General features: G+C 44.2%; 1 protein-coding gene and 2 long non-coding RNA genes across 9 annotated transcripts; 1 reads left to right on the top strand and 2 right to left on the bottom strand.

The window, feature by feature from the left end:
- Positions 1-14,203: 14,203 nt before the first annotated feature.
- LOC137853012 (uncharacterized) lies at positions 14,204-33,126 on the bottom strand. The gene is made up of 4 exons (XR_011094157.1): positions 33,048-33,126; positions 20,362-20,469; positions 17,288-17,491; positions 14,204-16,430 (listed from the first exon to the last, which is right to left on the bottom strand). It is a non-coding gene; the product is annotated as an uncharacterized lncRNA (long non-coding RNA).
- A 1,108-nt stretch (positions 33,127-34,234) lies between these two features.
- Positions 34,235-49,488, top strand: TNFAIP3 (TNF alpha induced protein 3). Of its 6 annotated transcripts, none has more exons than XM_068677300.1 (9): positions 34,235-34,356; positions 37,386-37,698; positions 41,355-41,545; positions 41,765-41,912; positions 42,122-42,292; positions 43,022-43,202; positions 44,546-45,465; positions 46,791-47,023; positions 47,759-49,488. In XM_068677300.1, exons 2-9 carry the CDS (start codon positions 37,401-37,403, stop codon positions 48,038-48,040), a joined length of 2,424 nt encoding a protein of 807 aa, XP_068533401.1. In that variant the 5' UTR covers positions 34,235-34,356; positions 37,386-37,400; the 3' UTR covers positions 48,041-49,488. The 6 variants fall into 6 exon arrangements, with proteins under 6 accessions (XP_068533401.1, XP_068533403.1, XP_068533400.1 ...); XM_068677302.1 differs by having other exon boundaries at positions 34,318-34,421; XM_068677299.1 differs by having other exon boundaries at positions 34,337-34,476.
- Positions 49,489-50,243: 755 nt separating this feature from the next.
- LOC137854187 (uncharacterized) lies at positions 50,244-66,711 on the bottom strand. 2 transcript variants are annotated; one of them, XR_011095005.1, is made up of 4 exons: positions 65,334-66,711; positions 60,396-60,465; positions 56,635-57,785; positions 50,244-51,981 (listed from the first exon to the last, which is right to left on the bottom strand). It is a non-coding gene; the product is annotated as an uncharacterized lncRNA (long non-coding RNA). The 2 variants fall into 2 exon arrangements; XR_011095004.1 differs by having other exon boundaries at positions 56,635-61,727.
- Positions 66,712-71,695: the final 4,984 nt, after the last annotated feature.

Below are 71,695 nucleotides of genomic sequence, written 5' to 3'. Positions count from 1 at the left end.
TGTGGGGAAAAAGTCTGAGCAAGCATGTGCATCTTTTCTTAATAAACATTTGTGTGACAGAAACTGAAGCGAAACTGAGAAACGCGTTCCTTCAGATCAGCCATGACTTAATCCCTGCAGTTTGGGCACAGCGTCAGGCCTAGAGCAGCTGCGCCGAGGCTGGAGGCCCAGTGACCCTCTGCAGGCACAGGATGATGTGGCAGAGCCCCGGCAGGTGCAGGGCAGAGGAAAGGACGTTTTTGGGTGGCGTAGGCTCAGAAGTTTGCCCCGGGATGTGACCCAGAGCCTCCTGGTGTGAGAGGGGTGCCCTGCTTTGGCTCCCACCACTCCTCTGGGGGAGCGGGATAAACGTGGCTGTAGCCTCATTTTCCCAGCACATCCCAGTATTGTTATTATCAGGAAATATGGGTGGTGACTACGACACTGCCTGTTTCACAACCAGGGAGAAACGTCTCTGCCCCCATCTCTGACTAAAGGACAACGCATTTCCCACTCTTGGAAATGAGGCAGAACAAACACCGCTTTTGAAGCCATTTTTATTCTGACTTCTGTCGGTGTGGGCGCGGGCAGCCTGCTGTCCCTGCTGTGCCCTGCTCTGACTGAGCACATCCCGGGGGCACTGCACGAAGGCCGGGAGGGAAATGCGACAGGAGGAAGCCAGCTGCGTGCTCCCAAACTGAACGCCTGGCACTGGCAGTGAGCAGTGGGCTGGGGGGTAGAGAGGCTTGTTATTGAGCCTATTTACAGCACCCAAAATAAAAGGTGTGGGTACATGTGCTGCTCACAGGATGCCAGCCTTGGTGGTGCCAGGCCCGCTGACAGCCTTATGAGGCAGCTGGCAGTGCCCCTCGTCCCTCTGGTGGGTGAGCTGGAGTCACCAAAGGGGAAAACTGATCCACGGGGCAGCTCTGGCAGGGATAACACCACAGGCAGGCACCGCTTCTGACTGAAAATGACAATGTGAAATGGTAAAGAAACCTCCCGCATGGAGCAAAGAGACAGGGTGATGAAGACATTAGCATTCCTGCCGTGTGATATGGCCTGTTAGGCAACCGGTTCACCAATTTTGTACTAACTTCTGCCTCTTCCCTACACTGATGCCACCATCTCGCAAGCCTGGCAGTTCCAGGCAGACACGGGTGGGCAGTAGAGTCACTCACGTGGCCTGGACCAGGACTGGTCTGATAGCAGTGCCTCGAGCAGTGACTCCAGGCTCCAGATGCTATGAGAGAACAAAAGGGATGAGTGAAATCCTACATCTCACCAGCCCCATGGGGCTGGATTTTGCCTGGTAGCTCTACAAACAGGCTGCTACTGTACATGATTTCCATTTCCCAGTTCTCTCTCTTTCTGTTTTCTGTTTTGAGAATCTCTTCCAGTTATACAGTTTTTAGTTACGGGAGAATGAAGAATTTCTTACTCAGAAAGGGGACTTAACCTTTAAACTCACCCAATACATGACACAGAGAAGTAGGCCCCTTTCCGAAGAGAATTAAAGTTATCAGCCAGTCACCCGAAATTTCCTGCAAAGCAGAGGGAAGTGAGGAGGAAGGAAACAGAAAGTGGAAGGAGTAACATGAAAGGCAAGACTCAAAGCAAAACAAAAATTGTTTTTGCTGCGACGATCTACCAAGAAATGTTGAGGATGCAGAGAACAAAAACACATATTCACTGCTTTTTGTAATGAGATTGTTATCTACACTGAAAATGTTTTCCTTGAAAATGATTGTGAATCCCTAACACCAGCTCTGCTTTTTTAGACAACTGGTCCCTCAAGAATTTCATGCTACCCGAACAAGTATATTTTAATACAAATCATCTCAACTATAATCCTCATTCAGATACTCAAATATTCACAAAACTGGAGAGTTTCTCATGTCAATATGGAACCATTCCGACTTCCTACAAAGTCTCAAAAAATTATGTAAATAAATGGAAAAAAAATGTACCCATTTTGTCCATGAAAAGATGCACTTCTATTACACCTTGGCAAGTAAGCTGCCTTCAAATCATTTATGATTTTGAAATCTCTCTGGGAGGGTAGGGGGGTAATTGGTCTAGCAGATAGTAGGAGACTGCTTTTATGTGTGTGAGAGTGTGTGTCAGCCTACATACATATTCTTCAAGCATTTAAAACTCCATTTTCAATTAGCAATGGTAGTGCTCAGTTTTTTCTCTTTCTGCCAGCAAGAACATGAAAAGGATTCACATGCAGGATTCCTTCAGCAAGCACTTTATTTTTATTTTTACTTGGTCCACTTTGTTATTTTTCATATTACCGTACTATGACAAAACATATATGGTAGCAACCTCTTCAAGTCTGTTAAACTTCAGCTTTTCGCATTTCCCACAAGCCAGTGTTAAACAGCAACATTTTGTTTTGTTTTGTTTTTCTGATCTTTCTTACCTGCTGTGTAGCTCTGCTGATGCTAAGGGGGATTTGAAAGCTGCAATAGGAAAAAGAAAATGAAACATGACCTGAAAGTGCCCCCACAGAACACAGTCAGCAAAGTCTGGGCAAGTCACCGAAGACCAATGTGTGCAAATGAAAGTTTTGCTTGCATTACTGTTGCAGTGTAGTTTTCCCTACAGGGCTGCTCTGCTGGCACTCCAATGACTGCCTGGCCAAATTGTACCAGAGCCAGGTTGCTGTACCTGTCTCTGGGAGTTCTTCTGGACAGGCACAGTAACAGTGATCAGCAAGCCAGAAATAAGAAACAGAGCTCTGGTGTCAGTCAGATGTTTACTTAGGCACTCTGAGTAGCCGCCTCTTCATTACAGAGTCATGGCACTCCTTTTGGCATCTTGTAATCACCTTGCAAAACTCAGCACAGACCATGCTCTCTATCAGAAATAAAATCTGGATTTCTCACCCACCTTTTATGCTTTGCAAAAGCAGAGATTGAACTCTCAGGAAATGTGACTGTATGAATTCAATGATGGGAAAAACTAGTTTGAATTCCACATGCAATGTGTCCTTTTCAGAAGAAACCAGAGACATTTTCCATCTCTTCAGGAAAAAAAATAAATAACAATAATAATGAGGTGGGGGTGGGGGAAAGGGCTTTGTGGGGACTTGGGAAAACTCTAGGCCTTGGTTCTGCTTCCTTTTTAGGTCACTACTGTAAGAAACTCTGGCCACATCTATACGGGGAAGTTGTGATGATTTAACTGAAGTCTGTTTTTAAATTCTTTTTAAGCTTGGCAAGCTCTGGAAAAATCCAGGCAGGACAGATGAAGATGCTACTGACCCATCCAGTCCACCAAGAACTAAAGTCAGAGGTTTCCATTCCCATGAGGGAGTGGGCAAAAGACATCATATTCCTATGTGCCAAAATCTGAGCACAAAGCTACTGTCCTCTACACTTGGGGACCTTGGTATGACAAAGGGTGACTTTCTAGCTACCCCAGAATATCAAGCAGTGAACTAGGATGCCTAAGGCACAAATAGGATGCAGATCTGCCAGCTCTGTGGTGTGAGTGAAAGGTCTGCTGGAGAAGCAAAGCAGAGAGCTGCCAATGCTGGCATCTTAAATTGCTATGAGTAATGTCATCAAGTCTCTGCTCTCGGTGATTTACACTCCTTTCTTTTTCTCCTCTTTCGAGGTTATATGTGGCTTGTGCCAGTTTGGCTCGCAATCCCATTTCACTGCATATTAAACCCTGGCACTGCTAACAGCAATTATAGTGATCGCAACATCAAAGATGGAGTTGTTTTTGTCAGTAGATCTCCAGGAGCTTTGCAGTAGGAGCATCATTATTTCCATTCTTAACAGTGAGAAAATTGGACACAGAAAGTTGGATGTCTGGAAACACCATTACTCAAGACCAATTCATAATTTTGTGTGGTTCTTGCTCTATGATGAACTTTTCCTTGAACTGCATTTTGAACACTCTCATATATAATGCTAATGAAATCAGCCAGAGCGGTGTCATTTGTGGTGCAGCTCTCTGAAACATGACTGAAATAAATTAAAAGGATGAAAAGATTTTGTTTACTGAACTTCAAGCAACAGCATGGTTTTGATAAAGGAATGGAAAACAGGAACCCTGCTAGGTGTCCAAAAAATGCGTCCAAGCAGTATCTTACTGGCATGCAGATGGAAATCGCCATCTCAGGAACAGTTCTGTGGGCAGTCTCGGGAAAGAAAAGCAACAGACCTTATAAGAGGACTTAATGTCCTCCTGTCTCCCGCTGGTCTCTATGCTTCAGCACTAAAGCACACTCACAGCCCAGCAGGAGAACATTCCTCCACGGTTTGCACCTTCATGTTTGTTTGAGTCTTTCACAAACTCCAGCTGTACTAACTATAAGCACAATGTCCGTGCTTAAGTAAAACATTGACTTTCCCCCAAGACTTCTCCATAGCTAATATGCCCACAGTGTTTTTCATATCTTCTTTCTTCTTAAGAAGAAACCATATTTAGTTCATGGTAGCTTATCTGCTAGCAGTACAAATGTAGGCGACAGCAGCTTATCTGCTAGTACTGTACATTTCCTTACAAGCAACTGGACTTGCTGACAGTCTATCTAACAGAGCAAGACAGACTATTTTAGGCTGACACTTCACAGGACAACTCCCACAGGAGGAAACAGAGCCCCCGACGGAAGTGCAGTAATAGAGCATAGGGCTTAAGCTGCCTCCTTCGGTTCAGGCAGCGCTTAAAGGGGAACTGTGGAATCAGTGTGAGGGAGTTTCCTCTGTTTCTACCTTTGGCGTCACCTCACTCACTGCTGTGGGCTTGCTTTTGATTAATAGACTGTCATGTCCTTGCAATCCGTAGGACTCAATGAAGATGAGGAACTCCAGTCCACATCCCATATCACAAGTGTTTGAGCTGTTCCCTTTTAATCAGCTGTATACTTATTAAGGAGTCTGAATGGATTAGTTTTTTTTTTACCTGATCTTGCCAACTGAGTAGTCTGAGAAATGGAAGTTGGTATCAGGGCTTCTTTCTGGATTATTGAATTATGGAGATCTTTCACAACTTTTTTTTCTTGTTCTTCATGAATTAAATTACTTTCCATTCATTCTCTTACAGGAAAACACATTACAAGGAAAAGAAAAGCTGCATTTTCGCAATTGTTGGCCCCAAACTACCAGCATAGAAATTAGGGGATGATACAGCACCTTCCCAGAATAAAACCTAATGAGCAGCTCCAGCATTCAAAACATCTGCTGGGACAATATGAAAAAGTTAGGAGAGTGCTGCATCCCATCAATGAAACTTTTCAGTGCGTTCATGTGTAGCGCAGCAAATTCCAGGCTGGCTTCATCCATCACCCAGGTTGGTGTGGGAACTGCAGGTAGCACAGCCCAAAGAGCACCAGTGCCACTCTCTGCAGGCTGGGCACTTGGCAGCCTTGCGCTGGGTGCCACTACAGAAGAACTAGTGCTCTTGGAAGAGCTGTGCCCAAATCAATTCTCCTGGCCAGGACATAGATTGTCCCTGGCATGGTGCCAGGCTCACAACATGTCCCAGAGCTGTCCTGGAGCTGCCCCGTGATGTAGCAGTGATGGTGGCACTATGTCATGTGCGTAGCTGTAGCTAGGTGTGATGGCACTGCAGCTTTGTGCGCTGCTGTCCTGGCAGTGGGGAATGATGTGCACAAAAGGGTTCATGCCAGTGGCTCTGGGAGAGTCAGGCTCTGTGTCTCCACAGGACTTGTCTCTAGGGTCACACTTTTTTCCTGAATGCTGCTCATTTCAGCGCCACAGACCTACCTGCCACTAAGTCCCCATGGCTTTGGATTAGGCTTTGGGAATTTAAGACTGTTTCACCTTTGTCTCTGAAAAAGGAAAGTAAGAAAAAAACAACCAAACAACCAAACAAACAAAAAAAGGCACAAAAAAAAAAAAGGGAAGAAGTTCCAGTTACTCCTAGCAAATGTGAGCTAGGTGGTCCCCACTTGGCCCACACAACCCACCTCCTTTCTGATCTCTCTTCTGCCTTCACTGGTTAGAAAACAGGAGCGAAGCACAGGAACAGCTATATTGCCCAGCACAAGGAGGCTTGCACAGTGCCTGCTGCAAGCTGCCTTGCTGCCATGCCAATGTTAACAACCCTAGATGTTGTGAAGTACTTGATATCTCCAAAAGCCAGTGGTTTCTAGAGGGTTGTTTTAAATTTTTTGTCTTACGGTCTCCATAGAAAAGACTTACTTGATGGTTTCTGTAGGTTAAATGATTATCATGCAATACAAACCACAAAAAGTATGTGCCTGAATTCTGAAAAACTCCCTCTGCACATTTGCAGATCAGTCACTATCACTGAAAAAAGGAACACTTGATTATTTTCATCCCTAAACACTAGTGTCAGTTCCCTCTTTAAACTCCAGAGTTTTATGTCCTGCCCATATTAGGACAACCACTCAAGTGGTGATCTAACCCATCCTGCCTGAACCATTGTGATGCAGACCTGCTCTGGTAGGCACGTCCATGCCAGCAGTGGCAGGAACACCTGCAGGTCTCCATCGTGACTCCTTACTTGGTCTCTGTTGAGGGACACGACTACTCCCTGACTTCCAAGGAGCAACCAGCACCATCTCCCACATAACCTGGGTTGAGTTGAGTTACGCCAGCTGAATAGCACCTATCTGCTGGAGAAAAACAAAGTGGATTTGGTGGGCTTTTCAATGGACTCTCTTCACAAAAGCCTCCCCCTACAGATCCTGCAGGAAGGGGAAATGCGTTCAAAACTCCCTGCAGTGCTACACTTGTGCAGAACTGCCTTTTCAAGGAAAAATAAAAATAGAGAGAGAGAGAAAGCAAGCTGCCCATGCCATTCACAGGAGCTTTGAATCAAAACTGATTCACTGTTTGCTTTGTATTATATCATGCTGAAGCCGTGCCTCAGAGCTTCCCCCGGGGTTTGAAACCAGGAAGGCTTTTTCCTGTGGTTGATGAATAACCTCCCCGTCAACAGGAGCTGGGGGATTGTGCTCCCTGACAGACCATAGCTCGCATGCAGCTAGAGGAAAGATGCACTTCTTCAGCTTCCAGCACCCCAGAGATGCTTCATTACCAGCTAAAGGGCCTCCTGGGCACAGCAAGGAACTGGCCAGGGTGGTGTGGGGCCTGGGGCTGCCTGAGGGAACTCCCCAAAACGTGGGGGAGACAGACCAGGGCCTGTCCCCCCCGCAGCTAGGGGCATGGGGGCAGCCCCAGCCCCAGGCACCCACTATCCCCCTGGAGATGGGACTTTGGCCTGGGCATGCGGATCAGGTGCAGGCCTGCTGAGGGGGATCAGGGCCATGAGTGTCCCCAGAATGTCCAGGCAGGGCCATGGTAAGGCCTGCTGGTGGTTGTCACGCTATTTTGTCTTTTCCATTGTTCCACACGAGCCCATTTCTATCTTCATTCAGGAGTTTTATTTAAGGGGTTCCCTGCTATTAGCAGACCTGGGATATTCCCTTATTTCTGAACCACCATCTCAGGGCTTAATTCTGCATTTCAGGGCTGGGAGGGGTGTTGTGGTGGCAGACAAGTGCCACCATCAGGGTGTCCCACACCCTGCACTGGCTTCCCTTCCCAAAAACTAGACCAGCCTGTGGTGTCAGGGCTGAGTGCCAGGTGCCCAGCAGGAGCCTTGAGTCACACAGCACCACATGGTCTTTAGAAAGAGCCTCCCATAGAAAGCCCTAGGAACAGGGGTCCACCAACGTCACCTCGATCTGGGCAAAGCCAGCCCTGGGAAGGCCCTGGGGTGTCAGGGCAGCCCGAGGCAGGGGCAGGAACAAGCTTCTCTTGGGGTCTTCCCCAGCAGCCGTGTATGTCAGCTGCCTCACTTCTAGTAAGTTGCGGTGTGTGCGTGTCTGTCCTTCCTGCCTCCCACTCTCAGAAGCATCCTGCCAGCTCACCTGCAGCCTGCTGGCCAACGCCAACCACAACTCTCAGCGATGGGAGCTTTGAAGAAAATAACACTCTGAAAATGTTGTGAGAAGAGGCAGTTTGTCAGGGTGACCCAGGGGGCGCAGGGTAGCTGTCGCAGGAGGGTGGCCCTCTTCAGGAACCAGTGGGTCCATGGAGAAGGGACACATTACAAACAAGCTGGTCACAGGATGAGCTCCAGACAGAGCTTACAGCCACGAGACCCTGCAGTTGTGTAAGCAAAGAGACTTCACAAGCTCCAGAAATAATGCACAGCACTAACTACACTAGCTTGCTCTACTGAGACCCTGGGGAAGGAGGTGCCACCAAATGAGACCTGGGGGGCTGTATTTACACTCCCACCCCTACATGACCACCTGCATTATCCCTTTGGGTCTCCATCTCTTACCTGCTGGAAAGAGGAGCTTCACAAGGAAGACAGTGTGTTTGATAAAGTCAGCCTGACACTAGTACCTAGGTTTCCTCAAAGTAACATGAAAGAATTTACTATCACATTTGGCTTAGAGCTTGAGCCTGCAGAGAGCCTGAAGTAGCTCTTTTTGCCGTGTAACCACGCAGCCTGCCCTCTTGCGAGAACGAAGGTGTCTTCGTGGCACCAAGCACCCCTGCATCCCACAGGGAATTCAGAGAGTCACCGGTTTTTCTAGCCTTGTGACAGACAGACAGACAGACAGCCACGTCTCTGCATGTCATCTCCTTCTTTTTCCGGCACACACTCGACTCGCTCTGTACTTTCCAGTTTTGCCGGGGCTGCTGGCCTCCTGCGCGCGCTCCCTCAGCTGAGGCTGAGTCAGCCCGGGCAGGCAGGCAGGACTTTCTGAGAACACCCACCAGAGCCAGCGCTGGCGGCGAGCCGGGGGCTCATCCCCACAAGCTGTGCACCTTTCCTCCCCACCCCGTCACAAACTTTCACCGAGGGCAAACTTGGTGAGAGGCGCTGCCGGCCCCCACCACAGCACAGGAAGAAAAAGAAAATAAAAACTGAACAAAACAAAAAAAAAAAACAGAAACTGGCTTAACAATTTCCAAGAATAACAGAGCAGCACTCTTCTTTTTAATTCATTGTTTTCATGAATGAATTATTCATTCAGTTGTGGTAATTCTTACATTCTTAGAAAAAAACACACACACACAACAACACGGTGACTTCAATTGGCTCCCAGGGGCCCCGGGATCTGCAGGGAGGGGACAGGCCAGCAAAGAGCATCTGAGTTGCGAGGAAGAAGCATGACACAACTACACCATTCAGCACAGCGCCTGTTCTGTAGACAGCATGGGCATCCCACTCTGTGAACTGAAATTGTAACGATTTGCACCCAAATGAGCTCAGGCTGGGAACTGAAATTCTCCAAATAAATGTAATTATTTTAACGCTGTGGTACAATAATCATTTTGTATTCTGGTGATGTTAAAACTCTCAAATTCTGGCTAGTCTTGTGTTCTGCCTTGTCTCCTTTACCAGAGGTATCCTGCTGGACATGTCTTGCTTGGCAGAGCCAGAGACCTCTCTCTGCCCATGGGTCCTGGGCACTCCCACCTTGTCGACCCTTGCAGCTCCCCAGGGGCAGGGGCTGCACCATCCCCTCTGCCCAGCATTCCCTCCCTCCAACTGCTGCCTTGTGGGTGATCATTGTGTGGTTAGGGTGTAACAGTGCCTTTCCTTTCTCCAGCTGCTGCTTCTTATACACAGCAGCAGTCTCCCTGCTCACTGCCACTGCATAGAGATGTTTCATATGTGTAACAAACCTCCAGACTCCTCTGTCATCCAGGCCCTCTAAACATGCGTTAAACAAACCATTTAGCCCTGCTGGAGTAAACATTCCTACAGTCTCACATGCTCATAAATTAACGTGACTGACCAGACTTGGCTCCCATCACTTCTTCCATTTCTTATTATCCTTTGTTGCCTTGTAAAAGACCCTTAAAAGGAGCAGACACTCTCCTTTTACATACCTTTACACCAGCTAAATCCTAGACATAGGATCACGGGGTGTCAGGATGTCAAGAGGTCTCTACTCCAACCCCCTGCTCACAGCAGGCTTACCTGTGAGCTCAGACCAGGTCGCTCAGGGCTGTGTCCAGTCAGTCTTGAAAATCTCCAAGGACAGAGACTGCACAGCCTTGCTGGGCAGCCTGATCCAGTGCCTGACTGTCTTCGTGGAGAATTGTCTCCTTATATCCAGCTGGAACCTCTGGATTCAGTTTCTGACCCTTGTCTCTCATGTTCCCACCATGTACTGCTGTAAAACTCCTGGCACTGTCTTTTGGCTGACCACTCCATAGGTGCTGGGGGCTGCTGTGAGGTCCCTCCAAAGATGTCTCAGCTCTGAGCTGAACCATGTAGGGACATTAAGACAGGGTTGCAATTCCTTACATTTGCACCGGATTGAAGGCTTCCTACTTTCTTTAGTTGTTCTACAAGTCGCAAAACAACTGAAAAAATGAAATGTTCTCTTTAAACCAGCACTGCAAGCAGTCACAGTATAGGACAATTATATTTGCAGTATAGCTTAGCAATTTTAATGTACTTGCAACAATAGACCACCTTGAGTTCGCAATAAGAATTATGTTTTTGGAGAAGAATGAAAGATATATTTGTTTCTCTCACTTCCATTGACAAAACACAGCATTACTTAGTTATACACAGCACTACATCTTAGTTATACACAGCAGAATGCTTCGGGCAGTGCAGTCCTTAGCTTAACTGAAAATACCATGAGGTGTCTGTTTTGGGGAATGTTAAATGAGTTTATTACTATAGCAGGGTTCAGAGGAGGACAGACCTGGAACACAAGGAGAAGGACTGTCTGCCCTGGTTTGCTCTGAATAACACATGAAACCACCTCCCTAAATAATACCTCAAAAATAAAAGGATGGACAGTCATGCCCCTTGATTCTGCTCTCAGCCATTCTCAGAAAAATTCCTCACTAGCCCATGGTTATTATTCTGGTCTTGTACCAGAAAACAGCATGTGTGGGCATGACCTTTCCTTGGTGTGGCTGTCCTACGCATGCAACACAGCACCAACTCCAACGCAACAAGGGAGCCAAAGCCTTTCTGCCTGGAAATAGGAACAGTTGATTATACGCTCTGTATTTCCCCAAAAGAGGAATGATCTTATTTAGCCGTGCTACCACCCCCTCATTGGTAACCTCTCCACTCCAGAGGCCTGCATTTATTTTTGTGACATGCTTATGACCCAGCAGGACTCAACCCACTTGAAACCTGAAGGTCTGGTGGCGATTCTGTGGGCGGAAACAACACCCACGACAGGTACTTCACGGTAGCGGCGTGCCTGAAACTTGCTCCCTCTCCCTCCTCCGTACACCCACCTCAGCCACCCGGCTGTGACCAAAACGGCTGCAGAGGGGACATTCCCTTCCCACAGGCGCTTCACACTAAGGCCATGACCAAACGTCACACACATGCGCGATGGGCTGATGAAACCAAGTGAGAGGCAGAGGGTGAAGGCTAACGGGCTGCCGATTATTTCTAACCCGGAGGACTCCGCGTACAGCCTCCCCGAGCAGGAAGCCAAACGACGTCAGCGGAGTTGCACTCCTATAAAAACAAAGAAAATGAGATCAGCCCTTGGCATCAGCTGCCGCAAGTGAAACGAGACCTCTGGTGTGGCTGGCAACCACCTAAATCACACACATGTTTGCCAGTTTAAGAGTGTCATAACCAAAAAAAGAGAAAAATCTGTTTCCTGTTTAGAACTGACACCTAAATAAGCAGAAGTACATGCCCTTAGAGGGCTCTTACATGCTAGAGACAGAGTTATGCAGCAAATGGTTGCAAGTCAGCAGCTGTCAAAAGAGTAGAAAAGGTAGAAAGTCAGTGTAAAGTAGCAATAAGCAAACCTCAGACATGGAGCAACTGTTCAATTATTTGTCCAGCTGTAATCAGCAGCCACTTTTGCAACAACATTGATGACTTTTCTGAGTGGAAATGACCCACTTTCATCTGCCCAGTGTTGCTGGTCTTATGGTAAAGTGGTAAAGCCACCAGGATGCTCTGGTAAAAACTGTCTTCATTTCAGATATTACAAAATATCAGTTTCAAGATAAAATGGTTGTTGTTGGGAAATGAAAAGCAACAGTGGCTTTCCCTGGTCATATAAACTAAAAATCACTTTCAGTAAAGTGCCAGCTGATTCTTGTGAAATTGCTACATTCTTTATACACGAGATCGAGATATATTAAGGGGTATTGCTATATATGCAGTATGACTAATTCATATGGGTTTGTTTCCTTTCTTTCCCCATTAGGAAAAAATAACTGGGAAAAAAAAAATAAGAGTTTGACTAATGCTGAATTCTTGATAGATTACACAGAGATATAAGAATGAATGAACAGATAAATGGATATAGAGACATATATATTCAAAGTTGGCACTTGAGGACAATTTTTCTAGGTAAGGAGAAGGTAAGGTTGCCATCCTGGACAGAGAAAGTAACTAAGGGAATTGTTATGCAGGCAGTGGCTGCAGAGTACCATCTACAAAAGCAAAAGCTGATGGCATATCCACTCTGAAATAAGCCAAACCAATCTGGTGGTACCTCTAGCAGGACGGGACAGTGTGGGAAAGTGAGGACCTGCACCACAAATTTATATCCAGGCAGGTAATAAATTCATTTTCCATTTGGGTTCAGAACCCATATGCTGTTAATAAAATGACACCACTGTGCTATTGACTTCAGTCAAGCATCTCTGATTTACCAAGGATCCATCTCTTTGCTTAAGTATGAGGCTGATGAGGTGAAACAAAGGATAAGTCTATAGGACAAGAAGATATACGGGACCTGATCTAAAGTTCTTCGGAGGCTTTCAAAAGAGACACTAACCTCATTCATGCTTGTTTCTGTGGCAAGCTCAGGCCTAAAATATTTTGCTGACATCACTGTGGCACAAATGTGACTTCCCAGGTTCTGTTAAAACACTGTTCTGCCTCGGCTGTGCCCTAAACTCTGTCTGGTGCTACCACTACATGGTGATCACTGAGCCCATGCGCTGTGGAGTGTGCTTGGATATCACCACACAGCTGGAGTGAAACCAGCTGACGTCAGTCAGGAATTGCTCTTTTGGCTGTTTGGCATGCAGTCAAAGTCTGAAACATGACAGACTTCTGTGGTGCTCATCACCCGGGGCATGACGGCAGGAGTGTTCAGGGATGGGTGGATGAGGTCAAGGTCACCGAATGGGGTCGCGGCCCTGCCACCACCCTCATGGTGACTCAGTCACCTACGTAATGCCCTGAGCAGTGTCCATCACGGCGGCCTCTAGCTTCACTGCAGCCATGTGAAATGTGAAAGACAGCAGCAGTGACGGCGTGAGCCAGGGCTTGGTGCTGCCACTGCTTGTAACTGCAGAGCAGGCTCACAGGGAAACCTGCACATCCTGCCCGCTCCAGTGCTTTTTCTAGGCTGGCTTTTCACTATAAAGACAGAGAGCTAAGTCTGAAGGTATAGATTTGCATTATAAATACATAATTTCCACACATTTCCTTAACGGGAAAGAGAATCCTTCACTTCCTTCCTAAAAACTGGAAGTGCCTGGGGCAAACTGGTGCTGATGCTAGCGCTACTTGGCTCCAACTGCACGTGTTAAGGAGCTACAGGTTAAACATGAGGAAACACCTCCAGCTGGTAAATCTGAGACACTGGTAATGCTCACCAAGAGTGAGAAACCTTTACCATTGCAAGTGTTTAAGAACAGGTAACATGGGCATCAGTGAGGAACAACTGAGGTGCGATGGGTCCTGCCTCTGGGCAGGGGTCAGGCAGACAGCTTCTCAGTGCTGGGCTTCTTACCTTGTTTCCCAATAAAATCTCACAGCAGCAGCTACTGCAGAGTGCTGTAGCCTCCACTGATGCTAAAAAGGGGCCAAAACCTCAGTTTTAAATATGATGAGAAAAATGGTAACTATGCAGCAAGGAATTTTTTTTTTCTAACATGATGCAGAGGTAAAGGATCGGCAATGACTCAGAGAAAATAGTGCTGCCCCCTGAATCATTGCTTCTGCTGCTGCCATGTTACCATCTGCGGGGCCCGGGAACTTCCTTCGCCATCTCCCACCCCTCAGCAGGCCCCAAGCAGTTTATCTGCTGGTGTGTGGCCCTATGGTGACCTGAGGCCATCTAGACAGCTAGAGACAGCTACAGACAGTAGATTTGGCAAGGGTTATTTCTCAGTAACAAGTGTTGTGCTTAATTACTAGGGAAAAAAAAATTCTCCAGCGTGCCCCAAAGCATTTTCCATTCTGCAGGCAATGGTCACTTCTCTCAGATGTCAGCTGCATGGATAAAAGTTGCCGTTTACTCAAGAAGATAAGCAAAGCGAGTGTTGCCAAGGCAACTCGGGTCATTTCTCTCCTTATCAGAGCAGGACTACAGCTGTCACTGCATCTACGCAGCTTGATCCTCGCCCCAGCGCATGGTAACACAACACGGCACAACACTGCACCCAGCACACTGCTGATCGTGGCGTGCCAGAGCTGTGTGCTGCCCTCAAGCTGCCTGCCAATTCCTCTTCCTTGCGTACCGCTGTCATCCGCAGCGCTCAGGAGAGTCGACAGAGGAGAGCAGCTTCTTTATTTTCATTCGACAGAGGAGGAAACTGAGTTAGAGAGATGCCACGGCAGAACCAAGACCACAGCCCTGGTATTGCACACCAAGGAGGTGAAGGGAAGGCACATGCCTACACAGCTCTGTTGTCCTGATCCTCAGCTGTGGTGTCACCTCCTTAGGACCACCAGATGCTGTCCTGTGTAAAAGCACAGCCCCAGGCTGGTCTCTGACAGCCACCAGGCCAGACACAATCTTCAGCTTGGGCTGTATATGCCAGCCAGTGCAGATTTAAGACAACCTGACACACACACCGAGACACTTGTCCCTTTGCAAACTGTCCCACCAAGTCCAGTGGAAGCCATCTGAACCATTTTCTGTGCCTCTCATTGAGAGACAGGCAGCGGTCCAGGAAAGAGAGGTTGGCACTGACACTCATTTTTCTAGGAAAACCATTACACAAGCTGCAGTGCCTCTTAATTCACCTGAAGTGCTCCCCATCTGTTAAGACTTCTTTTTAACATGAGGGCAGGAGAACACTATCTGCAAACAATGGCCCATCTCTCACTTATCACTTATTCTCTTTTACCCTCTGATTATATCTTGCCACTGACTAAGGCCTCAGCCCCTTCACATGTGCTTATCTTTACGTGATGTGACTAGCTCAACCAAGATCACAAAGAAAGGAGACAAACAGGTCCCAAGTCCAAGACAGAAAAATGTGAAGATAGAACTGGTCTTCCTAGTGTATGTGAGAAAGACAAGCAGTTAGAAAATATCCTTGATTCCAGGACGCTGGGAAATTTTATTATAATGGTGTTTATACATGTAGATATTTAGAGCAGCCAATCAAATATTAGTTTTCTGGCTACAGCTGTAATAAATGCCTTCAGCTGAGAAATTGTTCCTGTAGTGGGAGTGTGATACTTTGCCTTTCAATGCCCTGACTTTGCTTCAAAGCTCTTCTGGTGCTTTTCTTAGAAATGATGAAGCCAAAATCAGACCAGATGAAAACTGTGGAACAACACCTCAAATTCTTGGGAAACATGAAATCTTCCTCCTTCTCCCTCCCTCCTCCCCCTTATATTTTTGTGTGGTGCTGCACAGTTGTGTACTGTGCATTTATAATTACTGAGAGACCACATCCGCATTTGGGAAGCAACTGAGGGTCTCAGTTTCCAATGGAATAGGTTTTCCTAGGGATGTTCTCCCAAAAGTTTTACTTGTGTTTAACTGAAATTTGCTTAAGAAGGTTCGAAGCATTTTAAAGGCTTTCCCTCCCCACTTGCAAAGCGGAGAGCTAGTGGCTTCCTGTTAAGGAAACATTTAGTCTGTTCTTGTCTTTGTTAGTCAAGTCTGGCATTCCCCTCTGAGAAAAAAAAAAAAAAAAAAAAAAGGAAAAAAAAAAAGAAAGAGCATAGTGTTCATAGTGTTTAAAAGAAAGCAGTCAAGCGATGCTAAATTAGCCTATTCCTATATAGCAGCTAACAAGTGTGGGTGTATCCTCCCACGTCTGGCATATGAAGTGGGCTGAGATGACTGACCGCTGACACTCACCACTTCCAGAGACCATCCATTTCTAAGAATACAGTGGCTTTTCATTCCCACAGGGGCTTTTCATTCCCGCATGCCTGTATCTTCTGCACATTTTTACTCCAGACTGGCACAGCAAGGATGGGCCTTTCCCCCAAGTGCGTAGCAGAGGACAGAGGCACAACGCATTAATGACTTCAATCTTTAAGCGGCTACGCCAGCAAGTGAACCAGATAAGTCCCTTCTGGGGCGATAGTGATCATGTAACTAGGGTGAAGAAAATGGGTTGGATGTCAGCAGCCGTTCCTATGCAACAACTGATCTGTTGTGGCGACTCTCAGGTACAAGAACAGACAAGGTTAAGAGACGTAATATCTGCAGCCACACATTTGTTATTTGTGGAGAAAGTCCGTCACAAATGTTGTATCACGCCAATATTCTGCGGAAACAAAGGGAGACAATAGGAAAGGATGAAAGTGGTTTGACCTTCTTTCTTAGATCAGCATCTCTTACTTAACTTTTTTTTTTTTTTAATTTTGCAAACATGCACCTGGCAGAAAAAAAGCACTGCTGCTTGAAGCCACAATGATAGCAACTTTTCAATGTAGCCCATATTATCTTGACACAGCATCAGTGACTTGAGTTACTGTGCAGCTTTTCAAGATACTTCAGCAGCATAGAACAACAGCAGGCTAATCAAATAATGGCAGGATAATCGTGCATGTTCTTTCCCCAGGCATGGCAACCTTGTACTGTGGGCCGGAGGCAACCCTCAGAAAACCCTCACAGTGTGAAACTACTCCCTGTCATGACTGCCAGGCAGGCAAATGCCAAGGACAGCAGCATCACCAAACACTTCTGTTTGCAAGCCATGGAGCTCAGTGCTTCAGCAACTCTGAAGTAATACTTGCCAATGCATGCTCAGAAGCACATGCCTGTCTACGTGGGGCAAATCCTTCAAAATCCCTAGTCATCTCACTTGCCTTCATTTGACAGTGTGTTTTTGAGAGGTACTTGCACAGAACAGATTCTTCTACAACGTTGCATGAGTTTCTTCTGAAGCCTCATCCTTGAGTTTCTTTTGGGTGTCTACTGTATGGTACACATAAAATATGATACCCCAAAATAACCAGCAACCTCTGAAGATCTGAGTGGCAAAGGCAGACATTTCAAAATGATTACTAGTTACATTATATTAAAAAGGATGCTTCTATATACCTCCCTAAGGGGGATATTGCTATTTTTGTGCATGACAAATTCAGCATGCAAGCACGGCAAAACAAGGAATCCACTCACTATTTCCCATCAGCAGGCAGGTGTCAGCCACCTCCAGGACAGCAGGGCTTGTCACACATATGGCTTCTTGGGAAGACAAACACCATCACTCGGAACATACTCCTCTTCCTCCTCCTTTACCCCAGGTTTTATTGATGAGCATGATGGCACATGGTGTGGGACATCCCTCTGGCCAGCCTGGGTCAGCTGTCCTGGCTGTGTCCCCTCCAATCCAAAACACAGCATCATGTGAGTGTCTACAAAGAAAATTAATTCTATCCCACTGAAAACCATGACATATAGCTATTCAAAGACATTTATCACCCAATTTGGCCATTCTGGCTGTTCTGAAAACTGAGTACAGTTTTCTTACGACCTACAGCTGCTTTGTGGACACAGGCCCTACATGGGAGAGATATACCTCCTCCTTTTTTTGAGTGGGTTTTCAGGATGATGCTTCACTCTACATATGTTTAAGAGACTGTGTATGTTGGTAAAAAGACTTTATATCCAATCTCTACACACACAGGTCTACTCCACCTCACCTAATTGGATTTCAGGATGCATTTGAAACTTCCACACTCCGACAGCCCTTTCACTAACTAGTGTTAGTGTCACAGCTGAAAAAAAAAAAAAAAAAAAGGCTAAAAGGGTCACACAGGTCACGACCACACATTTTTGGCCAGTTACTCCACAAGGGATGAAATAGAACTACCTGAAATAGTACAATATTAGTACAATATAGTACAAGAGTACAGCTGCTTTAGATGCAGCTTGTCATGAAAAAGCTAACTTCTGTCAATATAATTTTCATTTTTTCCTTTGCCGTAGAAGCACAGAGCACCTTTACTCTTGTGTAAATGTGTCTGCTCTGGAAGTAGGAGGCTGCTTGCCCTTAGCTGTGCTACTACGTATACATGAAGATGGAATTGTTCAAAAATACCTGTGTGATTTTAAAGCTTACACCACATTTTTAACACAAATGCTCAGGACTTCAGTTTCCATTTCCTTTTTTTTTAATCAGTATAATCATGCTGATGACAGAGGTGATTTTCTGACAACATAGTTGTGCTGGTCAAAGTTCTGGTATGTAGCTGTAGTAAATACTTTTTACTCATTGTCAGCTGTTGAGTTGAAGCGAGGTACATTAGTATGAAACAGTATTTTGTATATATTTATATCTTTGTGTTTGTTTATGTATTCATACAAACACACTGCCCCATAAATACCAGCAGTGTTTCAGTATAAAACAATATACTTCTCTGACAGTGAGATAGCAATACCAGTATGGAGAGTGATATTTGTGTGTGTGATTATTGTAAACCAAGGTTAATTCAAGCAAAGAAACCTGTCAGACTGTAATATACTGTCTGAGTTTGCCCGTTTACCATGTTCACAGCATCCCAGAGCCACTGAGGTGGGAAGGCACCTCAGGAAATCACCTAGTCCGAGCCTCACTTCAGAGAAGGGCCAGCTTCGGCAGGGAGCTCAGCACTGTGTCTGGTCAGGTTTTGAGTGTCTCCAAGGATGGAGGTGCTCAAACCTCTCTGGGCAACGTCTTCCTGCATTTGATCATCCCCATAGTAAAAACATTGTTCTTTTTTTTTCTTATGTTTAAGAGGAATTTCCTTTATTTCAGCTTCTGCCCATTGCCTCTTGTCCTGTCACTGGGCACTACTGAGCAGAGTCTGTCTCCCTCTTCTTTACTCCCTCCCAGCTGGGTATTTGTACACACCTATGAGATCCCTTGAGAGCTCTCCCTTCTCCAGGCTCAGCAGTCCCAGATCTCTCTCTGTCTCCTCATCTATCAGGTGCTCCAATCCATTATTTATGGCCTTTTGTTGGTCTTGCTCAAGCCAGTCCCTGACTCACTTGTACCAGAGAGCCTAGCTCTGGACCCGGCACTCCAGGTATGTCTCAGAACTGCTGAGCAGAGGGGAAGGATCACCTCTCTCGACCTAGGGGAAACACCTACCTTAACACTGGCCTCTGGACTCCTCTGCCATGAGGGCACATTGCTGGCTCATATTAGCAATGCACCATTGACTTTTCAGGACAGATGAGGCAAAGGCCACTTCTGAAGTTGGGACTTGGACTTCCAAATCGTTTAGATACTTCTGAAAATCTCTTCTAGCCTTTCTTACACAAAAAGGTGGTCTATGCATGGGTTTGTGACCAGTTTATCTAAGCAGCAGAAGGTTTCTGTGTTCTTAAACAAAGTGAGCACCTCGAGTCTCAAAGTCACAGGCCGAGACGAGCCATCAGATCATTTTCATATCACAGTGTTAACATCTCCTGGCCACCCCTGGACTGAACAGTTAGATATGTTCAGGGGTGTTTAGCTTATGCTTATCATTCAGGGAGGTGTCCTGTTTTGATTTGAAGGTATCAAGAGATTCTGGCTCCACCTTGTATTTATTCCAACAATGAATATCCATAACCTAGCTATAACTTTGCCTTCCAGTCTCTGGGTTTTATTTGCCTTTTTTTTACTGTTAGCACCCAGTATCTGGATCTTCTTTTTCAAACTGCACCCAAATTTTTGTCTAATTTTTCCAACTACATGTATATCCACTACTCAGTATGATATGAACTCCACCTACACCAAACTGTCTCTTAATTTTTTCACTATTCTTTAAAAAAATAGGACACGAGTTTGTGCATTTGCATGTATTGGACTACTATGAAAACAGATACATTCTTCCAGATAATAATCCAGATGTTCAAATGGACTGGACTGGAGACAACACCACAAAGAATTACAATCAGCAATCTTGCTGGTGAATCCTTCCCAATAAATAAATAAATAAATAAATAAATAAATAAATAAATAAATAAACAAAACAAAATAAAATAAAGCTTATTGTAGGAGAAGAATATAGGTATTCCAGAAAGATCATTTTCCAGAAGTTCAACCAGATAAGCTGCAGCATGTCTGCAGCAAAACCTCTTTAATGGGGTCTTTAATAGCTTGAGATGAACCTCAGAACTTAAAGGTAACAATTCTTCTTGACCTGTATTACTGTTTCTACTTTTCAACATCTCAACATACCCAGGCTTCTCACTTTCTTGCCCAGCTCAGGAGCTGGTCTTACCTGTTGCCTCCTCCATGCCACAGGTCCCAATCCTGATCGGCAGTGCTTGTGAACAAAAGCTGCTACACCACCACAGCAAATACAGCAGAGAACCAGAGAACATACCTGCTGTGATTGCAAGCGAAGAAAAAACACATGTCATTAGAACTACATCAAAAGAGAAGGCAAGAGTCAGCACAATTGCTTTATTTAATGACTCTGCTTTCTTGGTTTTGCACTAGAAAGGCTGGAGATACTTTTGTACTACCCTTTTATGCATTAATTCCACAGTGTAGTTAAAGAAAGATCCAGGCTTAGTTTGAAGCCACATTGCTAAATATATAATATATTAAAATATAACAAATATATAAATATAAATAAAGTTTTCAAGAAGGGAGGTAAAACATTGTCCTCTCTGCTCTGAAAACAGAGTATGTTAAAAAGGAGCTCATGCCCGAGACCAAGAGAAGTCCCCGTTGAAGAAAGCCACCAGGTAAGTTATATATATTGTTTTGCTGATGAATGTTCCACATGATAGCAATCTCATTGCTCTGAATCACCAGACCAATGAAATTTAGAACAAATTTTACGACAGTCTTATTTCCACAGTTGAGAAGGAACCAGAATTCATTCAAAGCTCTGCATTCTTTTTCCTTCAGAAATTACATGGTTTTATACCCAAAAGAGTGACTGGATTACAGACCTATACTTAGTTCGGGGCTTTTATTTTTTCTCCACTGACTTTTTGATAATTAGCGACCCACATATGCAGAGGGTTTCTTTTACTCCCCCTGCTCCCAACTGGCCTCACAGATTCCTGTGACTCACAGAAATTTTTAAAAAACAAACCACCAAGTGTGTGATTTTAGAAGTATCACTTACAGTTTCATTATCACTTATGAGAGGGGATTCCACATACTCTCAGTGCAATGGAAAGGAGTACCCCTTTGCTCATTAAGGCACAGGTAAACGTCAATTCTAGGAAATTTTCTTTCATTCCAAAGCTAGACCCCTAAGCTGTGTCCCTGACTTGGAGCTGTCATATTGACACCGTAAATTCTTTAGATTACATCAAGTCAGACCCATACAAACTCCACAGATTTCTGTAAAATACAGATTCGTAAAGACTTCCCTCAGCATCAGGCCTGGATTTCTCCTCTACCATGCCTGGTGTTCATTATTCATCCCAGACCTGCCCCTCATTATGTTAAACAGCAATGCAACCACCAGACTCCAAGGTAAGATGAAGACCTGTGTTTATTTAGGCAGTGTTTCTAACCCAGTGTGACTGGAACAAAAATGCATATCTTGTTTGCTCTTTATGAGAAAGTGGAAGATGAGGGACCTGTAGTTTATCCCCACTACTCAATGTTTATTTTAAATCTTGATAGTTCTGTAAAATAGTTATGATGCTCACAGTTTTTCTGAAATCTTGCTATGAAACTTTAATATGACCATTAAAGCCATGAAATTAAAATTACTGCATTAATAACATTATTATTCAGCAACACAATAATATGTTACGAAGCAAACCTCTCTCCTTTTGCACTGCAGTCAGAGAAATGTCCATGTCACCCATGCTTGCTAACACAAGTTTATGTCATACCCAAAAATGTACATCAGACATTTACGAACCTAACACTCAAGGTAGGAAATCCCAGAACTTGTCACCTTTGCTCTGTGCCTTAGAACAAAGTCCTTTCATGTTCTCATAATAACTTTTTCCAACCTGTTGCCATCTCTGCATGCTGGCTAGTCATTTGGTGAGCAGCTAGTTGGTCTTTCGTGTCCTCTCCTTTGCTCAGCGCCTAGCATCACACTTTACCTACTACTCAAAATCGTCTCTGAAAATAGAATTACTCAGAGACTCTTGATCTGGCCTCATCGTCAAAGCATCTGAGTATTTCTACACATTAGCTAATCTTTGTTCGTAAGTCCTGCGACGTGAGGGGGTGGGACAATCCACATTTTACACATAGGGAACTGAAGCACAAAGTGATTAAGGTCAAAAGTTTCCATTACTTCTGTGTATTCCCTAGGACCTGGTTTCTCAGATTATTTGGTACTACACTTTCTGTCTTAAAAGCACAGTACGCATCGCCTCAGCTACAGCTGTGGGAACTCAGCGCTGCTTCATGTCGGACCCGAGCTCTCCACCCACACATGCGTAATACAAGGAACACCCAGTCAGTCACCACCTCTGACAAGGTAGATTTCAAAAACTTGCCCGGCACCGCACAGAAATTTCGTGGCAAAGAAGAGGATGAGGTACAGTTTCCCAGGCCAGCATGCAGCCACCGATAACATGAGGCTGTTTGCTCTCACTGTGCCTCCGGCACGCGCTTTCCGAGTGACACAGCGAGCACGAGAGAGAGTCCTAGGGGAACAGGGGGTTATCTCTGTATCCTGCTATCTCTGCCACACATCCCTGACTCCCCTGGGCAAATGTTTTACACACAGTGGAGGAGACAAACACTCTCAGGGATTATGCTTTGTGACTTGAGTGTTTTCTAATCCTGGGGAGAGCGATGCGACACACTGGAGGCAGAGAAGGAAAATAAATCCATCCTGTAGGATCATATTAATTGCCCCCTCTGCTCCAGATGGTTCATTTACAGGACTGCAACCATCAACCCTCTTCACAGATCTCTGTCCCTTAGGTTAGTGGATCAGACCACCTGCCCTCATCAGACATGTCACAGGCCAGCTGGCATCACAATCTCTGATGTAGGAATGGGGCTTGAACACCAGTCCACACTCAAGCACACACATTTCTGTCTGCTCCCTTCCATTTTCTCCTTCTCATTCCTCCTTTCTTCCCATTCAAGTTCCACCAATTTCTTTCTCATCCCTCCGATCTTGTTGTCTTAAACTTTCAGTCTCTGTTCCTCAAGCTATTCCACTGAGCTCCAATCTCTTTGCTTTACCAAGTTCCAGTCCTCTTTTCTAGCCCTTCTGGCTCAGTCTTCATCTCTTCATTATTCATATTATTAGCCATTTAGATGATAACCTTCACCTTCCCTGTTTTCCTCATCTTAGTCTCTTTCCTGGACTCCTCCTGTCACTGTCCCACTAAGTCTCTTGCTTTACTTGATCTTTTCTTCTCTAGTTGCTTCCTTTTCTTATCCCATGTTTTAGCTCCTAGTATGAGTTGACTCTCTTTCCATCACCAATTTCCCCAGAACTCAATTCTGTTCTAGTACCACTAATTAGTGAATTGCTTCACCGAGTCTCTTCCCGTACACAGCTTTTCAGCTTCAGATTCCCCATCTTCCACAGAAACCATCCAGTGTCCCCAGTTCACTTTCGGCAGCTCTGAAATTCAGTTTTCAACTTCAGACACCAGCAATCACCACCAACTCTCATCTACTGCTCTAACAACACCAGGCCCTTCCTGAGCCACAGACAGGTATTTCCCTCTTCTTCATGCTATCAGGATGAAAGCCACTAAAAGCAGGAGAGAGAGGAGCTCCCTTGACTCTTACATTTCCTCCTACCTGCATTTGGACTAGTGGGGGGCAGCAACTGTAGGAGGTCCAGCCTTGCCCTACTGGTCTGAGCTGGATCACCCCGTGGACGATGTGGGACCTGCGAGGAGATAGCATGTGCTCTGTCACACTTGTATGACATTAGTGTACTTGAGCTCTGTGTAAAGCTGGTTTGGTCTGGTGGAAGATCAATGGAAAAAAAAATCAATAAAATGTGGCTTGATCCAGAGGAAAATGATGATATTTCTGTTCCTGTTATTAACATGAAAATTTATATTTACCTGAAAAGTTATATTTTCCTGCATTTTACTCATTATAAAAACCTCCATTTATATTTACAATATTGACAAAATAAAAACAAACGGCACAAAGTGAAAAACAAAGGAGCAGAACTACAGCTTCATGTCTTTTAATTTTTGGTTATTCTTTTTGGCACATGAGGAGACCTGGGCTCTTCTTCCACAGCTAATATCACCAGATGGTATAATCCTGGGTAAGCTGCTTGCAACTTTGCATGCTGAGCCTCCCCTACTCTATTTAGAAATATTTAATTGGATTAACCTCAGTAAGATTCCTAATTGCTATTCTGTGATTAAACTTAGTTCCTTGGTGCTTTCTCTCCTACCCAGAAAATACATAATTATTTATTTAAGTGCCACAAGTCAGAGACTGAGAAACTCCTCCTGCATACTTTGTTCCTTGGCATAGCTCAGAGATTTCCTTACTTCACCAGGTAAAGGGTAAAGGAAATATAGGTTTGTCCTTGTCCTTGCCTAGCTTTCTGTAGCAGAGACAGAAATTAAATAGTGCCAACCACATTCTGTACGCATCCCCTCCCCTGCACCACTGGGCAACAGGGGAAATTGCCACTTCCACTTGTATTCACCCTGAAATATTTTCCAGGTGCAAGTATTTGATCTGACTTCTGGTGGTTTCAAGCCACTCAGAAGCCGTTTCTTGGATAGCATGCAAGCACGTTGTTCGCAGAAAGCAACACGGACAAGCCAAAGCATGGGGTGACCTCTCCAGCTCCAGCCAGGAGACAGGGAAGCACCGTGGGCTTATGCAGGGGCTCCTGCGTCACACAGCCAGCAGCTCACGTGAAGGGAAAGGCGAGCCCACCTGCAACTTGAGCAGTGTGGGGTACTGCTGTGAGAAGCTAAGGGGAATTCACGTGTGGTCCCTCATTACAGAACCACCTGGAGTTTGATCTTAAAGTCTTTACTCACATGTGCAAAGAGCAAGAGCTTTGGAGTGACATTTCTTTGAGTTACAAACACCACATCCCTGACGCATAAATCTTTCTGTTGCTGTAAGTTTCGGCTCCACATAACGGGGCATCAGAGCACCTTAAAGAAAAAGTTGCTGGATTTTTTTTTTTTTTGAAGGCAAAATGATTTATTTTTTCCACAGCCTTCTACCTAGAAAAGAACAAACTATTTTAAGTTAGGCTTTCCCTCTTTCTTATCCCCTCCCCTCCCAAAATGCATTGTGGAGGTAGACACCAGACACATCATCCAAAAAATATGTGGTTTAACAAACATGGAAAAAACAAGAAACTGGGTTTTAGCACCAGTGATACCAAGCAATTTTATAAACTGGTTTTGCCCAATCTTGTAATTAATACATACGGCTGAAACGCATGCTCTAATTTCATTAGAGAGACATTATATCAGTTTGTTCTAAATAATAATCGATGGATAAACATTGAGCAGATATGCTAAGTACTGAACTACAGCAAGAAATGGGTAAATGTGCGTAGGTGCCTCTAATCTGCAAAAATGCTCATGAAACGGTGCATGTTCAATTAGGGGATTTACCTGTGATGAGCAATTCACATGTTGAATTAGCTATGCACTACAACAGCGCTGTGTTTTTTTATGCACAGTTCAGTGGAACTAGGCAAACTACTGCAGAGCTTCGTTAGAATCGTGCAGGACTTCATTAGAAGGAGTTGCCCTCTCTGCCTGGGATAGCTTTGATTCCAGGAAGTTTTTTTTTGCAGAGTTTGCAAGCTTCTAGGTCAAACTTTGAAGTGACGCTGTTGCTCTACTTTGGCCTGTTGTAAACCATTCCCACGCCAGTGCCACCTGTCCTATCTATGAAGGAGCTATTCTCTCTGCAAAACAGGAGGGCAGAGGTAATCCTAGCTTCGTTAATCCCCAATTATGATACGCATGCCAAGCAACCAAGGTAGCAAACAGATCTTGCTTCTGCAATCTCCACACGAATCTACCACAATAGCAGAGGGTGCAGAGATTACTTCCTCCCTGCATCTCTAGGGATTCAATTTACCATAGAAAGAGAAAAGAGAGAGACTAGATAGACACCTGCTCTGACAGTCAGTGTAACGTACCTGCGAAAATAGTCCCAGGAGTGCAGGGACTGTAAGCAAATACCATTCCAGGAGTTAGGCCTTGGTGTGTGACCAGGGATTACTAGTGACTGCTATTCCCAATGAAGGAATTTACAAGCCACACAGGCACTAAGATATAAACACTACTGATGATCTTGAAGCACCATATGAACAGGCTGAAGCTCATCCCTCCATTATGCTGTCTCTATCGTCTCAAGATTCAACCTTCTGCTCCACTTCTCTATCATCCGTGCACGTGTACACAGGTGTACGTGCTTACTGGAGCACACAGCCCATGTGGTACTTTCATGATAGGAATCTAGTTCTGCACTCTGTGTCGATAATGATTCAGCCAGAATCGCTGCCTGCAGGAAACTGCATGCTGACATCTCAGCTTTCCATTTCTGGCCACTCCATTCCTTGCTGCCCCGCAGATCTGTCCATTGCCAAGAGCCTTGTTTTTGTTGACATATTTCATGCCTAATAGTTTATTTTCCCTCCGCCAGGCCCTTCTAAACCCTTTGACACTTGAACTGCAGACGCTGTTCTGTGTTTCTCAGCAGATGATGTGACACAAGGCAATCTCTTTGATACTCATTCTCTCTCTTTCTAGTTGCAAACTGAAACCATCCCTGAAATGCAGCCACTTCTCCAAGTGAATGTCACAGCTGTTCCTCAGTGCACACCTAGATGACTTTTAGGTGACTTTTTTCCTGGCCTTATTTAGGCCAGGAAAATAGAATACCGTAAACCCACCAAAACTGCAAGGGGAAACCTATGAAGGCAGAAAGAATTGGCCTCATCAAAATACATCAAGCCTGTCAATACTGACCTTCACTGCAGTAACAAACTCCATGGAATATTTAATGACTGTGAACTCCTTTTGTTTCTGCCTTGTGTTTTCATGAAATTTCATGACATGCTAGTAGGAATTAGCAATATGGTTAGTATTTTGCTCTCATCTATTTTCAAAACAAATGCATTCAAGCAATGTATATAACCATAAAAGGGAAAAATGGCAGAGCTATAGAATGAGAAGACCAAGGATATCTGGATCAGCTGGGCACTGGTCTTTTTAGTTTGTCTGACTGCTTGCTGCTCTACAAGCCAGATGTGATCCAGCTAGGATAAAGTTGTACATGTTGTAATTAAATTTCTTGTGTTGGACTTTCAGTCTTCACCTTGTCCACTGTGGGCTATTTCCTTCAACCCATCTTCAGTTACCATGTGAAAGCACCTGGTTAGCTTTCTTACACACAACATCTATTCTTCTGATGAGAGAAGACTTGAAACATAAACATATATTTATTTAATAGGAGTTTATTTAAGAGGTGTTTATCAGTATTTCAGCAGCATTACCACTTAAAAAATAAAATAAAATATGGTTTTGCAGTGGAAAAAAACAGCATTCTGTAAATCTGGTCTACCAAATGAAGAAAATTCTCCTCTAAAGAGTATGGATTAGAAAGCACACAATTCGCATACTTTTGGACAATAAAAATTACAAGAACACAGCCAAAATCAGAAATCTACGGCCCCTAAGAAGTTCCCTGTCCCACACAGGGAACATGTGGCTCCACCATGAAAAGGAATTCCTACTCCATGCGAGGCAGGTCAACACACAGAGAGGTGCATTTGCTTGGTGCAGGTGATCCAAGTCAGAGAAACCTCAATTTTCATGTTCTAGGACCATGAGGATGGAAACACAACTACTTAGGGTGCTCCATATAGACTAGAGATGAAAAGACTGCTCTAGCACCTCCTAGATGTGATATGCTACTTCTTTCACCACTATTCCTAAATCTACCTGGGCCTACTTTGATTTCTCTCCACCTGAATTTATAACAGTAATTTATAGTAAGCAGTTTGTGGGCTGTGTTCCGCAGCTGCAGAAATTACAGATGTTGGGGCACGTGACATGAAAACACATTCCCTGTTATGTACACAGCAGAAATCTTACCAAGCTCTCTGTGTGGAGACAGGAGTAAATGATTACATTACTGTTACCAATAAGTGCTGTCACTGCAAAAAATGGGGAGTTCCTTCTCCATGAAATCAGTATGAATCAGAAGAAATTCCGTGGAAAACAGTATCATTTTTGAGATAAAACACATGATCAGCGTCACCCCCACAAACACAGAGTAAATCCACGTTTACAAAACAAATTACCATTTTCCTGGTGGGGGGTAGTTGTTTCCTAAAAACTAACAGTTTACAGACTCTTTAATTTAGTAAACGCTGGTAAATTCCCAGCATAAACCTTCTTCTCAGGAGGAATTTTTCTTGGGGAAATTCTGGCACTGTTAGTACAGGGCGAATTGATTTTCTCTCCACTTGGAAAACTAGATTGAATTTCTGGCCACTCATAAAACACTCACGTTATTCCCCGTGCACAGAATCTGCGTTACGTAAAGGAAATGCCTTTCCTCTGCTTTTGAAAGTCCAGGAATGAATTCACTTCCTCATTGTCATTGAAAACGGCTGTGAGCTTTGACTGTGTCCAGGATTGTTAACCTCTTCAAATATGAGATATTGAAACCTATTCAATACTTAGCACTCTTGCGGTAAAACCCCACTTAGACTGTTTTGCCAGTGTTATGACAAATGAGATAAAATCTGACACCTACACTAATTATTCTAAAACAGGACTTACAGTAAGATTTACCAGACCCCTCATACAACTCAAATCTGTGATGAAAATAAAAGCGGCTGTTCATGAAAGAGATGCTGTATATCTAGCAGAAGTAATGAGGCTGATGACACAGAAGGAACTGATGAAGTTTAATGGCCTGTGTTATTGAGGAGGTCAGACGAGATAATTACAAATATGAGAAGCCCACCAGAAACAATCACGATATCTGTATTTCTTGCATATTTCTTCTCTTTCCTCCACGTTCAGACGATCGGGGGGCAATTAAAAAGTTATACATGGAAAAGAGTAACAAGCTTCATGCTGTATGATTCATGACTAAAGATTACCTTCACATGATCACTTTTTATTCATTTAGCATTCCCTCCACAATTCCATTGCTAAGAGCTGTTGAGGACTAGAGATATTTCCATCCCAGTAGAAAATGGTGTCAACAGTTCTCCCATATTAGTAAGGAATGATACAGAGTCATTCATTCACGTATTCACCAAGCACATGGAAATTAACCACAATTTAAAATACCTTCAAAGAGTGTGAGGTTGGCTTAGTAAGTGGAAACATGCATTAGAAAATTCATTATTGGAAATATCTAGAAAATTTGAGAAAAGGTTGCACTGAATTCTTCCCATTTGTTTTGTGCAAACTGCATATATTCTGGGAGAAAATGAAAAGTTCAAGTGAGACTAGATTTCACTGGGAAAGGAAAGACAATATGGCATTTTCAAGACCTGTAATTTTGGCAAGTCTGCTGAACTGCAGGCCGATTGATGACTGACTGCAATTATATGTTGAAACTGCTCAGGGAATAAAGGACAGAGGAGCAAGGGCTTTAATTTGGTGAACAGGCATTAGTTAGCTCCATTCCCCAACCCTTCCCATTCACCCCCAGAGGGTATAGCTCTGTGTTAAATGCTTACTTCACATTTAATGTTAGAATAACAGCTTATATAATCTCATCAGAAGGGAATCTACAAGAGAGGTAAACAGCAGTTGTTCCCATCAGACTACATATACACAAGGCATTGTCTTCACCCAACTATTTCCTTGTGAGCCAACTGCTGACTTAGGGATGCTGAACTGTTCACTGAAACAAATAACTCAAAAATCCAGACTCTGCTTTATGGCTCCCTGCTGTGGTGTGCACTACACATTTAGGCAACACAGATGTCCCAGCCAAAGTATTCAGGTGAAGACTTAAATGGGTAGGCTTGTACTACCAAGACAGCCGCATACATTAAGGCATGCTGACTACTACTGCTTTAGAAAGAGAAGACCATCTCTGTGCACAGCCCATCCCTTCAGAGCATTATCTATGCAGTCCTTTATGCTTACAGCCCTCAACCTAAATCAAAGACCACTACAATATTAATGGTTCACAGTTAAGTCTGCTACGCTTGGACAGTAACGCTCTTGAAGCAGAGACCACGGTTTGTTAATATGCGTGGGATCTGTGTGTCTTGGTGTTAAGATACTGCAAATATAACAAACAAAATTAATAAACAAAAGACTCCGTCCTGAACAGTTTGTGGTCAAAACTAAACAAGTAAGATACAGAAAAGTGTGAGAAAAAAACACATCCTTACACTTGCTGTACAACTGAGAAGGCAAGGCACTAGAATACCAAGCCACAGCCCAAAATCCCACAGGAAAATTGTGGCAAAGTGCAGGCTGGAAAGTTATCAGGAACAAACCACTCCATTTCTGTACTATTTGCTAAGCATCTTCTCAACCACTGTGAGAAACAGTGCACTGAGCTAGCCAGGCAAGCCTTTGATTTGGCCTCCTACAGCTGTCCTAATTTTCTTCAATTTAGCCACAAGCCCTGCCTCAGCCTGTTTCACAATCCACTGAAAGCACTTTGCTCTCCTAGACAAAAATATTTTTGGTCTTTTGCTCATTTCTTGTTGGGGGCTTAGATGAATTCTGTGTTATACACTGCAGAGGGTCAGTAATGCTGGGCTTTGCTGCTATCTCAAACATACACACACACCCCCATATCCCCGCACTTATCAGAGGCCCTGAGGGTTGACCCAGTATCGACAGATATAAGAGGAATGTATGATAGATAAAAATCAAGTTGGAAAGATTTTACCTTTAGCATGACAAACTTTTCACACTTTTCACAGAATCTCTAATATAACACTGCTGGAAAAGCACTCTGAGGTTCCGGCTTGCCCACTACCTCCATGCCATGAGGCAGGACCAGCCATACTTTGTCTACTTATAGCTAATATAACCTGTTCTTAAAGACATCCAACATTTCCCTCCACAGGTAATTTACTGAAATGTGTCACCAGCCTTAATGGTACGATATTATTCTTGATCTTTAACCTGCATCTCCACAAAAGTAGCCAGGACAAGATCTGAACTTTCAGCTGCTTTGGATCCCACTGCAATACCAGCCCTCTTACTTCTGACATTTCTATCAGCAGTATTAACAAGAAGAAAATACAAAAAAAAAAAAAAAAAGGAAAAGCAGGGAAAAGCAGAGGAAAAGAAGATGGAAGTTTGGGATAAGTAGGAAGCTCTACTTCCAGCAGAGCCCTTGCCACAAAACATGTTAGAAGTCTCCTTGGGAATCTAGAGTTTCTCTTATTTTATTCAGATGAGTGTATGGAAAATTCATAGAACCAGTTCTGCTCTTTCTATCTAAATGGCAAAGAAGAGTTTTGGTAATTTCTTTCTTTTTTTTTTTCTTTTCTTTTTTTTTTTTTTTTTAAACCATCACTACTTAGTTCAGTAGTTAGCACCAATTTTCTGTCTGATACAGGTTTAAGGGATTTTCCTCCCTGTTTCTCCTCTATACTGACAAGCCCTTCTCATCACTTCTCCGCCAGGAAAAGAAGTAATGAAAGGGCTCCTGGAAGACAGAAGTGCTGAACTCAAGCGTGACCTCAAGCACTGCTATTGCAATAGAAGGGATTTCCCTTTTATGATCCTTTTCCTCCCTTCTAGATGAATCACACCTCTTACAGAACAATCTGATACCAAAAGACCTGGCTAGTGATTGAGCTATTAAAGCCTGAATGTTGCTATCATAAATATTGTCACAGTCATGATCCTGTGATAGAATGCGACAGAAGTACTGTCTTCACAATGAGCCTTTCCTTATGCAACCTCTAAAACATTCAGTGACGATGTTCTGAACACACCGAGGTCTTGGTATAACCTACGGAGCATAAGCTCCTCCTTCTTGCACAGTAAAGAGAAGTGAAATAATTAAAAAAAATTTAGAGAAACAAAGCTGAATGGGGCCTTGGGAAATTAACTCTTACTTCCCAAGCACCATAAACAATCATCGTTGATTGATGTGCACGCTGTTTACTTAAATCCCCTCCAAAGATGGCTATTCTGCAGCTTCACTAGACAGCCTACTCTAGGGTTATACTAATTTTGCCACTTCTAAGTTGTTGGATGTTTTTCCCCTCCTTATGCCTAGCCAGAATATAGGTTGCTGGAACTCAAACTCCCTATTTCTTATCCTGTCTTGAATGGCAAGGACAACTTACCCATTCCCTATGACAGATATGTCTATGTATACATACACAGAAATATGCGTCATATATATGTGTGTGCATATACGCACACACTTCAAAGAAAAAAAATTTCCCTGTCTTTATATATATATATGTGTGCATGTTTATATTATGATATAATGTTTATATTTGACAGAAACAGTGGGATAAACTATGGTGTATAATTACAAGCAGTATATCTGAAAAGAGGAATGTATATTCATGTATTTGATAATTATTGATGTTGTTGATGTTTTTAAGCGTATTGCTGTATTGCCTAGGAGATCCGTTTAACAAGACTGAACTTCATTTTGTGCTGTGCAAACTCAGATCAAATGAATTCCTGCCATCCTGCTCAGACCTGTATGATAAACATCAGCCTTAGCCACGTGCAATCAGCGTTTAGTTTATTAAGGAGTAAATAGTAATTATGAATATTCAGATGTGCTTAGAGTAACAAAAATAAGCTGTTGCCATTTCAGTTGTTCCTCAGACTCGCTATTTCCCTCGCAGGCTCTCAGCTAATACCTGCAGAATACATGTTAGTCCCTTTACTCACTCTTATTTTCCTTCCCAGGATCAACAAACAAATAAAAAACAACACAAACAAAAGGAGCTAGAACCACTCCTCTATCAATTTGCTGTAGTTTTACATAAAAAGCGGGGTATAAGTCAGCTCCTTTTTCCCTGCTTCCTACCTTAACTCCTCATTCCCACTCCACGGTGGAAATCACCATCACTTCAGAGGTTCTCTGTGTAGCTAGCTGAGAGTCACAGAGAAAAATGGTTTGGGTAAAAATATACACACCTGCACTTATATACACATGTATAGATGTTTTCTAATCAGATCACTTAAATAACCCAGTACCTTGGCACACCCAGGGGGATAAGGAAAAATGTCCAGGAGCAGAGAATGGCAAGTTCTGTTTTAAACTGACTTCACTGCTGAAGGAAGCACACTCGGGGTAAACCACACCCCAGCTGCTGCCCTAGTTATGCAAGTAATCACTCAGGCCCTCTCCCCTCAGGCATCCAGCCTCCCTGGATCTCAGTCAACCCTCAGACCATCAATCCTTAAGTGAGGAAGCCTTACCTACCTAACTACTACCTTCCAAGGCAACTGAGAGGCTAGGCCAAAAAAAATAAATATATATATATCTTTTGTAATAAATCTCTCTAGAGAATGGGGTAAAAAAAAATAAAAATGGAAAGTATTATTATTTTTCCAGCTATGTCACTGCCTTCTTTTCTAACAAAGACAAAGAAGGACAGCAGGCTACACAATGGATTTCAACACTGGGAAAAGTATGCTGTCACATAACTACAGCATGTGGCACAAGAGCATGAGCTGAGCCAGCTGGTGCTAACGGAGGTGAGACAAGGGAACTCTTCCAAAATCCACCTTTCTATGACAGGAGTCAGGACTTAAGGCCCGATTTCAAGGTGTGGGGCAACCCCAGCTTCTCAAGTCAGTGGGAAGGGTGGACGCTCAGCAACTGGCAGGAGTTCAGCATCAGTAGGGGTAGAGTCTTGTAAGACCACAACAAACTTTATTGTATTGTATTTTACTTCTGCCTGCCTTCAGGTTTCAAGCCTTGTGGGCAAGGCACTGCCAATTTCCACCACAGATCACATCCATACGTTGTACCTACAGGCCCAAAGTATTGTATTTTATTTAGTTTTCCCATTGCACAGACTTCGGGATACTGTTTGAAGGTGTGAATTAATGGGTTGCAATCATTAAACTCAACGATTGCTACAAACTGCCAGGCGTGGACAGGAGCTTACCGACCTGCCCTGACACTACCACCAGCCTTAGTCTGAGGTCCTGACCCACACCTGCACTGGCCTTGCCTTGTGCAGGGCTGGATTACAGCCCGTTAACACCTCCTAAAATACCAGTATGGGGATCTAAGTGATTATGTATCAAGCGTATAACCCCTAATTAACCAAAATGAAGTCAGCAGTGGTTACTGACACACACAGCGCCAAAATGGCGGAGCACAGGTAGCCTCAGAGGGGCTTGAGTTCGTGTGAGGGCTTGGAGGAACAGAACCACATGGGGCAGCCGGGTAGGGCCACCACCACCAGGCAGGGGGGCGCGGAGCCTTCCCCAGGCACCACAGGGTGAGGCTGAGCCCGCCCGGCCGAGAGGGGGAGACACAACCGGGGGCAGGCTGCGGCCGGGCCGGGCAGGGGGCATGGGGCCGGGGCCGTGCTGCGGAGCGCCGGGGCGCTGCGGCGGCCCCTGGCGGCGGCGGCTGGGTGCGGGCGGCTGGCGGCGCTGCGGTTGTCACATGTCGGAAAGTCCCAAGCGCTGACGGTGGAAATCCCCGCTGGGTTTTTTTTTTTTCTTCTTGGTGTGTGTTGTGTTGTGCTTTTTTTTTTTTTTTTTTTTTTTTTCTCTCGCCCGGTCGCTGAAACAGAAAGGGGAAAAAAAAAAAACACCGAGAGGCTGGGCTCAGCCCTTCATTCCGCGGCAGAGCCAGCGGCGGCGGCGGCAGCTGCAGCTCCAGCGGGGAGGGGGCGGCGGAGGCGGCGGCGGAGCGGCCAGGGCACCCCGGGCACCCCGGGCACCCCGGTCCCGCTGCCGGCACGGCCCCGCGGGCTCTGCGGGCGTGGATGGCTGCGGGGCTCGGCTGCCTTCCCCCGCCGCGGCCCGGCTGCTGAGCAGCACGCAGGGGCAGCACCTCCCGCAGCAGCCCGGCGGCACCCAGGTGAGCGCTGCCCCGCCGGGGCCGGGGGGGGGGGAGGCGGCTGCGGCTTCGCCCCGGCTCTCCGGGGGCTGCTGGCGGCAGCTCGGGTGCCGGGCGAGGAAATTGTGCCCTCTGTTGATTGGCACGGCACGGGCATTTCGGGCAGGGGGCAGGGGACAAAATAGGCTGACCCCAGGCAGCCCTAGGGGGATAACAGGGAAGTCAGAGCAGCCCGCAGCGTTTTGTGTTCCTGCGGGCTCGGGAGCTGCCTGTGGGAGGTCAGAGCGGCACCGCTGGGGCTGCACGGGCTGCGCTCTGTACGGCCGGGTTATGGGGTGCTGGTCGCTTTTGTTTCAGCACCGCTTTCTCAAATCAGGGTCTCTCGGTTCATGCCTGGGTTGCTGTGTGTGGCTGAGGATGGCCCAGGCAGTATTTTCCGTGCGCGGGGGGGGAAGCGGAGCTGCAGCGCAGGGCACCGAGCCACAGTGTTCCGGTGAAGGCTGCTGTAAGCGCCGTACTTTTTGTTGCTTAAAGCTGGAAATAACCATTCAGGGGCCATCTCAATTGTGCTTAACCATCTGCGAAGTCTTTATTTGGCTTTAAAAAAAAAAAAAAATCAACCTATTGACTTAATGACTCTACTTACGTAACGAAGGGATTCGATGTCCTGCTCGCCTCTGAGCACAGCAGAGCGGTGTTTATGAAGGAAATTAATATGTGGCTGCTTATATATTTCTTAAATCATCCGTACGTGTAACTGAAGGATTATGTGAGTGGTATGTATAAAACCTGGGGTGTTGGGGGGGATGAGAAAACATGTTGTTTCTATTTTCAGCTCGTATATTCTTAGGGAAAACGTTTATACTGTACCGTTTTTATTAGGGAAAGGAAAGCGTCCCCACGTGTTGTGGGCTGACAGCTCTGAGCACTGTTCCTGGTGCGCTGCCACCAGCAGAGGAAATAATACGGCGTGAATGACACTGCCCTGCTTGGGCAAGAGGGCTGTGCTGCCGTCGCCGTGTCTCGTCTATCACCTGCCTCTATTTCGGGTTTGACAGGGTGTCCACCGGCGGCGGCGGCCAGCTGGCTCTTGGCCAGGCTGCAGGAGGCAGGCAGCTCTTGGCAGCGGGAGCTGGAGGTCCCTCACCCTGAGAGCTCATCCCAGCCTCCGGAAGGAGCTGGAGCTGGAGCTGGATGCTGTCACTTATTAGAAACTTTGCTTTGTTTGTAGACAGAGAAGTAATCCACCTGGACAGCGTGGAGAGTCTCTCCCTGTAAAAATAACTGCTCATAGCGTTAGCTGCTGTAGGGCACGGGAGCCTGGGGAGATGTGTGAATGTGGTCCCCGTGTTTGGCTGTAGCTAGCCGCAACGTTAGGGTGCTCTGAATAAGTATTTCGGGCTGTAGATAGTTTGAGGTTATGGGGGTTTTTTTTGGTTCTTCCTGCTGTAACCCATGAGGCCGGAGATACTGAAGAAAGGGATGCAGGGCAGTAAACATTACTTGTCCCACTGTGGAAAAATGCTGGGGTTTTTGAGCCAAGTGGAAATGCTTTTTCAGCTCTGTTGACTTACCGGTGAGTAATACTGGCACTGCTCTTTGCACCCCCACACGCTGCACTAGCACCTCTGTGCAGCAGCTGCACTGCACACAAAACATAAGGAGCCTCAAGAAGAGTAACATAAGTCTGTCCTTGAGTACTTGCCCTGCTCCTAATACCTTATTTACCATCTTCAGCCTCTGTAAGTATGGGACGGATACTAGCACATGTGTAATTAATTATTCAGGTTCTTTGTACTATCCCAGGCATCACTTCTCAGAATGCACGGGCTGCAGAAAGCTGAAATGGTCATTACCTGCTGTTTTTGGCATGTCATCAAAACAAGAGCTTGGAACGTGCTGAAAGTTCAGCGGGTTCATATGGCATTACTGTGCAGTTATCAATTAGTCAAGTTTCCAAGATAATTTTCCCTTCCCTTGATCTTGCCTTTTTTTTATCCTTGCTTTCATTTAAATGCCTTTTTTTTGAATAGTGATGTAATTTCCTTCATTATGAATAAATTCTCCTCGATATTTCAGTAAATGATCACAGTAAATGAGTAAAATAAGCTGTTCAGTGGCTATATCTGAGTAATGTGGACAGAATGATGGGTGTGAACTTTGAAAATGATCAGCTCTGTAAGCCTCAGTGGACTGCGTCCATTCTGTGTACTTTTTGGGCAAAGCAGCAACCAGAATCCCGCGCCTGGAAGTTCATTCTCAGTCTCTGCAGAAGTGATAGCACTGCAGTGCAAGGATGCTAACACGTCAATAAGAAAATCCTTTTCTTTTTTGTTTCAGATTTCGTGTGGGAACATGGCTGGCCAACATGTCCTTCCTCAGGCTTTGTATCAGAGCAATATGCTGAAAGCTGTGAAGATCAGAGAGAGAACACCTGAAGATCTGGTCAAACCCCCCAATGGAATAATTCACCACTTCAGGACTATGCACAGATACACCATAGAAATGTTCAGAATGTGCCAGTTTTGCCCTCAGTTTCGGGAAATGCTTCAGAAGGCGCTGACTGACCAGACCACCCAGGCTTCACTGGAGCGCCAGAGGAAGCTGAACTGGTGCATGGAAGTCAGGAAACTTGTGCCTTTGAAGACTAATGGTAAGTTGTGAGCAGGTCTTTGCGCTCGTGTTGAAATGCCAGTTGTGACTGGAAGGCAAGGTCTGGTGATGACCCAGCTGTAATATCAGTGCCCGTGGGAGCATGCTGACCTTGCTGGTGGTGGGCTTGGCTGCCCGGTGGGCTCTGCGAGCTCTTGCCTTCCCTCAGGGCGAGGAAGTGTGCGATGCCCTTTTATTTTAAGGGTCACTGCTGGTGACCCTTAAACTTCACGTTAGCATTACTTTATGTGTATTGTGTCAGGCGCTGTAAATGAAGTAGCGCTAGTGCAGCGATTTCTTAGCGGGGTGCAAGAGCCCGTGTTGTCAAGCAGGAAAACTTTGCACATGACGGTGAGAACTGCTGGGCATTTCACGTTCGGTGCAGGAAAGATTTGGTAATGGCTATGACTTATGGTCATGCAACTCCAAGCTTGGACTCAGGATTCCCTACAGCACAGCAATGCCTCAAATGGGAAGGTAGACTGGGACGCTGAGGACACCAAGATTATGGGAAATATATATTCCTTGCTCAAGGAGCAGATGACACTGGGTGTGGTGGACCTTCAGCCTAGTTCAAGTCAGTACATTATGCTCTTAGGAAGCTTATTTTCCTCTCTGTTTATATATACATTGTCCTTGTGTTCCTAGACCACAGTCTTTTCTTTCCTGTTTGCACACAATTGTATTTTACAAAACCCATGAAAACAACCACCATGCAGATGCAACTGCTGTGAGCTTAAAGAGCCTGATCCAAATGTACACTTCTGCCACTGTAATTGAAACACTGACCTTTTGGTGGGCTTTTGTGGGCAGCTTCTGCTCTTGCTTGAAATTCCCGTAGTTGTAATTAGTCTGTCCGTGAAGACTGGGTAACCTTGGACTTCCAGAGGACGAGAGTTGCAGGCAGTGCTTTGCAGGTACAAGGAGGGTGACATCACTCCAAGTGTTGTGTCTTCAAAACTTTGCTGCAAGAGATGCACTCTAACAGACCTACTATGAAAATGGACAGTGTAATTTACGTGTAATTTGTGTAATTTATGCCCACGGCATAGGCTTTGGGGTCCTGCATCTGATGTTAATAATTCTGCAGGGGTCAAAGCTTCCCTTGCTGCTGCATACACAATGTTCAGTGAACAGGTGCCTTGTGTTGTGACTCTAGACCAGTGTTATAACTGGGAACAATTTATGGACCTGGGTCCTATCTGTGAGTAGGTGCACCAGTCTACAGGATGCTGAAATATTAGGGATGGCAGAGCAAAAGGGGTTAGTTTGTGTTCCCCCACTCCCCGTGCAGCCAGTGCATTGCACTTGGCTTCCATCTGGTGCTGTAAGGTCATCAAGTGCTTGCTCAGGAGGAGTGGCTTTGGGAACCTGTGGTTTATGCAAAGTTGCTGCAGCTCCGCAGCAGGGAGAAGGCAGACTGGGCTGAAGGAGAGGATGGCTGAGAGAAGCCTGGAGAAGCCCCGTACAAGCCCAGAAAATTATGTTATTCAAACGAGTGGAAAAACTATGGTGTTTTTTTTTTTCCTCCCACGTGGCATGAAGAAAATTTTAAAAGCATTTGACTGCTTAACCCACAGATGTGGGAGGAATATTAGTTCCTTCAGAGATGGGCTTTCTTCAGAAAAATCCACATCTTTTAATGAAGGCTTCAGTTGTTCGTATTGTTCAAATTAAAGAGATCCTCATGGGATCTTTTAATGTGCATTTTACCTAATATGTACACGAGTTGGTGGTGTCATTTCTCACAAGAAGAATCACTGCACACTTACTTGCAGGCATGTGAATGGTGGATAGAAAGCCGGCGGTAGGAGGTATAAAAATTGAAACTTTCAAAAAAAAATTAATTTAAAATCCCATCATCTATTGGCTGTAGCGATTTCACTTGTATAATGAATAGGCATTCATTCCAGCTCGCCCAACCACACCCCCCGGGAAAGTCCGAGGGAGGCTTCGCTGTGCAGCCGTGCGCGCAGCAGAACAAAAAGTACAAGTGTTGCTCAACTGCTAGTCAAACGGCGCCGGGGAATTCCAAGTGCTGCGTAAGGAATTTTGGGCGCTGCTTCTCAATAAAGAACTGAAAGTCAGCTCTGAGAGAAGAAGAAAAAAAAAAATCTTATCTTTGCTCTAGATTTTGCAAAGGGAAAATTTTAACGGGATTAATATGTCATCTCTCTTGTTCAGAAGGAAACCCAGTCAGGTTTTCAATATTAAATGCTCTTCCCTGATGTTTTTTGAGCTCGAGTACACAGTCTGCAGACACAGTCTGCTTTGCAAGACTCCATTCAGAAACCAGAAGTCAGTGGTAGGAACCTGATATGCAGTGAGACCATAACAATTTATAAAATGTTAAGCATGTTTCAAATTATACTTATTCAGGATCTGCTGTCTGCTGTAGGCTTTTCTCTGCAGTTTCACGGCAAAAATAGCAAAGTGTTCACAAACAATTTACTTGAACTCATAATGCATGTAGCCTAATACATGGTTTTAAGTCTGGGCAGTGGGGTCTTTCCTTTTTTTTTTTCTTTTTTTATCTTCTCTCCCCATCCCAAGAAAAATCTAGCAGGTTTATCATGGTTGATGTCCTCTCTTCCAAGGAAATTAATATGGTTTCTTAATTTTCAGTGAATCTGTTTCCCACTGTATTAAGCGCCAGGCCTAGTTTTGAATCTGAGGACAGGACAGTAATGGTTCTTGCTATTTCCCTTTCATAAAGGCTTTTGAAGAGGGTGGATAGAGGTAGAATTTGAAAGGGAGCCATAGGCATACTTTGTCACACCTTTCAATTAAGTTTATTACCTATTCAGATTCTCAGTTTCTTCCCTGTGAAACTGCAGAACTCTGCTTTTCTTCCTACATATAAAGAGGATTCCTTCAATGGAAGGAGTAGTCGAAATGAGAAGCAAATCATTATGCTTTTCATTTAGCTAATTTTAATTTTGTGCTTTAGAAAAGCAAATCTCTACATGAAATTTACAACAGCACAGCATACAGACAGCTACCAGCTCTGAGAGGAAGGCAAGAGGTGTTCCTACAATAGCTTCACATAAATGAAATAGGTACAGAAAGGGAAGAATATAGGTCATTATAATTCATTATAATTCCTCCATGCACAGACAAGTGCCAAGCTTTCCTATGCAGTGCTCGTCAGGGGAGGTGTTACTATAGGATATTATTTTTGTTTTTCATTTTCTCAACCCTGTGCCATCAGGTGTGCATTAGTTTAAACACTGGTGAGGGAGACTTACACATTCTTTTGAACTTCTATGATGACTTGGTTGTGTTCAAAAGCTGTTGCAACTGCTTGACATCTGCAGGCAACCCCAGAATTCAGTTCAGGAGATCAGTCCAAGTTAGTAAGATAAATAAGGAGCAGGTAAGTAAGATAGATAAGGGGCAGGTTTCCCACTGCTGCTGAGTACAGTTCACCAGCCAGTGCAGGGACAAGAAGCAGAGAAGGGACAACTTGTTTTCTTCCCCTGGGCAGAGCACTCACAGCTGCCATCTTCCTGTGAAAAGCCCTCTGGCAGAGGCTTAGTGAAAAGTGCACATGGAATATGTGGATGTGCTGCGTAATTAATTCCACATCCTTCTTGTTGGTGGGGTTTTATTTAAGCAGCCATGTAAAATCAACGTACTCTTTTCTTTTTCTTTCAGGTGATGGAAATTGCCTCATGCATGCTGCATCTCAGTACATGTGGGGTATTGAAGATATTGACCTCGTCTTAAGAAAAACGTTGTTTAGCGCCCTCCGGGAGATTGATACGCGGAACTTCAAGCTGCGCTGGCAGCGGGAGGCTATTAAGTCCCAGGAGTTTGTAGAGACAGGACTCCGCTATGACACCCGGGTAAGGCGGCCTGAGGGAACTGTGCAGTTTGCTGAATGCTTCTCAGGGTTGCCTTGCTGATTTTCTTTGAGTCTTTGGCTCCACGGATCCCGCTGTTTGTGGAGAGAGGAAGTGCTGTTCCTTTGGAGGAAATGGGAAAACGTGCATATTTTGAGTGCTGCAGTTGGTTCCTGACCTCCGTGTCTTTAAACCGTTGCTGACGGATGTTTCTTTCCTCAGAACTGGGAGGAGGAGTGGGAATACCTCATTGAAATGACCTCTCCAGAAACATCTGGGGCTCGAAACAGGCTTCCGTATAACGCACTGGAAGAAATCCACATCTTCATCCTTGCTAACATCCTCAGAAGACCAATCATTGTCCTCGCAGGTGAGTTGCCCAGCAAGTCATCTCACATGAAGGGTCGCCTCAGTCTGTGCTGTGTTAGTGATCTGATTTTGCTAATTGTTGTTTTTAGGTAGGTGTATTTCAGAACTGGGAGTTTCAGCAATTGTTATAAAACACACAGAATGTTTTTCTGTTACCTATAGCACATACATACTTGTGCTTAACAGATTTTTTTCTTCTTCCTTGTGCAGATAAAGTGGTGAGAAGCTTAGAGTCAGGCTCCAGTTTTGCTCCTCTGAACGTTGGCGGTGTTTACCTGCCACTCCTTTGGCCAGCAGAAGAATGCTACAGATATCCAATTGTGCTTGGCTACGACAATATGCATTTTACACCTCTAGTGACCCTGAAGGACAGTGGGCCAGGTATTTTTCAAGTACTTCGTCTATTAATTGCATAGCCTCTTCAGTACTTTTATGCTGACGCAGCATTTAAAATATAATTTGGCTAATATTTGCATTTTAAAAGTTAATGTAAAAGATTTCTTCAGAATGTGTTCTTAAAATGTAAGCAGAAACAGCTGTGTCTGTAAACATGAATAGAAACTAAAAACTGTATTCAAAATGCCAGCTGAAAGTGGAGCACAGCTCACCTGCTTCCAGGCTGACATCCAAGGGTGGCCTCTGCTTCGCTGTGTGCCTCCGTCTCGCTGTGTGCTGGCCTCCTTTCCATGTCCTACCGTAAAAGTAGCTTCAAACAACACAGTCGCACAGCAGTGTGCAGCTGCCTAGCAGGGGCAGTGAGATACATGCTTTGCCATTTTTAATGTATCTCATCCAAATGGATAACAGTGCTCTAGGTTCAGACATCACCTTATAAAAAGGTGTAATAAACTAAGCTCTATGATACTGCCCCCAGGGAGAAGACAATTGCAATGGGGACATGAAAAATTGCAGTAGGATGGGACTAAATTTTTGGGACTGGTGTATCTGAATCCTCTCTTAACCACACTGTTTAGAAACCAGTTTGTCTTGACAGCCAGTCTCTTGTCTCTCAAAATTTCAGCAACAGTGTTGACATCTCCGTTGTGTTGTATCTTGTGTTTACTCCTGGCAGGTAAAATACCTGTGCTAACCCCTTGTGTTTCCACACAGAGATCCGGGCTGTCCCTCTGGTCACCAGCGAACGAGGCAGATTTGAGGATTTGAGCGTGCACTTTCTGACAGATGCAGAGGAGAGGGAAAAAGAGCAGCTGCTAAAGGACTACTTGATAGTCATAGAAATTCCAGTGCAAGGCTGGGATCATGGTACAACTCACCTAATTAACGCTGCAAAGTGAGTGTCATTCCTGTTTACTGTTATGTTGGTTAAGGTGGTGGTAGAAGCCACGCCAGTCTGTGTGTGTGTGCCTCTTCACTATTTCTTTCCTTCCAGGATAGTACACGTTTGCCCTCTGCAGTATAAAATATTGGTGTTACCGTTCACATGGTTTTACGTGGTATGGGCTTGAACCAATCTCAAAGCCAAAGGCAAAAATGTATTTGGATTTAGCAGCATGAGCCTAATACGTTAGAAGAGTAAAGCCAACAGACTAGTTCCAGTGACATTTACTTTATTCGGGGAGTGGCTGAGAAGCAGTTACAACCAGGAACAAGTTCTGCAGAACTCCTGCACTTCATGCAAGGGCAAATTGCATAAAGTGCAGTGGTGTAATTTTGTCTGCACTTGGCAGGGTGTTCAACATACAAATGCCTTGAAAGGTTGCATTCTCGCAGCGTCGCAGCAGGCAGGAAGCTGTGGCCGGTGGAGGAGCTGGCACCTGCCCTTGTCCCCCTGGCAGTTAGCAGTCAGCAACGTGTGGAGCAGCTGATTGCACTCACCAGCTTTTCTAATCTGGAGGGCAATGCCTGCCTATCCCTCCATGACTCCCTGTATCCCCTGTCACTTCTCCCATTACAGCCCATGGTGACATCTTTGTGCTGTTGAGTGCCACTGCTACAATGGGTTCTCGAGTATTACCAGCAGTGCTAGCTCCTCATCCTCTGAGCTATTGCATGATAAGCTGTGATGTGGGGTTTTCCCTGTGGTCAGGGTCACGTAGGGATTCTGTGATGGCTTCCAGCATTGCTTCAACTGAGTTGAAGCCACCTAGTTTGTTTAAAGAATTTGACTGGTAGTTGCAGAGCCCATAGAGCAAAAAAAGGAGCAGATTTCAGAATGACTCAGTATTTCACGATACAATTCCACAGGAGGAAAGGTTTGTTCTGAGCATGGGCTGTGAAGGGGGTGGTCAAACACTACTCACAGCTCAGGTAGGCATTGGTCTTCAGAGGAATTTAGAGTTTGAAGGGTTTTTCTTTTTATTTGAGAGATTATGTAGCCTTCCTGCATACATCTTTCATAGACAGTAAACCTTTACCTTGAAAATCCTTCCAAGAATACTTCTGCATTTAGCACTGTGAGACCATTTCTTTAGATGTGAAAGTCTCCATTTGACATCACTGAACACCTGCTTTTAAAATTATTTCCATTTACAGCAACAGTTAACATCCTGGATCTTCTAGCTGAGTAATATGGATGTGTATTAAATCTACATTTCCTCCCCACGTGGCTTGTATTTGTCTCCACCCCCAGCCATCTGCCCTTTTCAACCGGTGATTTTTTTTTTTGTCTGTCAGGTTGGATGAAGGCAACCTACCCAAAGAAATAAACCTTGTGGAGGATTATTTTCAACTGGTGCAGCATGAGTACAAGAAATGGCAAGAGAATGCTGAGCCTGCTAGAAGAGAGACCTGCCCCAGGGCCAGACAGGATCTGTCTTTTTCCCAGCTCTCCCTCTTACAGGTGAAATGTGAAACTCCGAACTGCCCTTTCTATATGTCTGTGAACACTCAGCCCTACTGCCATGAGTGCTTTGAGCGGAGGTCACAGGGAACCAAAGGCAGAAAGCAGACCCCTAAAGCAGCACCTGAGAAACTAAAAGTAGCTGGATCAGGCTCCTCCCGCGGTGAGGTCTGTGAACCTGGGGGATGGATGTCTGAAGAGTCCGCAGGGCCTCGCTCTGCGCCTCCAACTGCTCCGAGCCTCTTCCTCTACAGTGAAACCACTGCTATGAAATGCAGGACCCCAGACTGTCCCTTCACCTTGAACGTGCAACACAACGGACTTTGCGAACGCTGCTACAATTCCAGACAGCGTGCTCCTTGTAACAATGTGGATGACCAGAGACAGGTAGACTATGCCACGTGTAAAGGCTGCCTGCAGAAGGCCAACAGGACCTTTAATGGCATGTGCAGCACTTGTTTCAAAAGGACTACAGAGCGCTCCTCGAATGGTGGCCCTGGTTTTCTGTCCATGTGCCACCAGAGATCTACATCTGACCCATCCCAGATGTCACCCAGCCTCCTTCAGCATCCTTGCCATCAGGCTCCCAACAACTGTGAAGAGCCACCACTGGCACCGCTGCCTCCTGCCCCACACAGTCCGGAGGAGAAGAGGGGAAGTAAACTCTGCAGGAAACCTGGCTGCAAGTTCTTTGGAACTGCTCAGAATGAGGGCTTCTGCACGCTGTGTTTCTTTGAGTACAGGGAAAACCATGGTAAGTGAGCTCTGTCAGATGTGGTGCAGATTGTGAAACTAAAGCTCAACACACAATGTGCCCTAAAAAAGCAGGGTTTGGCAGAAACAGTGTGGAGCACAACTAGCAGCGTGAGGAAAATATGTGTTTTTTGCCATTATTATCCAAGAAAGAGGCATGCAGTAACATGGGGGACTTCTGTGAAATCTGTTGTAGAGCTTCCCATAGTCTTTTGTGGAAGCAAAACGTAGTCAGTGAAGAGTCGCATTTAATGCCTTTCAACTGCAGTAATGTTTTGCTATGAATTTTCTCCAGTTAAACATCATAATAACTAGAGAAGTTGTAGGAATTGGTGGGGGAAATGGTATTGTAGTGATGCTACTGAAAAGCAGCTGTGTTTGTAAGGCAAAGCTTTAAGGCAAGCTTAAAAAGCTTGGTGTGAATTTCAAGATAAAACAGGTATAACACTCTGGAGTAACTACTGAAGTCACTTCAATAAATGAAGCAGGCAAAATTTGTGCAAATATGCAAAAAATGTGCAAAAAAATGTGCAAATACAACATGTGTGCAAGATAATACAGAATAAGTATTCTGTAGTGACATAGGAGTATATTATTATAATGTACCTTGAAGTCTTTCTTGGTAGTATCAAGTACATTTGTGCACATGTCAAGCCCGTAAAAAAAAAAAAAAAAAGTAACTGTCTATAAATCATGTCTTGAAATCTTCAACTTCCATGTTTCTGGTTGATTACATAGTCCAAGTGTCCTTGGGTACAGAGGGCAGAAGACGTGTAAGAGAAATAATGCTCACCTCTTTCATTGCTGACAAACATGCCAATACTGCCCTTTTCACATCCTTTTAAATTATGAGCTTGTGTAAATTTTGAAAAGCTTGCAAAAGCTTATTTTGCAGTGTTGGTCACAAGGAAAATCGTTTTCCTTACAATTGTGGAATATATAAGATTGCCTCGTGAGATTAATAAGTGTAGGGTATGTTAACCCATTTAGCTCTGTTCCGTTACCCAATGTGATTGTAACAGGGGAGGGTGAAAGGTAAGGAAGAGTTGGGAATATCACAGGCAATACTCTGAAAGCAGTGGTGAAATTCCTCTTGATTTCAGTGGAATCCAGTTTCTGTGCCGAGGGCAAGTTTTTATCAAATCAGCTGTTGGAGCAGTTCCTGGAAAGTGCAAGGACTGAGGGGTCTGTGGGTTGTCCAAAATCCATGCTTGAGGCTAGTAGATTTTTTTGTCTTTGTAAAATGAAGAGCTTTTCTTAGTCACTTTGGGTCACCCGATCTGTTGGGCTTATTCAAACTCCCCCTGTCCTTACTTTGCATTACAGACAGTTCTTTGCTACGCCATCAGAGGAGATCTCAGAGGAATTCCTCAGCAGCTGGTCAGCAAGGGAGCTCTGCTGCAGCCTTCCACAAAAACATGTCCTGCCAGCAGCGCAACTGTGGCACCCTGGGTAGCACCATGCTGGAAGGCTACTGCCAGAACTGTTTCATTAAAGCCCAGAGCCAGCGATTTCAGGAAGCCAGAAGAACAGAGGAACAGCTTGTGAGACAGCCCGAAGTAAGTATGAAGTTTGAAAATCTTGGTTAGCGTGATTTTTCTCTTGTGAGAACAACTCAAAGCATGTTACAGGACGCAGCAACATTAGATTTTTCTAAGTGTCATGGGAAGGCAAGTGCAAGGTATCTCATGATTTTCACCCCCTACAACTGAGCAGCACCATTGAGATTGTTCTCAGTTTAGGGTAAGCATGGCTGTGTTCAGCTTTGCCTGACTGGAATTTCACCAGCAATTTCACTGGAAGCAATTGGACCAACAGTTGTTTTGCTGGCTGGAGAGAGATTTTTGTCCTTACCTTTAGAGCTATGCAGTCATGTCAAGTAACTTAGTCTGTTTCATGTTGCTTTTTTTCGTTGAGCATGTAAGTTTGTTTCAGGCTTTTTCATTTGATTTGTTTTGGCTCTAGAATTGAGTTTTACCAAAGACAAAAAAACAGTTTTTCCAAGAAATGACAGTGTTTATGATGATCTTTGGTAAAGCCCAACTCAGCTCTTGGTATCACACCCTTCAGAAGATGTGTGTGTCTTCCTAGGAGCTGAAAAGACCACTAGCTTCAATGGGAATTTTCTGCTCTGCAGAGCAGTGTCCCACAGCCCTTGCACTGTTCGCACCGGTCTGCTGTCTGTGTTTGCTAGCAGGGTTACATATACAACACATTAGCACAGCTGAAAGTAAGTGGAAATGCCACGCGTGTTGCCAGCATGATAACTGACAGTGTTTTTCATGTGTTTCTAGAGAACAGGACAGCGCAGAGATCTGCAGCGAGCAGCAACGACTAGCCAGAAGAGACAGTGTGCAGTGGCTTCGTGTCGGAACAACCTGGCCTGCAGGAGTGAGGATCTGTGCCAGGAGTGCCAGCGCCGCAGCCAGATCACGCAGCTGGGGAGTCCCAGGGAGCCAGCTGCAGACGAGACCCCGAAGCAGCGCTGCCGAGCCCCTGCTTGTGACCACTATGGCAATACCAAGTGCAATGGTTACTGCAACGAGTGCTACCAGTTCAAACAGATCTATGGCTAGCGGGAAGGAAGAGTTGGTGAAGAAGAACGAGGTGCCAGCTACTTCCCTAACTGAAATGGTGCTATATCCAAAACACTTACCAGTCCCGGGAGTGGGAGGTTGTGGGGGGGGAATATAAGCTGTCTGCTCTTGTTCCTGTTTATTCCTATTCTTGGGAATAAGTATTTAATTCCTCTAAACACTGCATACAAGGACTGCTGAGAAGGGCTGGTTGCTTTCTGCACAGAGCTGTCTTTCACGAATAAGCTCCTATCGTGCTGTATTTAATTCTTGGACTTCCCAATGGGAAGTTTGAAGCATTTGAATCCAAAGAGCTTCCTGCTTCTGCCTCTTTCACAATACCTCCCCTGCTCCCAGACAAGGAGCCACAGCTACTGTTGGAGGTGTGGGAACTCTGCGTTGATGTATATTGGTCAGAGGCAAGTCTCCTGAGCGAGGTCTTCCAGGACAGGCTGATGCATCTTGTAGTTGAAACAGAGGGTCTCTGAAGAAACTTGCTTTGGTTTCCTTGCTTGTGTTCTTGCAGAGCTCAACAAGGCTAGAGCTCCTGCAGGCGCTTAGGGCAGTAACAGTGAGTGGTTCTGGGTTTGCAGAGCCCTTGGCAAACTAAGCTGCACTGTTGAACAAGACCAGTAGTGGTCTGCTCCTTCAATACACTTAACCACTATTTAGATCCTTTCCCAAAGCTGAAGATAGCTGGAAAGATAACATGATGACAGAAGCACCTTTTATAACTATGTATGTGATGAGAAAACCGAACCCTGCAATTCCGCTCTCATTGCCTTCAACATATTGAAAAACCCCTGAAGCCTTCCCTACATCTTAGGCTTCAGTTCTGAAGCCAAAGTAACTTTCTTCTCTTCCATGATAATTGTCAGAAATACGTATGCTGCTGTTCATTTCCCCCACTCCCAATCTCTCACTTCTGTAATCCTTAATGTGATTCTGTTATCATGCTTACAGCTTGGAGCTTGGCAATAAGGTACTTCAGGAGCAAGATCTCACTCCTGGAGTTCATGCATTCACTTCTCATTCTGCAGTGCCTTAGCAAACTCGCCTATACTGTTGTGCCTGATACCTGCTTCTCTCCTCTTCTTTAATACTTGTTAAGTTTTCAGCATCTGTTTTGCTGCTACTGTGTTGGAGGTGATAACCTCTTCTAATTTGCTTCTCAAGTTTAGAATCTTTTCTAGTTATTAAAAAAAACAGGTTTCTAAAAAAGAAAGTTAAAATAACTCTTATTTCTGTTAAATTTTATATATTTTGTGAACATTAATGTGAACATAAGTTTTATTAAAATATTTATATTATTTCAAACAATGCAACTTGAAATTTGCACATCTAGGATTTTTTTTACATATATTTACTCCTGTGTTGAACTTTGCAAACTTAAATCTATGATTGAAAAACATTCTCTGATATAAAGAAATAAATTATTGAAGGATTGAGTTCAGTATGTTGTATTGATGACAAGGACCACAGTCGAGCATGGGCCACCCACTGACCAAAGGATTTCTGTCCAGGACCACCATTCATCACGTCACTGATGCACCCTGGTTCAGGTTGTGTAGCCAAGCACTTTGAGGTGATGACTTGCTGTGTGTCTCCACGTACTGTCTCCTAGCTTCAGTGTCCTCTCAGGAAGAGCTGTTGGTAAATTGTGGGACACCCGTGCAGTCGGTGTGCATCAGGACTTGGCTTCTGGGGGTGGGTGCTCAGTCTCCTGTACCCAGAGCGGAGTGTGGCAGGGTAAGGATGGGGCCGGAGCAGGCTGTGAGGGAAGCTAAGCCAGACTGACTTGACTTCCTTTCTTCTTTCATCCACCAGTTATGCCATGGGTTCCCAGCTGACATTGACTGCGTGTCACCTTGGGTGGTAGTGATGGCCACGAGTGACCCCCACGGATGCAGGGGCAGAGGCCCAGGCCAGTCCTGGCACCTTCTCTCACCATGAGCAGCAGGGAAGCCCTTTGCCTTCTGGTCTTGGCATCTGGCTTGCTCGATCGCTCCTGAAAAGCTAACTGCTTGGCTGAATGGTACTTGAAAGTGGGGTTTTCTTGTCACCAACTTGTCTGAACCCAGCCACCCTGCCAGGGGCTTTCTGGGTTGTAACTCTCCCTCAGCATGGCATGAGGATTTTTCAGACCTCTCTCTGGACAGGCAATGCTGTTACACCACCGTGACTTCTACATGTTGCCCATGGCCTGAAAGAAAAATGAGATGTGCCTGAAAGCCTCCTGGTGGGGTCAGGACAGGAGCCCCTTTCCTAAGAGGTGACCCTGCCTGCTTCCCCCCCTCCTGGTCAGTTGCTCTCTGTCCTGGTTAACCCTGTCACACTTTGTTCAGGAGCACACTTTGCACAAGCTTCAGTGCCTTCCCAGTTGAAACCACACAGATGTTACATTCCTGAGTGCTTTTGTGATGGGTCAAGCCAGTGCTTGTAATTCCTGCAGCTCTTTAGCCCATGCTCCTGGGTTCCTGTCCACCTTCATACACACTGCTGTTTTGCAGTTTTCCCCCCTCCCTCTGAACTAGAGCATCCCATCCTTTCAGACCAGACAAGCTAGAAGTAGCCTGCTTCCCCAGAGCAGAGCGTGTTGGACTTACCAACCCAATCTTCAGAGCATATTCCTGTTTTTCAGATTGTGACTCTGTTTATCCGTTCCTTCCTTCCCCTTTCTTAACAACTCATGTCTGCCCAATTCACCGAACTCCCACACCAGGCAGAAACCTTGGTGCTGAAAGAGCAAGCAAATCCTGGCAGGGATGCCTGCAACGAGGCTCACCAAGATGAGGGCAGCTGACAGCCCCTGCTCCCTGGAGAGGCAAGGCCTCCATCGCGACACCCTCAGGGGAGGCAGCAGTGGGGAGGGGGAGGTAGGTTAGCTCCACTTGCTGCCACTTCTACACGGGGGAAGGGTTTCAGCTGAAATGTCCCTAATCCCACTGTTTTTTTCTGCTGCTTTCTGGGCCCATTACTCATAACTTTGAAGTCACATGAGGCTTGTCTCATTCTGAAGCTTGTATGTAAATGAGCACCCAGCCTGTCTCTTGTGACTGACTTGTGTGGGAACATTAAAGCTAATGGTGCCTTCTTTTTTTTTTTTTAATACTCTGGTATTTCCCTAATGGCCTTAGGGGATTTTGGTCCTCTGATGCTTTCTGCTGTCTGCCCAGCCAGACACCTCCTCAAGTTCAAGTATTTTTTTCCTTCCTGTTCTGCAAGAGAGAACTTTTATTTGGATTCTCCCTTTTTTGTGACCACTTATGGAAGTCTCTTTGCTGAGATGCAAATCTTTCATAGATGGTTTTCTGAGCATAAAGCTAAAACTAATATGAAACAATTGGCTTAACTACTTTCATTGCTCTGGAGTACTTTATAACATGGTGCAGTAAAGGATTGCTGTGCCAGATGTGCTTACATATTCATTTTGTTTATGGAAACGATACTTTTAGATGTTTTCAGTAATTCTTCCTGACTGGGATCTGAATATTACCTATGTTTCTAGACTTCTTAGAGATATAACATCTGTATTAATACGTAACATGACATGGGAGAAAGCAGTTACTAAATTTTTATACATTTATCTTCTGACACTTCAGTGCTCTGCTGGGCAAGTCTTTGTTTTGCCATAAAGTACTATCCATATGGGCAGGGATGGGAGCACTAAATAACATGTCGTCAGTCAGAGGAAACATTTACACTCTTAGATCTCTAACTTGGTGTGTTCCAGGAGCCCCAGGCAGGACCTAGCATGGTGGGCTTTTCAGGTAAAGCAACAACAGAGAGGTCCTGTTGCTTCACTCTCGGTGCCAGCTGTGATGCTCCACCTTCACACAGAAGCTTAAGACATCATATTGACAGCCTGCGAGCCAAGCACCCATCCTTTCCTCCTGCTCTTGGTTGGATTCATCTCCATCCTGTACAGAGTCCAGTCCAGGCTGCAGAGCAGAAGGGAACAGTTCTGGTTATTGAAGTCAGGACGTGTTATTCGATTAGCCTGTCAGGAGTTGCTTGCCATGCAAGTTCGTGTACAGCTTAGTGTACAGCTGCCAGCTGACCCACAGGTGGCATGGAGCAATTAGGAATGTAATAAATGGAAATGAAAAACATTAATTGAGTTACTGTAAATGTAGGAGTGGCCTCATATCTGCTTTTTATGTGCCTGATGGAGTCACAAGTGGTTACTCTTTTGCCAGCTGTCTCATCCTGGTGTTCCTGCACATGCTGCAGACTGTCCTAATCTATACCACCCCGTTCCTTGGAAGTGTCTGAAGTTATTTCAAAGAGGAAAACACAAAACAAAACAATTAAAAAAAAAACAAACACTTTTTTTTTTTTTTTTTTTTCACAAAACCTGGGCCTAGTCCTACACCCTTTGGAGCAGAAATAGTGTAGCGGTGACATAGCCATCAGCCTGGGGACCTGAAGAGTGAGAGGCCAGCTGAGGCCCTTTTCAGGCCACAAAGCTGACACTGAAGTCTCCTACCGGTGGAGGGAGGGTGGCTATATCCAAACTGCTTTGGGAAGGCCCCTGGCATAGGCATCATGCTGGCTCACAGGGGCACAGACCAGTGTGTTGAAGTGATCTGAGGCTGCCATGGCACAGCACCCATAGCTTGGGTCAGTGTCCCTAAGATTTGGTTTTGTTCAGACGCTTTGACTGTAAATTGGAAATGCTTTGCTTAAAGGAGACTCTTTGATTTTTGGGAATTGCTGTCATTTCTGCTGGGAGCAAGAAATGGCAGGTGCTCAGCAGAAATGGATACACATCTGCATATGTTTCCTGTAGTAGTAGTTTCCAAAGGTTTTAGATTTTGGATCACTGTGAAACTGATATGTTTTGGTACCTAAAATTAATCATTTGCAACAATTTCCAGGTCTTACGCATCACCTGGTTAATTAGAATTTACCCTATGTTATTGATGCAAATGCAGCTGCATGTCTCTTCAGCTAAATATAAGCGACTTTATCTGGAGCTGTAGTTTGGCAACTTCTATTGCACTGAAAGTCAGTTAAATCACCCATAACTGGGAACTATGGCCTTTACGCTAACAGTGACAGGAATAAGAGAGAAGGCAGTTCAGTGATTAGGATACACACAGCAAAAAGACCCCAGAGTGAGATACAAGCTCTCTGGATACACTAAATTGTCCTTCTCACCTGGGATTGGGATGTTTGCCTCAAAGCGCCTCTTCCAAACAGGCACAGCAGGGGCTTTTATGTTTCTATGTAACGGAAGTAGTCTACTTTATTGAAAAAAAGTAAAAATGCATTCAATTTTCGTAAAACACATAGTTTAGCACGGTGCAAGTTTTGTCTAGGTGAGAGCTATGTGGGAGCAGCAATTGCATAATCTTATCCAGCATACCTGAGCAGGACACAACAGCGTAACATGTACAGCACCAAAATAGAAAACCACAACACTGAGCAGTTACCATTTCAGTTTATATCAAAAGGGTGAGGCCCCTTAAAATGAGCAGTTAGCGGTACAGGTGTCTTTACATCCAGGTGCTCAGTTTCTCAGCTGCCCATATTTAACAAGCTAACCTAATTTCGTTCAGTAAGCCCTGCACTGATGCTTTCTACCACACCAGTGACAAATACTGGTGGCACGAGCCCTTCCCTGCTTCAGAAGGGCGGTGCTAGCTGCACATGAGGAAAGACAAAATGCTTGGAAGTGGCTTAACTGAGATGCTACTTCGTTAACTCTCCTTTCCTTGGCCATCCATGGATATTTTGGAGAAGAGTGCCCTCACAGGGGTTATTCATCTGGCTGTTATGTTGAGAGAAACACTCTAGTACCTCACAGGCCTGCCTTGCTCCTGCATGAGTGGAGAGGCCGAACCCAGCCAGGTCAAGCCACACCAGGCCAAGCTGAGTCAAAACAGGCCAAGCTGAGCCGATCTGGGCCAGGCAGTCCTCCTCAGGTGGCCCTACAGCCACTGACCGCCACGAGGAGCTGTGTCAGCCCTCCATCACCATCCTCCTCGGCCTGCCAGCAGCACAGGACCCCTGTCAAAGGGCTGACACAGCCCTGTCCCACTGAGCGCTCTGCAGGCAACCTGGTGAACCCGGTGTGGTGGCATCTCGAGTTGTCGAGATAAATGATCACTAAAAAAAAAATAAAAAAATCCTTTATATATAAAAATTAAAAAAAAAAAAAAGTCTTTAATGTTTGTCAAACAGAAACCTGAAATAAGAGCAGGTAATTTTGCCTGGGAGTTTTATGATGACTTCTTTTTGTACTAATGTTAATTTTCAAAAACTCCCTGTGTCTAATATTGAAAGACAGCCTACGGCATGTTATCCAGACTACCCCCTCCTCCAGCCTCAGCCTCACTAAACCAAATACCATGTATGTAATCTCTCCCCCCTCCCACCACCCCCTGACCTCTGACAGCAATGATTCTTTTTGTTATTGATTCGGGTTTTTTTTCTTCTCCCCCCAACACCCCCTCCCCCCCCCCCTTTTTTTTTTGGTTAAGCCCTAGTACACATACGTGTTGGGCAGGAAGTCAGATTTCCCCTGGTGAATTACCATGGGGGGGGGGGGAGAAGGGGGCTTAGGTTTTGTTCTGTCATTATGGCTTCATTTCAAGGGATTCATATGATCTAATATTGAGCACACATTGTGAGTTAGTCCAATTCCCAAAACAGTGGCTACTAATTTTTTTTTTTAAATTAAAAAGCCACTGTGGCTTTTTAAAAACATTAATAAGCCACAAAGTCACAAGAAGGGGTCAAAATTCCCTTCTCATTTACAATGTAGAGCAAAGCTACTGAGCTGGGGGTGTGCTCCAAGAAAGGCAGCTATGCAGTGTTTTGCACTTTTAAACAAATGTTTCTATCACCCTGAGGTGCACTGCTGATTGCTGTGGGACCAAATTTGTCCATGACATTAAGTGTTATGTAGCCTGAGATCACACAGTCAGAATTCCCACTTGCTAAAGGTAATGACTGCAGGAGTCATTTCATTTCTTCTCGTCTGACATTCATAGAATCATAGAATCATAGAATATCCTGAGTTGGAAGGGACCCTTAAGGATCATCAAGTCCAACTCTTGACACCGCACAGGTCTACCCAAGTTCAGACCATGTGACTAAGTGCACAGTCCAATCTCTTCTTAAATTCAGTCAGGCTCAGTGCAGTGACCACTTCCCTGGGGAGTCATAACAGAAGAGTGTGAAGAGCACTGAAGTGATGCCTGGAAAACATTTTACTTCCACCTCTGATAACATTTATACTGGTGTAGACCTTTGAGAATTGGACTGACTTCAGCAACTTTACTCCAGATATTCTGTAGGATTAGTAGGATGGGAATTTAGCCAGGCTATTTATAAAAATAGTCTCTTACTTCCTTTTACATGTTCTGGAGTAATAAATAAATAAATATATATTAAATTGCTGCTGTTGCAATCCACGTGCCACAAAGATATGCCGATCTAAGCACACCTTATTGTTAAGTCCTCTTTTAAATATTGGCACATCTTGCACTGGTTACTTGTTGCAGTTTAATGGGAATAAAGCATCTCAGCCTTTTCTGTGGTCCTTAATGCACAGCCACTTAAAGAGCAAGGGAAGTAGTCAGACTGATATTTCAGCGTGATAGGTTACAGCTTATTCAGCCTGCAACGTAGTACCTGCAATGAGGACAAAACTAATTTCTCCTTGAGGGTGGAGATCACATTTTTTTTTTTTTTTTTTTTACGTATTATTAATGCACAGCCTAGCAGAAAGAGATGTTGTTACATGGCTTTTTCATGATCACGTGCATGTCTAGACCAGCCTACATTTGCCTAAAAGAAAAAAAGTCATCGTTTCCAGAGACTTTTTTTAAAAAAGGGAAGTTTGGGTGGTGGTGATAGAGCAATGAATGGTGACCCCTGGCAGAGCTGCTCTCTGCTAAGGCTGGTGCTGGGCTGGGTCCTTGGAGGCAGGAAAGCCTCCGGTGCTTGCCAGCACTCCTGTGCATTTGAGTCATAGCAGTAGTGAGCACCGTGTAAGTTCAAAATGCATTACTCAGAGCAGGCAGGTTGCTCAGGCCCATCAGGCTCAGCCGTACCCCAGTCTACGTGAATGTCAAACTTAATGTATTCATCACCAGAATTTTCCTCCTCTCACTCTTTCTTTTAGGCACTCAGCAGGGAAGACCAATTAAGGCAGAATTTCGTATTATTGGACTTTCGCTGTTGAATTAACCAACTTTCAGTTCGGTTTGCCATTACTTCAGACTTTGAGCTTTGCTCCTCTTCCCTGCATGGGCGCTAAATCAGACGTCCACACCGGGCTACACTGTGCACTCAGTTCTCCTCGGGGCTTTAGTTTTCCATGTGTCTGCACATTATAAGTCGGCTACAACAGCCGCACCACCCAGCACGTTGAGTTACCTCACTGTCACACGTTCTTTCATCCAAGCTGGCTTTCCTCTCCCAGAATAGCAACCCACCAGCAGCTGTGACCAAGAACAAGCTGATCTTTATTGTGCAGAGCTTCATGATACTTTCCACTGCACAGCTATGCATGCATTTATAGAAGTGTCTACACGTGCTGTAGGTGGCACAGTGTTTCCAGCTTCAACTCCCCAAGGTACCTGTGGTTTCCCTCTGTCCTCTGATAGCTTCTGTCTCGCTGTTCCCCCACCCTCAGAGTGGAGCAGGGTGCTCCTGGGTCAGTTTCTGGGGGGAACACATTCCTCTGCTCCGTGGTCTTCGGCGAAGTTGAGGATCCCAAGTGCAGCTTGTTGAAAATGTCCAGCCCCTAATGCTCCTCTTTGTGCTTGTCTTCATCTTACAGATGGCTACATCTGAAGAAATGCAGAAGTCTGGCCAAGTTCTGCAAAGGGCTTACCTTCTATATTTCACAGTGTTTAAATTTTTTGAGTTATCAACGCCTCCTATTTGGAAATAATTTTGAATTAAGCTCTCTCATCAAGCCCCACCAAATAAAGAAAATATAGGTAGGTTTCATCTCTCTCTCTCTCTCTCTCTTTTTTTTTTAATTTCTTTTATTCTCTACATTGAAGTTTCAGCCTGTAATAGTAACATCTGTTGCATAGCTGTCAGCAGAGTAATTGTTCCCAACCTCTTTTTATTGGCCTGCTCTTCGTGTTGTGTTTCAGGGTATTTCAACTAAGTATTTTCAGCGCTAGGGGAGGTGTAACTAAATCATATTGATCATGACTTATTTTTTGCAGAGTTTAAAAGAAACAAGCTATTTGAAAATTCATACTAATTTATAAAAGGTCAAATAAGTCTGTTTTAATACCACAATGAGGAAAATATCATCTGTATATAAAATTAATCCATCAAAGCCTATAATAACTTGGAAATAATTGCAGGACATCAGAGAGGACAGCAAAAACAGGAGCTGATAACTTTGTGGAACCAGTAAGTGTTTAATCTATAAACTCTCTTGCTTTGAGCTGGGTGAAGCAGAGACAAGTAGACACAAGAAAAAAGTACAAACAAGTTCTTTATTCTGAAACTGCATTAGAGCACTCTAAAGATAGCATCAGGGACTGCGTGGAAATCCCCTGGATACTCTTTGTAATTTTTTCCGGTGAATCTCAGGATAGCAAATATGAGAGGCAAGGGTAAGTGGATGACCACAGCTGGTGTAAGCCGCACTCTGGCATTCTGCTTTTGTGGTGCAGACACCCAGGGTGGAATTCAGCTTGCTTGTCCTTCTCTCCCTTGTCTATAAGTAGCATTCTGATGACTAGTTCAGATGTAGATGTTTACACTGTAAAGGTGACACATTTGATGAGATGTATCCCACACATCATTTCTAAGGTGATGTTTCGTCTTGAAGAAAGTTAGAAAATCAGGGCAATGCACAGATTACCTTTTACTTCGTAGCTTACTGACTACTCAGATTTTGATGATGGGCAAACCACAGAAATCATTATAATGTATGGCAATTAATGCCTCCTGATGCCAGCTGTTAGGCATTTAAATGCCTCACATAGCTGGGGGAAGTAACCTCTCACATCTTCCATGTATCTATTTGTTCTGCAAGAAACTAAGAAAGAAGAACTAACACTCATCTAACTCACCTCAGTAGTTATGAGATTATACTCATTAATGATTATAATATGATCCTGAGGTGAAAGATCCAATACTTAAATTATTATACTTAATATTTCTATCTGTATTGATGATGCACTCACTCCCCACCAACAATGTAATTTTGGGATCAGACGAGTCCCAACTTTAGAGATTTTAGCATTTTTCTGAACTAACTTTATCTTGTTTTCTTTCAGGTACTCCATGGGATATAGAGGAACCAAGATGAAACTTGCCCAAAATGAACACGCAGAACAAGATACGTGTCTCTACACTAAGCAATCAGCTAAATCATAAGCCTGCTCTGTTTACCATTTACACAGTTAGCTTACCAGTGTTACAGAAGTGTATTTGAATTCCTAAATAATTTCCAGCTCAGGTGTGTTGTGATCTCAGTGTAGAAAATCAGAGTGCAGTAATATCAGAGAAGGGCTGTTTGGAGTAAGTGTTAACTGCAAGATACTTGGCATTGTTACCAAGGACAATATATGCCGTGCTTGCATTAATAATGCATTCAGGAAAAGAAGATTTTCCTTTGCAGTAGGTGGAATTGCATCAAAGGTCTACCTGGCTCCATCATCAGTTTCTCCTGTTAACTGAGCAAAAGATCTGAAATGTTGTCAAACTACATGAAAAAGTACTGGGCCACAATTCTCTGCACGCCTCACTCAGTTGGCTGCAGATCATCATGTTTAGCTTCTTTGAATCATAAAGATCAAGATGTACCAGGGAATTTGTATCCAGCTTATACAATGATTAATGTTATAAACTGAGGGGGAAATAGATGACCAATTTGTTTACTCTGAGGTTTTCAAAGTTATCAAGGGAGATGAGAATAAACCATTGTGGCATGAACAAGGAAGTGAAGTGAAAAGTTCATCTTCTCTCTAGCTAGCTGTTATCTATTTTCTGCAGTGATTTATTGCCATAATCAATGAATAAACACCCTTTTTGCAGTGGAAAACGTTCCTAATAAAGATAAAATTCCGATCTCAGTGAAAAGTGGGAAGTACCAGTAAAAAGTTATTAAAATGGAAAAAAAAAAAGGCTAAGCAATGAGAAATACAGGGGCAAAAACACCTCTTCTCCTAGCTTACTTATACATACAAGAACTGCATAATTTCTTTTTACCCCTGCAACAAACAGTGAACACATATTGAGATATTTGCCCATTGCGCCCCCCTACCCTCTTTGTTGTTTTCAGGATATAAAACCCCTTTTATATTTGTCTGTATTAAAATGCATTTGTTTCAGTGCATCTAGTTTGCTAACCCAACTATCTTACACTGTCTGTTTTACAGACTCTTCCGTCTGCTCCATTTTTACCAGTTTACCAATCTTTCTCTTTTTTTTTTTTATCAGCAATGACTTAATATTTTCTTCCTGGCCACAGATGAAACTGTTGAATTAAATAAAATCTGGCACTGATCTCTGCGGAAAATCACTAGATAAGTCATGTGCTAAAGATTTCTTATTGCCAATCTATTAATTTTGCCAGGATGTCAGTTCTCAGTTTAATGTGTGTGCTGTTTCTGGCAGTGAGAATTGCTATATTTTTTCTATCAGAATGTTGTATAACATTGAATCAAATACCTCACAAAAGTCTATATAATCACTTTTATCAACCATTTTAGTAACTACTGTCAGCTATTCATGGAATCTTTTTTTTTTTTTTTAATAAAAAAGGTGTTTTGTTCTATTAATTAACGTAAAATGACATGAGCTATTTTCCTTCTTCTTCAAACGACTGTTGTAGGATTTGTGGGTGTAAGTTGCCTTCAAGAAGAAATGATGTTATTTACTTATATCACACAAGAACAGTATTTTCCATTGCATTAATAATTTAAGGGGAACATTAAATACAGAACCAGGATGTTTACTGAACACTTTTTCCCTGTATGTTTATAGAATTGTTTATCTCCAGAGGAGATATTTACTGCTGCTGAGATTAATTTGATGATAAAAATTTCTTTATTGCCTTTAGCTTTGCTAACCTTTGATTTTCCCTCAGTGTGAGTGTAATTTGGCTAGAGAAGATATCCAAAGTGTTCCTAAGTTCATCCTTCTACATGTTTGTGTTCTCTTTTTGTAAAGTGGAATTATATTGTAAAAGATCTAATCACATTACACATGCACAAAATGACCTACAGTATAAAAAACTCTTCAATGTCATTAATTTTTTGTCGTGTCTGTGTACCAATCTAAACCCCATGAAAAATAAACAAAGTCAAACCCTTAGCAAAGTTTTGCTTAGCAAAAGGTTGCCAGGCAATCTTTTTTTACCTACCCTCTATCCAAAACATGTAAACCACTGTATCTTCTGCCATCTGGTGCTCGACTTTGTGGAGTTTCAATCCCTGTATGTGGGAGAGAAGTGTTCATGCTATAAGCAACTCAGATGTCAAATGAACAAATGGATGACACACAGTGTGTACTGGGTTACAGTTCAACCGTCAGGTTTTGGCATTATGTGGTAATGCAAAAAGTTCCCTCCTCCTACGTGTCTGCACAATTCATCAAGCTCCACTGCCATATTCTTGCTACTGAGCTGTTCCAGCACAGCAGAGAAAATGATCCTTCAGACACTCAACCTAAAAAATTTGATAGCCTTCATTTGTAGTTCCACTCAATTGTTATGTTGTACAAAGGCTAAACAAACTGCAAACACAGTTGAAAAAAAAAAAAATCAAATATTTTCTTATGCTAAATAAGAGAGAAAAATGTGTTATGGGCTTCCTCCATTGGGTCACTGAAAACTTTCAGGAAGAAAGCATTAATTTTATAAACAGCAATTCATGTATTTGTAATGAGATTTAAATATGGGTAAAAGCAAAAAAGAGATAATCCATGGGAAGTCTGTGAATGCTTTTTCTCAAGAGCATTGTCTATTATATTTGAATGGCTCAGCTGAAGGTCATCTACACCAGTGCAACCGCATGTGCAGCAAACAAAAGGAGATGGAGCTTTGTGTGGCAAGCAAATTACGACTTAGTTGCCGTCACTGACACATGGTGGGATGACTTCCACAAGTGGAGTGTTGCAATGGATGGCTATAAGCTCTTCAGAAGGGACTGACAATGAAGGAGGGACGTTGGCATGGCTCTCTGTATTAGAGGGTGTTTCGATGTTGTAGAGCTCAGGGCTCATAATGATAAAGTCAAGCCCCTATCGGTAAGGATCGGGGTAAGGCCAACAAGCCAGACATCCTGCTGGGGGTCAGTTATAGACCACCAAACCAGGATGAAGAGACAGACGAGACATTCTACAAACAGCTGGCAGAAGTCATGCTATCATCAGCACTCTTTTTCATGGGAGACTTCAGCTTCCTAGACATACGCTGGCAATACAATACAGCCCAGAAGAACCAGTCTAGGAAGTTCCTGGAGCATGTGGAAGACGACATCCTGACACAGCTGGTAAGTGAGCCTACCAGGCGGGTGCCCCACTAGACTTCCTGTTCACAAACAGAGAAGGACTGGTGAGAGATGTGGTGGTCAGGAGCTGTCTTGGACAGAGTGACCACAAAATGGTAGAGTTCTCTCTTCTTGGTGAAGTCAGGAGGGCGTGGTGGTTTTACTCGGTTGGGCAGCTGAGCTTCCACCACAACCACTCACTCCCCCTGCTCAGAGAGAAAGGGGGAGAAAATATGATGGAATAGGGTTGAGATAAGGACAGGTAGATCACAACAATTATCATCATGGATGAAACTGACTCAACATAGGGAGATTAATGAAATTTATTACCTGTTATTAACAAGCTAGAGCAATGAGAAACTAAAAAAAAAAAACAAACAAAAAACAAACAAAACAAAACAAAAACAAAACAAAACCAAAACAAAACAAAACAAAAAAACAACAAAGAACTCCTTCCCCTCATCCACCCTCTTCTGTATCCTCCCCCCCTGCCCTGAGCAGCACAGGGGAGCAGGGAATGGAGGCTGCAGTCAGTCCCTGATGCTTCATCTCCCCCACTCCCTGCCCCTGCTCCCCGTGGGGTCCCTCCCATGGATGCCGTCCTTCCTGAACTGAGCCTGGGGTGCTGCCCACAAGCAGCAGCTCTTCAAACACTGCTCCCACACGGCTCCGTACCACAGGCAGCAGCTCCCCCCAACCCCCTGCTCATGCATGATCTCCTCTCCACGGGCTGCAGCTCCAGCCAGGGGCCTGCTCCTGGGTTAAAACTGGCTGGATGGCCGGGCCCAGAGAGCAGCGGTGAATGGAGTGAAATCCAGCTGGCAACCGGTCACCAGTGGTGTTCCCCAGGGGTTGGTGTTGGGGCTCATCCTTTTTAACACCTTTATTGACGATTTAGATGAGGGGATTGACTGCACCCTCAGTAAGTTTGCAGATGACACCAATCTGGGGAGAAGTGCCAATCTGCCGGAGGTTAGGAAGGCCCTGCAGAGGGACCTGGACAGGTTGGATCGATGGGCAGAGGCCAACGGGGTGAGGTTCAACATAGCTAAGTGCCGGGTCCTGCACTTTGGTCACAACAACCCTATACAGCACTACAGGATTGGGGCAAGGTGGCTGGAAAGCTGTGAAGAGGAAAAGGACCTGGAAGTGTTGGTTGATGGACATGAGCCAGCAGTGTGCCCAGGTGGCCAATAAGGCCAACAGCATCCTGGCTGGTATCAGGAATAGCGCAGCCAGCAGGAGCAGGGAGGTGATCGTCCCCCTGTACTCTGCTCTGGTGAGGCCGCACCTCGAGTGCTGTGTTCAGCTTTGGGGCCCTCACTACAAGAAGGACATCAAGGTGCTCAAGTGAGTCCAGAGAAGGACTACGAAGCTGGGGCAGGGCCTGCAACACAAGTACTATGGGGAACAACTGAGAGAACTGGGGTTGTTTAGTCTGGAGAGGAGGAGGCTCAGGGGACACCTTATTGCTCTCTACAGTTACCTGAAAGAAAGGTGTGGGGAGCTGGGGGTTGGCCTCTTCTCACAGGTAACTAGTGGTAGGACTAGAAGGAATGGCCTCAAGTTGTGGCAGAAGAGGTTTAGGTTGGAAATGAGGAGACATTTATTCTCAGAAAGACCAGTCAGGCATTGGGATGGGTTGCCCACGAAAGTGGTGGCATCACCGTACCTGGGGGTGTTGAAGGAAAGGATGTATGTGGTACTTGGGGACATGGTTTAGAGGGCAATATTGGTGGAATGTGGATCGTAGATTAAATGATCTCAGAGCTTTTTTCCAACCTTAATGATTCTATGATTCTATTTCCCTGTCCTTCTCAGCTGCAGTGCCTCCAGGTTGCAACTCCCAGGACCGAGGACACCTCAGGACTATTTTTCTCCAAATGGTTTGGGTCTGGTAGGTCCGAAGAGGAAATTTTGTCTCTGGACACTCCACCTGGGAAGAGCGTAAATGGTGCTTTTACATGGACATTTGCAAAGAGGGCATTCCCTATTCATAACTACAAGAGATTATAGATTTGCCTCTTTAAAAAGAATTAATTGCCAAGAAGAACCACACAAGCTGACTCCTGGGTTTGGCTGGCAGGCACCATCCTGCTGGTACAGCTACAGCTGCTACGGTAAAGCATGGCAGGAGATGGCCTTTCCCTCTGCCTTGTGACACTTGTTCCTCCCCATCACGTTGCCTGTGGAACCTACACTGCCATGCCCACAGAGGAGGCCACCACAGCCCCTCCAGGGCTGAGATGTTTCTGTGGGGAGCCATTTTCCCTCCCTGTCACCTGCTGGGGCTGGGCTTCCTGTGGGGCAGGGGAGATGGGGCAAGGCAAGAGAGCAAGCCAAGGGCTCTTGAACAATGCCAGGAGTGGATGAGTCTGCTCATCACGTATTTCTTTTTCATGCATTTAATTAGTTATTTCCATCTTCTGATTTATTCCCATTTCTTTTCCTGTACTCTCTATGGCAGCAAGCCCCAGCACTGCCCTTGTGTCCTGGGAGCCAGTGCATCAGGACACACTGGCACCAGGTCAAAGCTAATGTACCTCCTGCTGCTGGAGGACAGGGGCAGCTCCACATGGCAACCGTGCATGGCTCAGCTCAACTTCCATGACTTCCCCCAGCATGACCTAAAATACAGCCCAGTGTCTATAGGATGCGTGGAAAAACCTCTTGAAATCTCTTTGCTGCTTCCACATACAGAGCCTAGCAGAATCTCTTGGGGTTTTGTTTTTTTGTTGCTTGTTTATTTGTTAGATTTTGTCTCATTTCCTGTGAATTTTGAAAGAAAAAGTTTTAAAAAGTCCCCAGGCAAGCATGTTTCCAGCATGAAACTCAGCAGTGCCTGTCCTGCCTAGCCAGGCTGCTCACTCATGCCCAAGCTGTGCGTGAAGAGTGAGCTAGGCAGAAGTTTCTAACCACTGACACCACCCCATTCACCCACAAGGACACAACTTTTTGCCTTTAAACTCTGGTTCATCCATTTCATCCGTTCTCAAAATGATTCTACAGAGAGTTAGAGATATAAGCCTTTATAAACATATTTATACCACACTGGTCGTGTGGGACAGACAGGTGTGCAAGACTGTGCTTACCCTTGCTCACAGCAGAGAGCCAGAGCATCTGTGTGCCAAATATTTTCAGGCTTTGTAATTTAAATGAAACTGCAATTACAAAAAAAAACAAAACAAAACAAAAAAAAAACAAGCAAACAAAAAAAAAAAAACTGTAATGATTTTCTGTGAAAAACTATGAACAGGATGAAGAAAGAGAAAGCAGAGTGTTTTGCTGGTTTTCTTTTTTTTTTAAAACTAAGATTGCAGCTCACCGTTGTAAAATTACCTCAGTCAAAACAACATTGCAATGTCATTGTATATAATGTCAAAGCCTTAACATACAGCTGTTGCCTGACACAATACAATATTACTGAAATGCTGATAAAGAAAAGGACAGTGTGTATTTATATTGTACCTCGCCTTCTTCTATAAATAAGTTACCTAACCAAACAAATAGTGAGAGGAAAATGAGATCTTGAATACATTACTTATTTTGTCACCAAAATTAAGTTTACCACATAGTGTTAATAACTGCAATTTAAAGACATCATCTCACTGAATAACAGTGAGAAACAGGAAAAGATAAGTCACACCACACCCAGAAACCACGCTTGCATAGTCACAGAATAACCTGAGTTTCCTGAACAAATGACAGGTGATTTTTTCCAACCTTCAGATAGTCATTTTTGTCCTCCTAATTCTGGCTTAATCAAAAACCACATGTGAAAATCTTAAAAAAATCCACCCTTAAGTACTCACCCAGGCTGGACAAGTCTGTTCTCTTCGCCCACTGGCAGTGCAGGGGCTCATCTCAGCAGAGGGTCTCCCCCTGTCTCACCTCCTCCTCCCTGCTAAGGATGCTGCAGTGGGTGGGATGCTTTACCACTGGGCCACCTAGCAGCTCCTCTACTTCTGCTTGGATCATGTCCAAATTCCTCTAACCAGAGGAATACGGACATAAAAGCATATCTGATATCATTCGATCAATACCCACTTGAGAGTAACCAGGGATGACTTTAAAAAATGCCCCCTACTTTTCCCTTGCCTATTAATTACACAAACTCCTCCTCCCCTTGTCAGTGAGACACAGGGGAAACTAGCCACTGGTGATGACTTATCTGCACAGATTTCATGTGGCTTGTCATCACAAGACTGGGTTTAACACATCATGCAGCTGTTTTGCTAAACAGAGTGCTTTATTCTGTCTTTGGTCACTTTTTTTTTCTTTTTTTTTTTTTTTTTGGCCAAAGTATGACATTTGCACGGATATGCGTTTCAAAAACAAATTCTATCAACTTCTAGATGGTATCTCCACTGTCTCAACCCTCACTACTGTAAAATCTAAGTTGGAAGTTTACCATGATTCATGCAACCTCTTCCTTTCCCACGTGAAAATAATTCTTGTTCCTCAGACACCTTACCTAGGAGTCTCTCACACGTCTGTGTACCTGAGGCTCAACTGCTTGTACATAAGTCTCAGTTGTTCCTTATTTCAGCTCAGGGTCAGATGTTTCAGACATCATTCATACTTCCAGCCACATCTCTCCAAGTAACGTGAAAATATTGTCATATTTTTTCCAAAATGCCATGGGGTACTTCCATCCATTTCAAAAGCTATCACTGCTAGAAAATTTCAGGTGAGAATCAAGCCTGTGGCTGGAGCCAGCACATCATGCACACCAGCTGATACCCCCAAAGGATGCCTTCAGTTCCCACCACTCCACTGTCATCTGGCTGGCAGATCTCCACAGCTTTGCCGTGTGCACGGTCTCCCATCTGTTTTGGCGTCCTGATGTCTTCATCTCTGTGCTTTCCCCTGGCAGAGTCTCATTGCTGCCTGCCTGTGCTGGGAAGCCACTGCATGTGCTGAGGACCCCGAGTCATCAGGGCAGTGCCTGTGGTCAGCACAGCTGCTGCCATGCAGTGAGAGTGCTGTGACATAGCTGGCTGAAAAAAGTTTCCCTGTGGGCAGATTCCCCTTCCCAGTTCCTCTTTTAGCCATTTTTTTGCCTCCCCCTCACTCATCACAGCCTCGTCCTGTCTGCTTGGCTAGCAGCCTGCCCGCCTGCTGCCTGTGTGCTCTCATCCCTGGTGCAAACAAGCACCACAATTGCTTTGTAAAGCCCACAGGACTTCACAGCTCTCATGTAATGACATGAAATATTTGAAAATAGCTAAAAGAGACATTTTTTGTGCCACATACTTTTTCTTTTTTTTTTTTTTTTTTTTTTTTAATTTATAAGTAATTTGCTGCAGTGCTTGGTGGAAGTATTTGCAAACATGGCTGTAGAGCAACCCCAGCATTTTGTCTCCAACTAACCATTATTCTTTACCAGGTGAAGGACCAAGGACAAAGCATTGCAGAAGTCCACAGTCCTGTCAGTACACTGGTGAGGACAATCCACCATGAGAAAGAAAAACGATGGCATGGATGTGGCTGACAGACTCTGCTGTCTTGCAGTGCTTCTCTGCCTCTTTAAGAAACTACCCAACCAAGAGGGAAGGAGTGTTTGCATTTTTCTAGGAGGTTATTTAGGGATGCCTGTTGCCTAATTAAGAAATGTTTCCACCAAGTGATTAGCAGGCTACCCAACTGTGTGTATCTTTTATTCACCTTCTGCTTGGGAGCACACCCAGGCTTTGTGCTTTATACTGAGCTATTTTCACCTTTTTTCGCTGCAGCTGTTTTCAATGGAAAGTGCTGAAAATGCTTCTCCTCTGCCTAATAGTCAAGGAAAGAAAAAATATTCCTTGGACTTGCCAGAGAAACAGTTCAGTCACCTGTAGTCCTTTACAGGTTTCTTTGATATCTGCCTTTTGCTGAAGAGGCACCTCCTCAGAGGCACACATGCCCTTTCTCCCTGCCCACCTTGGACAGACTGGCAGCATGCCCCTATACTGTTCTGTAGAGCCCGCAGCCCATGTGGGTCCTTCAAGACCTGCTGTGTTCTGCTTAGGTGATCAAGGCTTAAAATGGCATGAGAGCCTGGGAGAATTGTTCCCTCAAGAACCACTTCCTGCCATTACTCTGTACCTTTTTTTTTTTTTTTTTTTGGCTTGAGAAGAACCATAGCTACCATTTGTAAACGTTTCCTCCCTCTTCAATAATTTTCTCATGTCCTCTCCATTTTATAAAAGGAAATCCAGATGTGCCTGGTTTTTCCAGTGCCTGTTGAAGGTGGAGAAAAAAAACACAAGCTTCAGTAGCTGACTTTCATGCACTACACAAATACCCCAGCAATGAGTAAAATAAAGCTCACTCTTCAGAACTTCATAAGAGATCTAACCCATGTTTCGTTCTACAAGCAAAGAGGGATGATGCACCTCAGATGAATCAGGTAAACATCCCACACTTGCCTGCGCACTGGAGGCAGTCAGTGGCAGTTTTCTCAGTGACCAGTGTCCCCTGGAGGTCCTCAGGTTCAGACGCATTGCTGTGAAGGCTGGGTTATTGCACAGCAGAGGAGGGTCTGTCTACCTAAGCATATCCATTGATTGGTTAGAACTGCAAAAAGAGAAGATCAGAGACAAATCTTTTCTCAAACTTCATGCAGATTTCACTGAAACTGACCTGAAAAGGCATTAAAATTCTTACCACCCTCAGGGGCACCACAAGCTATGTGGGAGGCTGATTATCAATATACTGCAGCTCTCCCTTAAAAAAGGGTCCCTGAAAATCCCTCTGCTACATGCTGTATTTCTGCTGCTTCCCTGAGGGATGTGTCACCTCCACCTGCTTGTAGAAATAAGATTTATACAGATTTAAAGAAGATTTAAGTACAGATTTATATGGCTTTGCCTGTCTACCAGAGGAGCACAAGGGTGCCTCGTGCCAGTAAAGTCTGGGTTAATACCACAAATCTTCCAACGAAGCTTCCTGGCAGCTCTTCACTTCAAAACTTTTCTTACACTGGGATGGTTGGTGGAACAAAAGCCAATACCAAAGATAGAAAATGTTTGAGACTAAAAATACAGAGTAACCAGGGGTATTGTGTGTGGTTGAATAAGGGGAAGTACTTGACCTCATGGTGCCCTGGGTTCCAGATGAGCAGTCCTGAGCCTGTCGAATCAGTATCTGACAGCTCGCTTTTTTGTCAGTATTCGTCCTTGACATTATGTGTCACATCTTAAAGAAAAAATAAATCGTTTATAACTTCATATAAATACCTGCCTATGGGAATTAGTGACAGCTGCTACAGGTATGCCCAACAAACAGTCTGTATCCGTGAGAATAATGTACATTTGATGTAGCGATTGAATATGTACTACTTAGAGCCACATAGAAAAAGAAGGAAAAGGTGGACAAAGCATTCAGTACATGGAGAGAGAAAATAAGGGCACTGGAGTTTAATGTTCATTACCTTCTATTCAGGTACACTATGAATCCTTTCTAGATGCTTGTCTCTGAATAGGAGAATGTTGTGGGTTATGTGGGGACTCCAGACTGATTAATTCAATTCTTGTGTCTCCCACAAATTTCCCATATAACTTAGAACTTTTTTTTTTTTTTTTTTTTTTTTTTAGTAGCATTTCTGGTGACACTGCTCAGTATAAAACTATCATATACTAGATCAGGTGCCTGATATGTCTGTCATACAGAAGCACACATACCTCATCATGCCTCCTAGTGCTGGTGCAGTGAACAACAGACACCCTCAACTCGTGAAGGTACAGTGTTTCTGCAAGAAAAGATCATGGTCAGGACTAAGCTTATGGCCAGAAAGCTCTAAAAAAGGTTTCATAATCACAACTCACTCTCTGTTTGGCATCACCACAGACAGTTTCATCAAGGACTTACTAAACAGGGATGCAAGATTACCTTGATGGTCTCCTAAGAAATCTCTCATTTCCAAATTTTTGAAAGCTGCTACCATTAATTTTCTCTGAATATGCATGAGTGCCAGTCATGCTATTAGAAACAACAGAGAAAACAGACTTACTGGCAATTGACATAAATGGACAAAAAGTTAATAAATAAATCACTGTTCAGCATAAGAAAAGTCCCTAGAGTACGCTTGTGTAACTCTTTATTTGCATCATATGAGATTTATACTGATTTCTATTGGCCTGACATTAAGCAAGAAAATAAAATAAAGTTTTGCCCAATTTTTATGAAGTCTTGTAAATCAATATGTGGTCACCAGTTTCACAATATATGCTCTTGAAGAAGAGCCTTACTTTTACTGAAAGACTAGGACAAAGGTAAAAATTTGATTGAACTGCTTCAGCCTCAGCTAAATCTCATCACACGTCCTCTCAGCTGACTCCAGTAGTTTCATTTTGAATGTACAATCTAACAATCTAAACTCAAATCTCACTGCTGTAGCAGTGAAAAGGTGTAGAAAAAACACCTAGACTCTGCGTGGGAATTTGCTACAAGATTTTGAAGACAGTTGTCCTGGTCAACAAGGTGCACCAATTCCCCTCCCCATGAGCCAGTTCTTTTTTTGGTAGCTAGTGCCTAGCCTGTCTACCATTCTCCTGTGAAATCAGCCTGGATATTGCAATTATAGGAAAAAAACATGTAGTCATGATGAAAATGCATTAAAAATTTCTGTCACACCCAGAGTGGTTGAAAAAAAAAATAAATGTCAGAATACTTCCAAATTAAAAAGGCAATATTAAAGCAATATTTCACAATATCATGTCAATTTTGCCAAAATACTATTTCAGACAAAAAGATGAGAAATTCCTAACATTATCAGATGATCTGTTTAAATGTCTCATTAAGGAAGAAGAAAAAAGGAAAAAAAACCACCAAGACTACATTTTTTTTGTTAAAGTGAAATACCTGTGCAAGTCCAAGTTAGGCTAAGTGCAGGTCTAGGTTTCTTTTGCTATATTCCTACTTGTTGTCCAGAGTTCTTTGGTGACAAGTTAAACATTCAGGTTTCAAAAACGTCAAGATCTTTTATGAAAGCAAGACTTCAAACTCTTTTAATGATTTTCAGATTTCTTTCTTGGAGATTTTTAACATAATATTTTGGTTTCTAAATGTCAAAAGAAGCAAAACAATATTTGCTATGCAATGTTTCTTAGTAGGTGAGTAGTAGATTTCCTTTACAGATTGAGTCAACATTTTCAACTACAGGAAACTAAAGCTAAGGACCTATATCCATGCATGTACATGTATATCTAATCAGCTCTGAAAATGCACAATTAGCATTTATATCCCTGAAAGAAGGCGATTGCCTTTATATAGAAGGGCAAAAGTGGTTGTAAAAGGCACGTTATCTAAGACAAGGGCACCTGTACTTTCCCACTCCTGCAGAAGGTATCAGGATCCAGAAAACCACTTAAAAGTAAGGAGTACCTTTTAGTTAATTTCTGAGTAAAGAAATGGCAGAAGAAAATGCTTTCAGAGAATGCTAAATGGCAACATCTTGCTGCAGTATATGGGTGGTGGTGGTGTTATCTTCAGTCTGTTGACCAGGGCCATGGTGTTACTGTTCTGCCTGGGCCGTGTTACAGATGATTGGGACCATTGTAGTTTATGACCCTGCCTCGGTGGGGTGATCCCTGCCCAGCAGTCACCTCTGTGGCTGTCTTTGGCTCAAAGTGGTGCAGATGTACTGCCAAGTCATTGGGAACCCTTGAAATAACTCACCTAGAGGCAACTTGCTTATGTAGTGGTCATAAGATGTCGTTATTATTAGTCTTAACTTCCTATCTGCCTGATCCACTGAAATCATGGCATCATTTCAAGTTTCCTTACAGATGTTTTAGGTTTACTAAGGACCTAGTTCAGACCATACCAAGAACTGAGGACATGAGAGGACTGATACTGCCTAAGTAATATTCAAAAGCATTTCAAAGGCTTGCTAGGTGCAGACAATGCAAATGAATTAAAGTCTGATTTTCTAGGTTGCAGTGAATAGAGATCTCCCATTTCTGACTTTCACTGTAGACTTAATTGACCACGGCAATACTTTTTCTGTTGACAGAACTATCATCTCTATTTCTCTGAGACCAAAAGTTTGCTCTCAGGCATGAGTCACTGGATTTTCTGTGGAGAAGAGATATTACACCACTGTAATATGCAGAAGCACCTCGAAGCTATCTGTACCTTGATTTGGCAACAGTGAGACAAGTCCATGGCCGGTCTTGGGGAAGAAGCATTT

The sequence above is a fragment of the Anas acuta genome, chromosome 3 (assembly GCF_963932015.1).
Source record: "Anas acuta chromosome 3, bAnaAcu1.1, whole genome shotgun sequence".
Lineage (NCBI taxonomy): Eukaryota > Metazoa > Chordata > Aves > Anseriformes > Anatidae > Anas > Anas acuta.
This window is presented reverse-complemented; position numbering and strand designations above follow the sequence as displayed.

Excerpts from the sequence above, each read along its gene's own strand:
- TNFAIP3 (XM_068677300.1), top strand. The coding sequence starts at position 37,401 with ATGGCTGGCCAACATGTCCTTCCTCAGGCTTTGTATCAGAGCAATATG. Across the intron at positions 37,699-41,354 it reads TGTGCCTTTGAAGACTAATG|GTGATGGAAATTGCCTCATG; the intron begins GTAAGTTGTGAG and ends TTTTTCTTTCAG. Across the intron at positions 43,203-44,545 it reads CACCTAATTAACGCTGCAAA|GTTGGATGAAGGCAACCTAC; the intron begins GTGAGTGTCATT and ends TTTGTCTGTCAG.